Consider the following 69,796-nt stretch of genomic DNA (forward strand, 5'->3'; position numbering starts at 1 on the left):
CCTCTAGAGAATTCCTTATACTCGCTTTTAGTTTAAAGTTCATTTCTGCTGCGTATCCCTTTCCTCCACCCACCACCACCTTGGTCCCTCTTTCCCACAGTGGCATCTCCGCGGAGGGGACTGTACCATTTCAAGTTTCACCCCTCTCAGCAAGTAGAATCTCCCGGTGTAGGGCTGTACCATTTACAAACATGTTTAAGTAGTGTCGTCAATGAGAGTATTTTAACATTCCAAATTCCTCCTCTTTCACCAAATGCAATATTTTAATAGAGGTCGTATTACTCAAACTTCTTCCCCAATCCTCCTGTAAAAGCTCTCTGCAAAACCTCGTGCCTCACTGGTAAAGTCCTCCTTTCTGTCATCTTGCCCCCTCCCCTCGCTGCCGCTGTGGTACAGTCCAAACTCAGGAATAAACTGAATTCCTCGGCGTGTACGGACCTGACTGGACTCTCAATATGGCGGCTCCCACTACGAGATACAGCGCCTGGGAGCCGCCATCTTGCCTCCTGAACAAAGCCGCCGAGGGTGCAGACTGGGCCAAACCGCCCAGTACGGAACAGCGCAGGCTCAGGAGCCCCGCGCTGTACTCTCCCAGACAGGAAGCGGGAGAGTTCGCCAGTATGGCTGTGACAGCCGTCCCGGCTAAAGCGGTGATGGGCGTTTCAGGACCTGATAAGAGAGCCGCAAGTCGGAAGGCGGCTATGTGCGGTGAGTCCGTTAGATTGGTAACAGGAGGGAAGGGGTCTTTGAGGGTCAGTGATTGGAGGTTTATGACGTCAGGGGTGGGGAGGTTTGTGGGATTAGTGTTGGGTTTATTAGGGAGACAGGGTTGGAGTAAGGTATGAGATTAGTAATTGGGGAATAATGTGTCAGTGATGGGGTTGCCTGTGGGATCAGAAATGGCGTGTAGGGGGACTGACTGGGGTCAGTGATTTAGGGGACCCTGGAGAATCAGTGGTTGGGGAGGGGGCTTGGACTAAATGACCGGGACATCCGTGTCGTGGTCAGTGATATGATCGTCATGGGGGAGTTCTGTGAGTGTGTCATTGCTAGGCCCGAGGATTCAGAAATTTGGAGGGAGCAATAATGGGATCAGGTAGTCATGATGATCAGCCCCAATTTACTGGGAAAGACTTTTACATACATTTAAAATTTCCACAGGTTTTAGGCAACCCTTGAGTTCTTAAAGTTTAGACCCCCTTTCTCAGTTCACCATTGCACCCTGAGCCTGGTGCTTCCCCACCCGCCACGATCCTTTTAAAACAAGACCGAACAAATAAAAAAGGATGGATTATTACCAAAAGTGTGACTTTAGGCCTTTTTCTAAGCTTATTGAAATCATTTTATATTTTATTCAAGAAACACTTACTGAGCACCTGCCAGGTACCCAGACATGAGCATCACTATTTTGGTTGTTTCCTTCCAGATCAGTTTTGACAACGCCTGGAATACTCCATATAAAACAGTCTCCCTGTCATGGGAGCATTCAGTTCCTCTGAACCAGTTGTCTTGTCTGCATGACTCCTCCTGGGACTGAAAAAAATTGACCAGGTATATACCTTCCTGCACTGTAGTATATTGTCTTGTATGAGTGGTTCCAACTATCACCATTTTTATACGCAGATGACTGCACTGTTGAAAATCTGCAATTATAGTTTAAACAGAAAACATCTTTTTTTTAATTAAAGATTTTTATTTATTTGTCAGAGAGAGAGAGCACAAGTAGGGGGAGCAGCAGAGGGAGAGGGAGAAGCAGGCTCCTCACTGAGCAAGGAGCCCGATGTGGGACTTGATCCCAGGACCCTGGGATCATGACTTGAGCCGAAGGCAGACGCTTAACAACTGAGCCACCCAGGTGTCCCTAAACAGAAAACATCTTTTTTTTTTTTTTAAAGATTTTATTTATTCATTCATGAGAGACAGAGGGATAGAGAGAGAGAGAAGCAGAGGGAGAAGCAGGCTCCCAAGGAGCAGGGAGCCCGATGCGGGACTCGATCCCAGGACCCTGGGATCATGACCTGAGCCGAAGGCAGACGCTTAACCATCTGAGCCACCCAGGCGCCCTAAACAGAAAACATCTTAAAATTAACATTTTGGTCCATGAATATTGTTTGGCAGGAGAATTTACTGAGTTGACGGAAAATATAAAAGATCTCTTGGGAGATTATTAGAATTCAGCTACTGATTCTTTCTGGGGAATAAGGGAATACATTTCTCAGTTTTCTGTTTGATCATGGCCATTCTTAGTGCTAGGGTAGTCCATCTGCAGTTAATCTTTATATAAATCTAGGGGCGCCTGGGTGGCTCAGTTGTTAAGCGTCTGCCTTCGGCTCAGGTCATGATTCCAGGTCCTGGGATCGAGCCCCGCATCGGGCTCCCTGCTCGGCGGCAAGCCTGCTTCTGAACCCTCTCCTACTCCCACTACTTGTATTCCCTCTCTCACTGTGTCTCTCTCTGTCAAATAAATAAATAAAAATCTTTAAAAAAATCTTTATATAAATCTATTCATGTTTTTTGCTTTATAAAAATATTCTACAAATAGAATTATTGGTTCTTAGGGGAACAATAAGCTCTTAGTCAATATGAAACATATCTATACAATTAAATCACCTTGACCAAGGTTCTGTATCATCATAGTGTAGTCACAAGAGGACTTCCTTCACCTAGTGCTTCCTGACCCTTCTGCAAGGACCAAACAGCCTTATCCCTGGTTGTCCCATCATCCACCTGACTTCTAGTGGTGAATGTTTCTGGATTGGTGAATGTGGAAGCTGCAGACTGGGTCTGGTCTGTGAAAATGTCCTTCTGATCACTAGTTTTGCTCTTTCAGGCATCTGCCCTGTTGGAAGAGAGCAGAAAATGATGAAGTCCCAGGTGAGTTGCTTTTACTTTTAATTTTTAAAGTTTCCTCTTTCATTTTCTGTCCAGTCAAATGGGGAAGTACAGATAGCTAAAATTTGGAGTAGGGAAAAGGTAACCAAAATAAAGATCAAGACCTAGAAAGAGTTCTAGGTAACATGTGGATAACCTGACCTGAAAACATTTTTAAAAATGGATGTATCAATTTTTCTGATCTTCTTGCAGACATCATCAATTACACAGTCCTCTAAAGAGAAAACAGATACATGTCTCATGGAAAGAAATTATTTCTTGCCATGTAAGACTAAAACAGATTTCCATTCTGGATCTTTCTCTAGGTGGTGGAGTATACAGTGTTCTCACCAACACTCCTGTGGTAAATGCAACAGTAGATTTCTTATAGCTGTCTCTTTTAGAGGGAAGGTATCGTAATGTCATAGCTAAACGCCTTGAACCTTATTCTTCAGAGCTGGGCACATCAAACTCCCGCCTGTAGGCCAAATCCAGTTGTCTGTTTTTATGAACAGTTTTATTGGTAGCACAGCTAAACCGTTTATTCATGTATTGTTGTCTACAGCTGTTTTCCTGCCACAGTGGCAGCGTTGGGTAAGTCACCAGAGACCATATGGCCTGCAGTGCTGAAAATACAAACTTTACGGGAAAAGTTTGTTAGATTTCTGGTTTAGAGGACCTAATTGATTACAGAGGCTTTCTATTGTCCAGTTTTATCTACTGATAAAATCTAGATAAAAACAGGATAGGTACATTTTGAATGGTCTTCAAAAATCTAGATAACACAGGATAGGTACATTTTGAATGGTCTTCCAAAATCTATTTTCTTCCCAAAGGGCAGTTCTTAAATTGTAATTATCTGGCAAAGCTTTGTAGAGCACAGGCCCCTGATGTTCCATACCCTTCGTTTGATTTCAGATTGTGTAGGATCACTGTCCAACTCAAGGCCAGTTCCTTCTCTGCGCTTCCATTTTTAACAGTCTACATTACTTTTTCTCCCTGCCAACATTAGCTATATACACGGTATATAAGTTTTGAACTATATAAACGATAAAAATTTAAAAACTGAGACTCATTTTAACTTAAACTCTCTTCCTCCTGAGATTATCAGTGTTCACCATTTGTTTGTAATCTTCCAAGCCTTTTCAATATGAGTATAACCGATTAAGTGTGTACCCGTGAAAGTACAAATGTATAAGAGTGTCTCTTTATTGTGTTTTTCTTTTGGAAAAATAATGTTAGAGTAAACATTCTGTGCTGCAACTTGTTTTTTAATTTTACTGTCCCATGTAAAGATTTTTGACTATTTTCCTGTGCCAGTACCTAGATTTCTTTATTATCTTAGCAGATGCATAATATTTCTTTGCAAACTGGTTGACCTGGGACTGTTTTCTTATCTTTATAATGAAGCTTAGAATCCTCATAGGGTTGTTATGAGAGTTAAGCGAATAAAAACCATGCCTGGCACTGTATCTGGGGATGGTTTGTTCTGTATTAAGTGTTAGTTGTTGTTATTGTTAGTATTATTATTATGTCATCATCACTATTATTGTCAAATCTAGAAATCTCATGTATATTTTACAGTAGACTTAACAAGTGAGTTCTATTGCGAAAAGATGGGGTTGTTTTCTTTTGGATGTCAGTAGCTTTGGAGTTGTGCTGTCCAGCACGGAGCCACCAGCCACATGTGGTTACTAAACATTTGAAATTGGCTAGTCTGAATTGAGATGTGCCATAAGTGTAGAATACATACTGAGTTTAGAAGATATAGTTCCAAAAAGCTCACTAATAATTTTTAAAGATTGGTTACACTTTGAAATGATATTTTGGATGTATTGGGATTATTATATATATATATAATATTTGAAAATTAGTTTTTGATTATGGCTACTAGAAAGTTTAAAATTACCTATCTGGTTAGTCTTATATTTCTGTTAGAGCAGCTTTAGAGAAGGAGAATGGATTTTTTATTAGCTTAATAAATCCAACTACCAGAGCTAATTAACTGATTATATGCCTCTTCCTGTAAGAAGAGGGATTTGTATTTTTTCCATAGTGTCCAGAAGTGAAGTCATGTTTGCACACGTCTATTCTCACTTTCTCTTTCTAACACCTGCTCTCCATCTCTTCCATTCTCCCAGTCACCCAAGCCACAAAAAAGTGTTTGTAGATGATAAAAGTACGATTTCCTACTGATTATGTACTGTATTTTTCTCACAATTAACAAAATCTATACATACTTAGTATGTTGAAGCATTTGAGTATATATATTTTTGAGATTTTATTTATTTGAGAGAGTATGCACAAGTGTGTGAGGGGGAGCAGAGGGAGAGGGAGCAGGAGAAGCAGACTCCCTGCTGAGCAGGGAGTCCCCATGCAGGGCTTCATCCCAGGACCCTGAGATCAGGACCTGAGCCAAAGGCAGACACTTAACCGACTGAGCCACCCAGGCACCCTGAAGTATTTGAGTATAATTAATAAAGCAAAATCCAAATGTTAGAATTACATCTATTAATATTCCTGTCAGAATGGATTTTCTCTACATTCCACATTTATTTTTTTTCTCATGTCACTGTTATTCAGATCAAAAGAATATAACTGCTTAATGCACAAAACTATTTTTAACTAAATGTGAACTTGATTTTATTCTCTATAATCATCATTCATTCCTTTTTAGCAAACATTTGTTGAGTACCTAATGTGTGTCATATGCACTGGCTGGCTGTGGAGTATCTCAAGATTTAGGTTTTTTTTTTTTCTGGGAGGAATGCAGAGAAAAATTAGGTAAATAGATATGGAAACCAGCACTGACAAATAAAAGCTCTATAAGAGACATGGGAGCAAAGAACTGTTAAAGCAGAGATGGGGAGCAACTTAGAAAGCAACTTAGAAAGAACCAGCTTTCTAAGGAAGTAGGAAATAGGCTCAAAGGATTATTAAATCATGAGGGAAGTAGGATAAAGATGGGAAACATTTGCAAAAGTAGAAAGAGCAGAGTGGTTTTAGGAAGGCTGAGAATTTGAAGAAAACTAAAATATAGGTTGTTTCACGGGAAGTTTGACTAAGGGTGTTATTAAAACAATAAGATGCAAAAGATCTTGTTTACAATATCAAGGAGACAGTGTGGAGTGCAGTGATCAAGAACTCAAGCTATCAATTCAGAATACGTGCTTTTAAATCTGCTAGTTAATCATATATTCAGTGTATAACCTCTGGCAAGTAGTTACTTAACCACTGTAATCCTCAGTTTTCTCATATGTAAAATGAGGAAATTAATAAGGCTGTTTAAGGGACAAACTAAATGCCTGGCAGCTTGATGGTGTGAATGTGGATGAGAGGCATCTTAAGATTGAGATCACTTAGATGAGACTGATTGTATATGCAATTTACAAAGTGTATATTGGGGTCCACCCTAATGACCTCATAGAATTACCTCTGCAATGACCCAATGTTTCCAAATACAGTCACATTCTGAGAAATTGGTGATTAGTACTTTAACATATGCATTTTGAAAGGGACACAGCTCTACCTTGAACGTATGGATTCGACATTATTCTTTTCCTGTTGGCTAACCAGTTGTTTCAATATTATTCTTTGAGTAATCGGTCTTCTTCTCGGTTATTTGAATGCTGCCCTTATCATTTATTAAATTACCATTTGCATCAAGTAGGCCTTTTGATTTACCTCTTCTGTTTTCCTGATCTGTGTCTGGCACTTCTTGTAAAGACAGGATTTTGTATTGTTTCTGCCAAATACCATGATATGATATAAAAGTAGGTGTAGTACAATTTTGTATATTGCAATAGAAATGATGAGAATGATCACTTCAGGTTGAACAGGAATATACTGTTACAGGGCTTAGTATCATTCAAGGATGTGGCTGTGCATTTTACCCAAGAGGAGTGGCAGCAACTGGACCCTGCTCAGAGGACCCTGTACAGGGATGTGATGCTGGAGAACTTCAGCCACCTGGTCTCAATGGGTAAGGATGGCTTCCCTGCATAACTCAGACTTGTCCATCCAAGTTCCTTTCCTTATCAGGTGCCATGGTTGGTAGTTCCTGACATATAATGACTTTTATGATCTTCAGACCTTCCCAAATGGAGGTCATTGTTTTTGCTGAGGGCCACCTGGATTGCTTCATTGTAGCCCTCCTGAAACTACACCTTCACTTTTTCCTTCAGTGCAATCAATCCCAATTCCTCTGTGATTTCCATTTAATAGGATATCCAGTTTCCAAACCAGATGTCATCTCTAAGTTGGAACAAGGAGAAGATCCATGGATCATAAAGAGAGACATACCAAATTGGATCTTTCCAAATGAAAATCAGGACGATGGGAGACAAGGGAAGTAAAATATCAGTTTGTTTTGTTTTCTTAATTGATTGATGCCTGAGGTTTATGTTCTATCCTTATTGAAATCTCTTATTCTTTGTCCCTGTGCTGAGAATTTAGTAGGCATTCAACAAATAATTAAATAGTTGTAAACTTTTAGAAGGGGGAGCTATTTCTTACTGATCTTCTTTCTCTCTGCATATATGTATATTTTTAACACCTTTTATGAGAGGCAATAGAAAGGCAAATTCCTCCCAAGAACATAGGTTGTACTTCAGATGGTAAGACCTCCAGGTACATGGCTCTACACAATTATATGTCAAATATAGTTACTGTCTTAAAAGTTCAGAGAAAATGAGAGTCTAAAGATACAATTCGAAAGGCATTTTTCAGAACATGCAGCTGTAGCTGCTTTGAAAGATATATAAAGTGTTGATGATGCTGAAGGAGGAGGGTGAAGGCAGACTGGTGGGGAGAGAGTATATGAACAAAACCTTGAAGTTAGAGAATTAAGGCTTTTCTGGGAGAACTTTGCTAGTTTTACTTGGTACATATAGGAGGTATTAATGACAAGTAGTGGAATATAAGCTTGGGTTTTAAGTGTGAATCTGATACTGAATCCATAGCAGGATCTTGGATTTTTCTGTTGTTTGTGTTAGTTTTTAATTAGGAAAGTAGAATGAGGAGAGTTAAAGTATTTTGAGTACAGAGGGACCTTGTTTCTGTGGATAGTGGTGGCAGGATAATAGTAGTTAAGTATATTTATAGCAAATGGTTTATAAGAGAAATGAATTCAAAAGGTGAAAAAGGTTTCCATTCAGAAAGCAGGGAAAATGGAAAGATTCTAGGAGAATAATCCAAGATTCAGAGTGATAATAACACAGATACTTTTCTGTCTCCATCCGTTCTAATTTTTTCCATGAATTTTTCTCTTTAACATCCTTTTCCATCCATTCATCTGATCATATTTTATGCTGTACTGTCCTACGAGATGGCTTGTCCCCATCCCTGTGTTCTGAGTTCATCAACTACATTGATTAATCATTTGTTCTGTTCTTCTGCATTCTGTTAATTGTTCTTTACAGTTGTTTTATTTATATTTCTTTCTTTTAGACAGGAAAAGTAACCTTGACAACCCCAAAGCATGTATTTTGGGGTCTGTTTCCTTCCGTAATAATATCCTGAAAGGAGTCACAAAGGATGGTTCATTGTACTCCATCTTAAAAGTCTGTCAAGATGGTGGCCAGCTGCAGAGATGTCATGAAAACCAAGACAAGCTTTTCAGGCAAGTAACAGTCATTAACAACAAAACAGTGACTGTGGAGTCAGGACATAAATATAATGCGTTGGGAAAAATATTTCGCGATTGCATAGAGCCAGATACTTTAAGACAAAGATCCCATAACTATGATGTATTTAAAAAGAACTTGAAATATCATATTGACCTACGTAGTTGTAATAAGAGCAATTCAAGAAAAAACCCTGATGAGAGTTTTGGATGTGGAAAATCATCTAGCCATGGTGCATCTGATTCTAATCTTGAGAAAATTCACAATGGAGTAATGCCCTGTAATAATAATCAGTGTGGAAACATTTTTAGTAGTAAACAATCCCTTATTCAATATCAGAATGTTGAAACTAAGGAGAAAACCTGTGTATGTATTACATGTGGAAAAGCCTTTGCTAAGAAGTCACAGCTCATTGTACATCAACGAATTCATACTGGAAAGAAACCATATGATTGTGGTGCATGTGGGAAAGCCTTCAGTGAGAAGTTTCATCTCATCGTACATCAGAGAACTCATACTGGGGAGAAACCTTATGAATGTGCTGAATGTGGAAAAGCCTTCTCTCAAAAATCTTCCCTCATTATACATCAGAGAGTTCACACTGGGGAAAAACCGTATGAGTGCAGTGAATGTGGGAAAGCCTTTTCCCAGAAATCACCCCTCATTATACATCAGAGAATTCACACTGGAGAGAAACCTTATGAATGTAGAGAGTGTGGGAAGGCCTTCTCCCAGAAGTCACAGCTGATAATACATCATAGAGCTCATACTGGAGAGAAGCCATATGAATGTACTGAATGTGGAAAAGCCTTCTGTGAGAAGTCCCATCTCATTATACATAAAAGAATTCACACTGGGGAGAAACCGTACAAATGTGCTCAGTGTGAGGAAGCCTTCAGCAGGAAGACAGAACTCATTACACATCAGTTAATTCATACTGGGGAGAAACCTTATGAATGTACTGAATGTGGAAAGACCTTCTCCCGGAAGTCACAGCTCATCATACATCAGAGAACGCATACTGGAGAGAAACCCTATAAATGCAGTGAATGCGGAAAAGCCTTCTGTCAGAAATCACATCTCATTGGACATCAGAGAATTCACACAGGAGAAAAACCTTACGTATGCAGTGAATGTGGGAAAGCCTTCTCTCAGAAGTCCCACCTCCCAGGGCATCAGCGCATTCATACAGGAGAGAAACCTTACGTATGTGCTGAATGTGGAAAGGCCTTTTCCCAGAAGTCAGACCTTGTTTTACATCAGAGAATTCATACTGGGGAGAGACCCTATCGGTGTGCTGTATGTGGGAAAGCATTCATTCAAAAGTCACAACTCACTGTACACCAGAGAATTCATAACAGTGGTAAAATCATAATGAACTGAACACAGAAAAGCCTTCTCAGTATTAGCTCAAGCCTTAATAAATATAGGAACCTGACTGATTTGATATTTATGGGACATCTTTATAGATAAAATTGTAGAAGAGAATTCATGTCTGTAGTGTGGTGATACCTAGCTCAGCAAAGATGATGGAAAATAATCATAAATGAAGAACATTTTCAACATGGTGTATAAAACGTTTAAAGTTATGGTCAGTAGAACAAATTATGTATATAGAATATTGTCAAGTTACATATTCTTTATTATACTACATTAACAATAACCAGACATTGTGAAATTGCTAATATTAGCTTGGCATAATTTTGGCCATACAGTAATTCCCAATAAAGGACATAAGGAAAGCTTGAGTAAAAAGAAAAAGAAAGAAAATCAACTCCTAGAAACTACATTATTAGGAGGGGCTTGGCATGACCCCTAAAGATACATGTAAAATTCTTGCACAAAGATAGGTGGATCAGATTCAATACAGGTGATGTTTATGCATTTTCCCATCTCAAGCATATAAGTTGACCTGTCTCTCTGGAAGGATCCTGGACCTTGAAATCAGTGCGCCTTGACCTGATCTCCCATTTATTCTTCCTCACTGAGAGTTTGGTATTGTGGAAATGCTTTGGTACTGAGCCAGATGGTCTTGTGTTTTAATCCTGGCTTAGCTACTCACAGATTGTGTGACTTCAAGCAAGCCTGCTTCACCCATCTGAATATTTTCTGTTATCATTAAAAAAATGTAGAGCACATTTTCAGTTAATATTAGTTCTTTTTATCTTTCTCTTTATCCTCCTGCAACTGGATGCTAAGACTAATGTGTAAAAACTACATCTAAACTTGCTTTGCATTCCAGACACTCTGCTCTTGATATCCCATTCCCATGACTGTTCATTTTACTGTCTTTGACCCTGGTAGCCTTGATTCTTGGTATGTTAAAGTGACATTTTATTGTGCTTTTATTATTTTTTACATACATTTATATAAACTGGTGATTACACATAAAGATCCTGTCTAATGTCTCTCCAGTTCTTTTCTGACTCCTGCCCTCCCCACAACTGTTTTCCCTGGGAACAAAGGACACTTGCAGAGCAAAACTCTTGGGATGAGAAAGTATGCCTGCCACAGATTTGAGAATTTGATATCTCTAAAATATCTCTTGCTCTCTTTCCTGTTGTTCTGCCTATTCCTCCATGAGCACCCTTATTTGTGGTGCCTGCAGAAGGGCAATACTTGGCAAGAATGAGGGTGTCTGTATACTTATGTTCACATAGTTCTTCATATAGTTCCTGCTTGATTCCTTCACGTTTCCTGCCCACCTGATCCTCTTCCTGAAGGGCTGAACTGTCTCTTAAGAAAAAATGGGGACCCTCTGGGTAAGAACCTCTGCAGGGGAGAGGACATGCCTAACGGGGATGTGAGACATTCCTAGTTTGTGTGGATAAATTCTTGACTTCATTATGAACAGTGAGCTGAGAACACTCACATCAGATATAAATTGACCATTCAGACCCAGGAAAGAAGGCCTAGGAGTACAGATTTTGGGTTTAGCTACTCTGACATTTTCTCATGGAAGATGTCTCAACTGATCCTTATGAGGCATGAGAAGGACCAAAAAATAAAATAATTTTGTGAACACACAGAAATTTAGTGAAGAGCGAGTTCTATATAGTGACAGCTATGGGACTAATGTAGATATAACAAAGATTCATAATTCCTACTTTACAGGCCTCCCATTTGGTTTCCCACTGTCACAAACCTCCAGCCAACCTTGTTGATCTGATGATGGACTTCTATAAGTATCCCAATTTAGACTTAGCACCTACTAATTTAATACTTCACCACTTCTTTTTTGAGCATTTTATTAGAGGAGCTAATCAGTGCAATGCAGCAAGAATAGGAAAATAGGCATAAGGATTAGAAAGGAAAAAGTAATATAGACATTGTAGATTATGCAATTATGTATAAGAAAAGCAAAGATATACTGATTAAATATTAGAAATAAAGGAGTTTAGTTGCTTTATACAGTTTCAGTATTGAAAAATAAACTAATTCTACATATGAGCAACAGAGTGAAATTTTTTTTTTAAGATTTTATTTATTTATTTGACAGAGAACGACACAGTGAGAGAGGGAACACAAGCAGGGGCCAGTGGGAGAGAAAGAAGCAGGCTTCCTGTGGAGTAGGGAGCCTGATGCAGGGCTCAATCCCAGGACCCTGGAATCATGACCCGAGCCAAAGGCAGATGCTTAACGACTGAGCCACCCAGGTGCCCCACAGCAGAGTGAAAATGTAAAGATACCATTTACATTAGCATCAAAAATAAGGACCACCTGAAATAAATCTAATCATATAGTGTAGGACCACTATATAGAAAATTATAAAACATTACTGAATAAATTAAACAAGGCTTAAATAAATTGAGGGATTTATCAAGTTTTTTGGCTGAAAGACTCAATATTAAAGATGCCTATTTTCCCCCAAAGTGATTTATATATTGGGGAGATGAGGAAAGAAATTCAAATCCAAAGGAATAAGCCCATTCATAACTACAGAGTTAGCTTATTTTATTGAGCAACAACGAAATACCATAAAGCATGCAGGTAACAAGCAACTGGCTACAAATTTCTGTGAGGATTTTTAGCTCTATTATGGAATTAAAGCAACGGTTTTATGAATCATCCTACTGTTAGTAAATGGCATATACTCCATTTTTATCGGTAGTTAACTGAGCTTGCTCTGATGTCCTGTTATGCTTAATTCTGTATCAGGTTTATTCTGATAGTCTATTCTTCATAATTTTAACAGTACCTCTTCCTATGGTTGCCCATAGCACTGGATGTAGCACATATGATTATTCATGTCCTTTGGCATCCCTCAATAAAGATCAATTTCCCACAATATTCAATGCATTTCATATAAAAACCCCAGTAAGCTTTTTTTTTTGGAAATTTTACAATTTAATTATAAAATCACATATGGAGATGTTAAAAAGCAAGAATAGCCAAGATACTTTTGAAGAGCAAACTTGGAGAATTTACCAGACAAAAACTTCCTATAAAGTAATAAAAGACAATGTGGTATTGCACATGGGTAGTCAAATAGACCAATGGTAAGAGAATCCAGAAACAGACAGTTACCTGTAGATTCTTGAGTTATGACAAAGGTGGCAATGTAGAATAGCAGGAGAAAAGTAGTACTTCAATAAATGTTTCTGGCTCCGTTATCCATACAGGTAAAACAAAAAATGAAAACTTAAATTACTGCATACTACTCACAAAACCGGTTCCACCTAAACCTGTAATATAAGGAAAGGTATTGCAATAAGTATAGATCAGGCAAGAAGAAAGCCGGAAAATATCTAAGCATCCAACTCAATAGGTTAGAATAAAAACATTGTGAAATAAACTCCAAGAAAGTAAAAAAGAAAGTGATAAAAAGAAGATGAAAAATAGAGGGGAAAAAAAACATAAAATAGGAACAACAAAACAACATTATTGATGAAAAAGATCATTAATCCCGTGGCAATACAAAGAAAAAGAAGGCATAAATATCCATAACAAGCAATGAAAGGAAACAGCATCACTTAAGAATCTGCAGATAATTAAAAGATCTTAAAAAGATTTGAGTACAACTAAATAAAAGATAATGACAATTCTACAATATCTATTCCAGAAAAGAGAAGAGAAGGATCTTTGACATATTTTATGACCATGATGCTAAAGCCAGACAGAGACATAAGAAAAAACAGTTGGTGACCAGTATTTCTCCTGAACATAGGCCATAGCCATCCTTAATATTTGCACATCAAATTTAGCAATATTTTAAAAGGAAAGTACATCATGGCCAAGTAGAGTTGAATTCAAGAATGCAAGATTGGTCCAATATATGAAGCCAACTGGTGTATTTCATCATATCAGTAGCCTAAAAAAAATAAACATATGATCATTTCAGTTGATGCAGGAAAATTATTTGACAAAAATTCCACACCTATTTAGAATAAAAAGCAAACTAGAAATAAAGGACAGCTTCTTCCTATTGTTATAAGGTATCTGTAAAAAAATCTAGTCATCATATTTAATGGTGAAAGACTAAATGCTTGCCCCCAAGTTTTTTTTTTCTTCAAAAAGTCAAAGCTGTATACTTTGCTCTTCCTAATGAACACTGTGCTAGTGATCTTAGCTACTGCAGTAGGGAAAACAAAAAGGGAAGGTGGTGGGGGAGGGTAATGCATAGGTTTGGGAAAGGAAGAAATAAAATTGTCTTTATTTGCAGACAACATGGTCTTCTACACAGAAGATCTCAAAAACTACAGAGAACCCAGTAGACTTCATAAGTGGCCTTTGTGGGGAATTTAAGAAATGAGCAAAGGATGAAAAAAAAAAAGAGGCAAACTAAGAAACAGACTCTTAACTATAGAGAACAAGCTGAAAAAACAAACCCAAAGGGGAGGGGGGCAGAAATGGGTGAAATAGGTGATGAGGATTAAGGAGTGCACTTGTGATGAGCACCAAGTGACGTATGGAAGTGTTGAATCACTATACTGTACACCTGAAACTAATATTACACTGTCTGACTAACTGCAATTAGTAAAAACTTTTTAAAAAGTGGCTCTTGCAAAATATCTAAGTAAATGGAGAGATACATAGTGTTTATGGATGGAAAGATTCAATGTCAAGATATTAATTCCCCCCAAATTGATGTGTATATTCAATCTAATCACCCACAAAAAAATTCCAACAGGCATTTTTATAGAAATTGACAGGCTGATTCAAAAATTTATATGGAAATGCAAAAGAGCTAAGATAAACAAAATATCTTTGGTGAAAAAAAGAAGGGGAAGAATCATTACCTGATTTCAAGGCATATAAAGTTAGAATAATCAAGGCTGTGGTATTGGTATAAGAATACCAATCGAACAAGATAGTCTAGAAACCAAACCATACATATATGGACAATAGATTTTCAACAAAGTTGTCAAGATAACTCAGTTGACAAAAGTCTTTCCAACAAATAATGCTGGAACAATCGGAAATCCATATGCAAAAACAAAAACAAAATAAAAAAAATAAAAAGAACTTTGATCCATAGTTCACACCATATACAAAAATCAACTTGAAATAGGTCATGGACATAACATGTAAAAGTAAAAACTCTGAAGTTTTGGAAGGAAACAGAAGATAACAGTTTTGTTATGCAAAAGTTTTTCAGGCAAGACAAACACAGCGTTAAATTAAAAATTGATAAATTAGAGTTCATATAATGATAAGTTATTTTCTTTGAAATACACTGTTAAGAAAATGCCATAGTTATAACACTTCAGATTCATCCTGCATATTGCCTCTGCCAGACTTGGAGTCAGCCATTCCTTAGTGGGCAATGGTATTTGAAAACCCCAATCTGGCTGCTTCAGGTGCTTCTAACCAATGGGATGTCATTGAGTCTTGACTACCATCAGTGGACATGGCAAGGAATCACAACATACTATTTTAAGTTATGAGCTTATACTGATCTATTCATATTTTTCATAAAACCCTGATATTTTACTAGTACTTCTTTCATCTTACACTGAAAATAATGGTTCCCAAACACATTAGCAGAATTAATTATTTTATCTTACAGTGTACTTAAACATTTCAAATTTTCAACACTAATATTACTTTAACAATAAATGAACAAAAACATAACAGATGAACAAAATCTATTCTTATGTTGATACCTTAGTTATTTTTCCATTTCAATGGCTATAAAAATTCAACCAAGTTAAAAATAATTTCATTAACAAGGTAAAATGTGAACAGGATAGGTATTTAAGGAAGTGTAGTCATATATTAGATGGTCTATGAAAACTCAAATTCCCCCTTCTTACTACCCACAAAATTCTCTTTTTAAGTCATCTTTGCAGATGAAGCATTGTCATACTTCCCCACATTGATGCTTAATTTCATATTCTGTATGTCATTTTTGTTTTCTCATTGCCAGCTGTATATCACAATGTTTACCCACCAGGCATAGCCAATGTCAACATCATTTCTATTGTGTAGTTGTAACTAGGAATTTCATCTTCCTTTTGTGCCAGCGAAAGACTTGATGTTTAAATCCTTATCTGCATGGGCGCCTGGGTGGCTCAGTCGTTAAGTGTCTGCCTTCGGTTCAGGTCATGATCCCAGGGTCCTGGAATCAAGCCCCGCATCAGGCTCCCTGCTCAGCGGGAAGCCTGCTTCTCCCTCTCCCACTCCCCCTGCTTGTGTTCCCTCTCTCGCTGTGTCCCTCTCTGTCAATAAATAAATAAATAAACAAATAAATAAATCCTTATCTGCAGTAGCGCCAGAAGAACCTATTCAATCATCTTGATGAACTCCTGTGGTCCATCATGTTGTGATACAAATTGAAGATTCTACATTCTAATGACTTATACTTGATTAGAGAGGTTCTGATACTTTCCTGCCACAAGGAAACAATGTATTTCTGAGTTGATAAGACTGAAAGGTCACAGAATTCTCTGGGAATTCATTCAGTTACTGTCCAGCACTTGTGCGAATCTGGGTTTATGAGAGATCTCAGGTAATTCTTGAGATAGTTATCTGGGATTTTCTCCAGTTTCCTGAAGGACTATACCTCTTTCACACCATAAGGAGTTTCATAACTTTGTGGGTAATAGACTGCACACCCATCGTGACTCACCTCTTCTCCACATCGATGCATGTCACCACACCCTCTTGGGATCTTTTCACTAGACTAAATAAGACAGCATCTTCATACAAAGACTGATATCAATATTTTAAAGCAGGGAAGCTGTTTTGAGGCACACATTTTTCTATCATCGAAACAAAACAAAAAACTCTTTTTAACTCCTTTCCTTTATACCTAAAAGAAAATCAAAATATCCAACAAACAAAAGAGCTACTTAGTTTTTATTCATCAGAAATCATAACTCAAGCCCAGGTATTCTGATTTCAGAGTCCACACTTAAAAACCAGTGTGTTGTGCTGCCCCTCCTGCTTTGCTCTCCCTTCTAAACTGTTCTTTGAGCTAGTTCATGATTTGTGATGCCTGCACAAAGGCAGTATATAGTTGCCTTCTATTTAGTCAACCTCCATTTTTGACAAAAAAAAAAAAAAAATCTGCACTAAAAAAACTTTTTACATCACTATTTTAAACAATTCAAAATTTTATCTTAATCCTTAAGTTTGGGTGTTCAAAAGGACTTGTCCTACATCCCGGCAATGAGTTGGTTGGGAATACATAAAACATGGAAATTGGGCTGGATTTTTATTTATTTATTTATCTATCTATCTATTTATATATTTATTTTAGATTTTATTTATTTATTTGAGAGAGAATGAGAGAGAGAGAGCACATGAGAGGGGGTAGGGTCAGAGGGAGAAGCAGACTCCCTGCTGAGCAGGGAGCCCGATGCAGGACTCGACCCAGGGACTCCAGGATCATGACCTGAGCCGAAGGCAGTCGCTTAACCAACTGAGCCACCCAGGCGCCCGGGCTGGATTTTTAAATAAGCTAAGAGAACCAGTGCATAAAGAACACTGGGGAGGCCACTGATGCTACATATTCAGTGAACCCCCTAAACTTGGGCTTCTAAGACTGGACCATCTAGAAATATAGTCCCTTGGGAGGTATGTCCTGATTGATATGATACTTTTTTTGTTGCAGGTGGTTCCAAAAATTTACCTGCTGACACTGGCTCTGGATTTTGTTGAGGTGACCAAGAGGAAGACTGATCTGATGTCTCATATTGCTTTGGGATTCCTTATCTAAGGAAATCCTTGGTGAGCTCCTGGATATGGCTGTTTGAAGAAGGTCACACCATCCATAATTATACCTGTGAAACCAAGCAAGTCATTGGAGGGACCATATGGTATATCTTTTTACATGATAATGAATATATCATAAGGCTCTCATACTATACATGAAGTGGTATATTATATGCAGGTAGATTGGGACAAACTAAAAGTATGTTGTAGAAATGCTAAATAAACCACTAAAATAACAAAACAGTTGTAGCTAATAATCTAAAAACAGGACAAGAAGGAATCATAACAAATATACAATTAATCCAACTGCGAGCAGAAAAAGGGAAAAGATAACAAAGAATAGATAGGACAAATAGAAAACAAAATTGAGATGATAGGCTTAACCTAACAATTCAGATGATCACATTAAACATAAATGATCTAAACACCAATTAAAAGAATAGGTTGTCATATTGGATAAAAAGGCACAGCCCAACTTTATGCTGCCTACAAGAAACACACTTTAAATATAAAGACACAAATAAGTTAAAAGAATGAAAAAAGATATACTGGGCTAACACAAATTAAAAATTAAATGGAAGGAACTATATTAATGTTAAATAAAATATATTTCAGAACTAAGAATAATTACAAGAATAAAGAAAAACACTTCATAATGCTAAAGGGGTCAGTTTATTTATTTTTTTAAAGATTTTATTTATTTATTTGACATAGAGAAAGAGAGAGAGAGAGTGAGCACAAGCAGGGGGAGTGGCAGGCAGAGGCAGAGGGAGAAGCAGTCTCCCCACATAGAAGGGGGAGCCCGATGTGGGACTCGATCCCAGGACTCCGGGATCATGACCTGAGCCGAAGGCAGTCACCTAACCAACTGAGCCACCCAGGTGCCCAAGGGGTCAGTTTATTAAGAGGATGTAATCCTAAAAGTTTATGCACCCAGTAGCTGAACTTCAAAATGTATGAAGCAAAAACTGAGAACTGTAAGGAAAACTAGACAAATTCACAATTGTAGTTGGAAATTTCAGTCCTCTCTCTTAATAATTAATTGAATAAGGACATAAGCAATCAGCCAGGATATAGTAGATAGACTTGAACATCATCACTACAACGAACTTGACCAATTTAGCATTTGTAGAACATTCCACCCAAAGACGACAGGACACATTCTTTTTAAGTGCGTGCAAAACGTTTACCAAGGAAGGTCATATTCAGGGGTCATAAAACAAGTCTCAATAAATTTAAAAGATCAAGTGTGTTTTCTAAGCACAACAGCATTAAGTTAGAAATCAGTAACAAAATATCTGGACAATCCCCCAATATTTGTAAACTAAATACATCCTTCAAAATAATCCACTGGTCAAAGAAAAACATCAAAAGGGAAATAAAATATTATGAACTGAATGAAAATGAAAATAAAACATATCTAAATTTGTGGGATGCCTCTAAACCAGTACTTAGAGGGAAATATAAGGCACTAAATACCTTTACTGGAAAAGATGAAAGGCCATAAATCAATGACCACTTTCCATGTTAGGAAACTAGAAAAAGGAAAAAAATGAAACCCATGGTAAACAGAAGAAAGGGAATAACCACTCAGAGAAGAAATCAAATGAAAAAAAAATAGAGAAAATACAGTTGACCATTAAACATTGTGGGGGTTATTAGGGGTGCCAATCCCCCATGCAATTGAAAATCTGCATATAACTTTTGACTCCCCAAAAACTTAGTTACTAATAGCCTACTGTTGACTGAAAACCTTACTGATAACATAGTCGATTAACACATATTTTTAATACATATTTTGTATGTTATATGTATTATATACTGTATTCTTCCAATAAAGTAAGTTAGGGAAAAGAAAATATTATTAAGAAAATCATAAGGAACAGAAAATATAGTGCTGTGCTGAATTTATTGAAAAAAATATGTACACAAGGAGACCCACACAGTTCAAATCCATGTTGTTAAAGGATCACCTGTAAAGGAAAGCAAAAGCTGGCTTTTTGAGAAAATTGATGTGAGTCACAGTCTCATTAGAATAAAAGAGAGAGACAGTCAGAATCAGAAATGAGAGAAATGGCTCATCTCTGAGTCCATTGCATTAAGCCCTCAGTTCCAAATCACAGGCTCTGCTTCCTAATCTACCGTGATTCTTCGACACTCAGTCTTGGTCCAGCTTCAGTAATGAATAGCTGTGGGGATAAAAGCCCAGTTTTGATTATGTCACTGCTCCAGAATGGTCAATATCTTTCTAATTTTTTCAAAATAAAGTTCATTCTAATGTCTTTGTGTGGAAAAAAAAGAGAGAGAGAGAGAGAGAGAAAGAGAGAGAAATGACATAACTACAGGTTTTGCAGACATCCAAATAATAATAAAATATTGGGTCGCCTGGGTGGCTCAGTCGTTAAGCGTCTGCCTTCGGCTCAGGTCATGGTCCCAGGGTCCTGGGATCGAGCCCCACATCGGGCTCCGTGCTCGGCGGGAAGCCTGCTTCTCCCTCTCCCGCTCCCCCTGCTTGTGTTCCCGCTCTCACTCTCTGTCTCTCTGTCAAATAAATAAATAAAATCTTTAAAAAAAAATATTATGAACATCTTAATGCCAGGAAACTTGATAACTTAGATGAAATGGACAATTCCCTTGAAAGATCAAAATACAAAAATCAAATGTACATCTACATACTAACAACAATCAGAAACTGAAATTAAAAAACAATACTAATAATGGCATTAAAATATGAAATATGGATAAATCTAATAAAATATATGCAAAATCTGTACACTGAACATTGTAGAACATTGCTGAGAGAAAGAAAAAGAACCAAAATAAATGGAAAATGTATCTAGTTGGTTGGGCAGAAGACTCAAATATCAATTCTCCCTAAATTGGTCTATACATTTGATATAATCTCTATCAAAATCTTAGCAGGCAATTTTTGTTTGTTTTTGTAGAATTTGATGGGCTGATTCTAAAATTCGTATGGAAATATGAAAAACCTAAAATAGCCAAAAAATTCTTGAGAAGGAAATATAAATTTGGAGAGCTTACTACACAATTTCAATACTTTATGTAAAGTTACAAAGTTACAGTATGAAGATAGCATGGTACTAGTTTAAAGTTAGTTAAGATATATATGACCCCATTTATATGAGGTCCTGAAATAGGCTAAGTTAATCTATTGTATAAGAAATCAGAATTGTACATCTGAAACTAATATAACACTGTATGTTAACCCTACTGAAGTTAAAAAAAAAAAGTGACAGCAGGGGTTACCTCAGTGAGTGGATTAACTGGGAAGGGACATGAAGGAAAATTATCATTTGATGAAAATGTTCTGTATTCTAAGGTGGGTATGCATTTCTTAAAACTCATCAAACAACGCCCTTAAATTTTTTGCACTTCACTGTGTTGCTTATACCACAATGAAATGAACAAGACAACAAAAAAATCACATTGTAAATTTTTTAAAAATGTAGCTTTAGAAATGAAAAGTATTTCAGTAAGAGAACAGACTATGAAGGGGAAACCTATTTTATATTTTTTAGTGGTAGTTGATAATGTTCTGAGGTTCTAGTTTCTTGGAAAGGATCTTCATCTTATTAATTATAGTTATAAATCAATATATTATTTGGAAAACCTGCTTTAATATCTGTATTTGTTGGATAATTCCATAATTCCTCCTTTTTAGCATTTCCACTTATGCATGTAAACTTACAGTCTCCTTTCCATTGGTTTGTAGCAGAGGTTTCTTGGATCATATATGATTACAAAACAAGCCCCCAAAAAGGCTATGGTTGTGTCCTATCTTCAGCATTTCAGACCTTCCCAAGTAGGCTGGACTAGACCAGCACTCTCCACAGTGAGACTCACAAGCTTGAAACCGACGGCCAGTGGGCAGAAGCGTCTGTTCAGGGCGGAAGAAGAGGAAGACGATGAGGAGGACAAGAAACCCTTGTTCTCCACACAAGTGGTTTTATGCTGGAAGCCGTTTGTGATCACAACCTGACGTCTAGGAAGAGTGCTCCTATCTTCAACCAGGCCTTTGAGGAAAGGGAATCTGATGAGGGGTTTGACACGGAGGAGAATCTACCTCCCAGGCTGAGCAGGTTGAAAATGAATGTGGCTTCTCTGGGTACAATTCACAAATCTACTTGAAGGTGTCAAGAAGTGGTCCTCAGCACTTTAATTTTCTCAGGGATGTAGGGAGCATTGTAATCACTGAAAATATAGATATATATTTTTTTAAATTTTATTTTATTATGTTATGTTAGTCACCATACATCATTAGTTTTTGATGTAGTGATCCACGATTCATTGCTTTCATATAACACCCAGTGCTCCATGCAGTACGTGCGCTCCTTAATACCCATCACCAGGCTAACCCATTCCCCCATCCCCCTCCCCTCAAACCCTCAGTTTGTTTCTCAGAGTCCATAGTCTCTCATGGTTCATCTCTCCCTCCAATTTCATATAGACGAATGGAACAGAATAGAGAGCCCAGATAGGGACACTCAACTCTGTGGTCAAATAATCTTCGACAAAGCAGGAAAAAATATGCAGTGGAAAAAAGACAGTCTCTTCAATAAATGGTGCTGGGAAAACTGGACAGCCACATGCAGAAGAATGAAACTCGACCATTCTCTAACACCATACACAAAGATAAACTCAAAATGGATGAAAGACCTCAATGTGAGACAGGAATCCATCAAAATCCTAGAGGAAAACATAGTAACCTCTTTGACATTGGCCACAGCAACTTCTTTCAAGATACATCTCCAAAGGCTAGTGAAACAAAAGCAGAAATGAACTTTTGGGACTTCATCAAGATAAAAAACTTCTGCACAGCAAAGGAAACAGTCAACAAAACAAAGAGGCAACCCACAGAATGGGAGAAGATATTTGCAAATGACACTACAGATAAAGGGCTGGTATCCAAGATCTATAAAGAACTTCTCAAACTCAACACCCAAAAAACAAATAATCAAGTCAAAAAAGGGCAGAAGACATGAACAGACACTTCTCCAAAGAAGACATACAAATGGCTAACAGACACATGAAAAAATGTTCATCATCATTAGCCATCAGGGAAATTCAAATCAAAACCACATTGAGATACCACCTTACACCAGTTAGAATGGCAAAAATTGACAAGGCAAGAAACAACAAATGTTGGAGAGGTTGTGGAGAAAGGGGAACCCTCTTACACTGTTGGTGGGAATGCAAGTTGGTACAGCCACTTTGGGAAACAGTGTGGAGGTGCCTCAAAAAATTAAAAATAGAGCTACCCTGTGACCCAGCAATTGCACTACTGGGTATTTATCCCAAAGACACAGATGTAGTGAAAAGAAGGGCCATATGCACCCCAATGTTCTTAACAGCAATATCTGCAATAACCAAACTGTGGAAAGAGCCGAGATGCCCTTCAACAGATGAATAGATAAAGAAAATGTGGTCCATATATACAATGGAATATTACTCAGCCATCAGAAAGGATGAATACCCAACTTCTACATCAACGTGGATGGGACTGGAGGAGATTGCGCTAAGTGAAATAAGTCAAGCAGAGAAAGTCAATTATCATATGGTTTCACTTATTTGTGGAACATAAGGAATAGCATGGAGGACATTAGGAGAAGGAAGGGAAAAATGAAAATATATTTTTGAACTAAACCTGGGCCTTGAGTTCCACCTTAGGTGGACTTCCTTTCCTTGCATTAATTCTTCACATGATTCCGTTCCCCCCTCCCCTTAAGGTCTGGCCAATGATTGACTTGTTCTGAGTTCAGTGTCCTCTTTACCCAGAGAAGCAGCTCTGATTTCTAGTAGATCTGGACCCAGCATAGAAGCTGACAGTGTTTTGGTTTTGTGCCATGGGTCTTTTTGTCTCTTCTGTCCAGTGGATGAAGCCACTGGAACACACTATTCCTGTTTTCTGAGTACTCTTTGGTGGATCCTATGGTGGTTAGTAGGATGACTTGTTCCTAGAAGTCTCTAACAGGATGCCCTGAACAGAGGATGGCCTCCCTGGGGTGGATGGTGTCTAATCCTACATTCCCTATGACTACTTCAAAATTCAGTGCTGAGAGCCCCAGAAATTAGGACTTAATGTCAAAAGGTCAATGACAAAATAAGAAGGCTAACCTAGATTACAATGCAGTGTCATTTACAAAGTGCTACCATGCACATTGTCTCAGCTGATTATCACAACATCTCTGTGAGGTTGCCAAGTCAGATGCTCTCTCAAAGGATGAGTGAATATTAGGGAAGTTAAGAACTTCTACAAAGTCAGGCCTCAAAATGTTGCCTCCACAACAACCTATATGACTTCTGCTACATCTCAGAAGGCCACCCCATGCACACAACACATAGGCCAGCTTCATCAGTGTTTAATTCCCATGGAGGGTCAGAGAAGGGATTAGAAGCGTTCCAGATTCTGATTTACATTCAGTGGGCTTTTCTCAGAGGACGATGTTTTTTGAGGACTGGCTTTAGGAACTGATATCCCAGCAATTTTGGACCTAAGGCCTCAGAGAAAAAGATTATTCCTGGGGGAGGCCTGAGTTGAATAGCAAAATCTTAGCTTTGAAAGCTTCCACTTTGTTTTTCTTCCTGCTATTGAGTTGATGCTGAAAGGGGAAAAAATGGGAAGCGGGATGGATTCATTTCTTATACTCCTCATTCTAAGCAAGCAACAGACATTCATTAACGAGGAAAGTGACATTCTGTGTTGATTGATTTTTGTATCGCTTCCATGTTACTCATTTTTAAAGTAGACATAATTTCTACTGATTCTTTTTTGTAAACTTTAGGAATGGTTTACTGCCTATGGTCCTCAATTGATATTTCAGATAGTAGTCCTCTACTGTAAAGGGGCACAGAAACACATTTTCCAAAACTTGTATGCTCAGTTCTGTAGAATTCTGCTCCATGAGTAGAATCTGTATCAGAGGCTTTCAGAGGCTAAGCATTGCTCTCCAAGTCAGCCTTAACACCAGGGAGAGGCTTGACTCGGACACACTTATAATGGGAAGGCAGCTACTGAACGAGTAATGAAGGCCTGTTTTCCCCAAGTGCCCTAAACTCCATGAACCAGTGAATCAATCCATGGCTCATGAATCACAGTGTTTGGAAGTTTACCCTGAAACTCTTTTATCACATCTAGGTAGATAGTCTGTAACTTTGTATAGAAACCCTAGTCTCCACTACACTCCTTGCCCACCCAATCTCTCCTCCTGGACAAATGATATGTTAATCTCTCCTGACAATTGCCATAACTGATTTAGAATTGTGGGAGTAGGAAAAGAAAATAATAGGAGTCGAGTTGATCTCATTTGTGGGCTGAGCCTAGAGTTTCCTTACCTGACTGATGTCTCTGTTTTTTTCAAATGTTTTTTTCAGACATAAATATGTACACCACTGAATTCAGTAACAAGACAGAAAGATGCCAATTCTGTACAAAAAATAAAAGGTGGAACCAATGCCTAAGGACTCACTGAAATGCAGAAGCAACCAGTCAAAGTTCTCCCTCATCTAAAGTGTACTACTACTAACTCAGGCAGCTGAGAACAGAGAGTAGAACTCCAGCCTAGACTTCCAGGCCTGCATCACAGAGCTAGGGAACAGTGACAAAGTGTTCTGGAATGTGATGGGGCCAGAAATGAGGAAGGTGAACCTAATCCCTATCCCCCAAGATCCAGTCTAGCAGATCCTTCCTGGCCACTAGATCCCTCCTGGTTCTTTCCATTTTCTACCTACAACCTACAATTTTATTTTCTACCTAGAATTTGGCACATCATACGTATGTATATATACGTATACCTTAGTGCAAATTTCTCTTTACTCCCATCTGTAACCCAGATATTAGTGGTTTCTGTTTCCTCCTTGGACATATAGGCTTAGACCTTACCAAGTCCACAGCCTTTGGAGGCCTCCCAGGACTTTTTACTAATTTCCAGGCTCTCTTTTTAAAAACATATTTTTAAGAAGTCTAATGTACAGACAGAAACTGCAAATATATTCAGCAGGCAGTATGATGAATTTTCACACGCTAAATATACTACGAAACTAGCACCTGTATTAAAAGGCAGATTTTTTTTTTTTCAGGACCTAAAATCCTCCCTCGTGCTCCCTTCCTCACCTGTCCTGTTGTGCATTGAGTGTAACCCCTCTTGTGCATTCTAACAAAACCAATTACTTTTGCCAGGCACACTTTTATGCCCTTCATGTATATTTATTCATCTGGTAAACACATCCTTTACCACCAAGCTGTGTTGTGTAAACTATCATGGCAGGCTGGATCAACAGTCCAAATCAATGCAATTGGATGTGTCGAAGAATTACCACTTACCTCTATTTAGCACTTACCACATGATTTCAAACATACTCTTTTTTAAAAAGATTTATTTATTCGAGAGAGGTGGGGGAGGGGCACAGAGAGAGAGAATCTCCAGCAGACTCCCTGCTGAGCAAGGAGCCCAATGCAGGGCTCCACGACCCTGAGATCATGACCAGAGCCAAAATCAAGAGTCGAGTGCCTAACCTATTGAACCACCCAGGCGCCCCTCAAACATACTCTTTTAATTGACATAGTTACACCTGTGGCTCAGAATACTGTGGGAAACATGAGACTCTGAGAAAGAGACTTGCGCAAAGGTCACAACTGTTAAAGAGCAGACAGATTTGAGCCCTCAGTAGATTCGGGTGCATTATTTTCTTCTCCATTTCTCAGAGGACAGGAGGAAACAGGCCAGGAGAGGTTAAATGAGTGATAGTGCCCTGTCTCTAACTTGTCCAGCTCAGCACTCTGCATGTGGTTGTTGCTAAACTTGTATAAAGTCCTAGTTAGTCCTTGTGATTGTACAGAATATTTAGATGAAGCCTGACCCTTGGGGTAGTCTGGGTTCTTGACAACATTTATGCAGGTAATAGGAGATTTTTCTCGAAGTCCAGGCAGATGCTGTAGAAAGATGAAATGAGAATTAGGGATATAAAGAAGGCAGAGGGTGAGCAGGGCATAGCATCTCTGTGAATTGGGGATCCAGTAGAGGTGACTTGTGGGCACTTGACCTGTCTTTATAGCCACAACCACCTTTGGAAAAGAGTGAACAGCAACTACTTAAGGCTGTGGGGCATTAGGGTGTCCATGAGCACACTTGGGTAGACATCCTAGCTCTGCAAGTCACTAGTTGTACACCCTGGGTGGATCATTCCATCCCTCAGGGTCCTGCTTTCTTCATTTGTAAAATAGTGTTGATAGTACGGCTGCTCACCAACATGACAGTTGGATTAAATAAGGTCATCTATTATTTACCTTATAGGTGGCACAGAAGATGCCATCAATACATTTTGTTTCTCTTCCTTATGTCCTGTCTTTGTTGAACTTTCTTCCCTTGATACTGATTTAGGGTAAGTATTGATGAGATCTTATTCCCTTGCAAAAGAGAAATGAAGTGGAAAATAATGTTTTTTTTAAAGACCACTTTATTGAGGTATGATTGACATACAAAAACTGTACACATTTAATGTATACAACTTGATGAGTTTGGAGATAATAATAAGACTTTCTTTAATGTCTTCTTTTTTTTAAGATTTACTTATTAGAAAGAGAGAGCATGTGCACGAGTGGGGGGAGGGGCAGAGGGAGAGAATCTTCAAGCAGGCCCCCCACTGAGTGGGGAGCCCAATGTGGGGCTCGATTTCACAACCCATGAGACAATGACCTGAGCCAAAACCAAGAGTCGGACGCTCAACCCACTGAGCCACCCAGGCGCCCCATCTTTAATGTCTTCTTAGTATCGGGTACTTTCATCTATCTTACATGACTGGCAACAGGGCCTAATTTAGATATACTGAATGGGGAGTAATTAACATTGGGTAATCAGGACAGGAGAACACTGTGAAAGAGAAAGAAGATGTGTTACATACTGCTGAGCAAGGAGAAGGACAACAGGCAACTTGTCAGTGGAAATACTGCCAGCCAGAAGATAGTGGAGTAACTTCTTTACAGTATTGGTTTGAAAGGGAAAGGAAGAAAGAGGAAGGAGGGAAGGAAAGAAGGAAGGAAGGAAGGAAGGAAGGAAGGAAGGAAGGAAAGAAGGAAGGAAGGAAGGAAGGAGAAAAGAGGGAAGAAAGGAAAGAAAGAAAGAAAAAGAAAGAAAGAGAAAGAAAGAAAGAAAGAAAGAAAGAAAGAAAGAAAGAAAGAAAGAAAGAAAAAGAAAGAGAAAGAAAGAAAAAGAAAGAAAGAAAGGAAGAAAGAAACCTCATCTAGAATTCTTGGTTCAGCAAAAAATATATTTAAGAAACAAAAGTGAGATGTAGATGTCTCCAGACCTACAAAAGCTGAAAGAATTTATCACCAACAGATGTGCACTACAAGAAAGACTGAAGAAAACCTTATAATCACAAGGAAAATACAGCAGATTGAAATCTTGATCTATTTGAGGAATGAAAAGCATATAAATATAACACTTTTTTCCTTCATTTAAAAATATCTTCAGAAGATAATTGCCTAAGGCAGAAATAATAACATGTAGTAGGGTTTTTTAGCATATGTGTAATACGCATAACAAGAATAGTACAAAGGCAAGGAAGACGTAAATGGAAGTATATTATTGTATGATTCTTAATCTGTACCTAAAATTGTATATTACTTGAACATAGTTGAAACAAGTAAAAGATGTATGCTATAAATGTTTGGCTAAGCATACATCAAGAAATAAAACAGAATTATAAAACCTACTGAATTACAAAATAAGACCCCCCCCCCAAGAGGCCAAAAATATAGATAGCAGGTTGGTAGATTTAAATACAAACATATCATTAGTAACAGTCCAAATGACTGAATTAAAAGCCAGAGATTTTCAAATTGAATGTAAAAGCAATACCCAACTACATGTTACCCATAAGAAACTCATTATAAATATAAAAAAGACTAAAAGTAACAAAATGAAAAAAATATACCATACAAAAACTAATTCAAAGAATGAGGAGCTATGTTACTATCAGGCAAATTAGATTAGAGCAGAGAATACAACCAGGGATAAAAAGGATCATTTCATAATGATAATGGGGCCAATTTATCGAGAAGATGAAACAATACTAAATTTTTATGCACCAAATAAAAGTGCATCCAAATACATGATGCAAAACTGATAGACCTAAAAGAAGAAATAGACAAACCCACGATGATAGTGAGAGAATTTAATACCAATCTCTTAGTAATTGATAGGACAAGTAGAAAGAAATTCTGTGAAAATATAGTAGAATTAAACGAAAACATTCAACTCTACTGACCTAATTGACACTCTACCAAACAACAGCAAAATACCAATTTTTTCTCATGTGTGCATGGAACATTTACAAAGACAAATCACATTTTGTGCCACAAAATTCAGAGACATAACCAAATACAAGGTGTAGACCTTATTTGTATCCTGATTAGTATGAACCTTCTGAAAAAAAAAAAAAGAGGCAAAAGAGGAAATTTAAAAAGGCACTAAAACACTAATATTAAATAATGATTGTTAACTTCACAACTTCCTCTATTTATTTTGGAGTCTCATCCTTCATCATTGACCCTGCTCAGAGCCAATTCTTTTTTTCTTTCTTTTCCTATGTTATATATTTCAGGAGACTTTTATCCATAGTTAAAATATTTGGTCAAGGGGCACCTGAGTGGCTCAGTTGGTTGAGCGACTGCCTTCAGCTCGGGTCATGATCCTGGAGTCCCGGAATCGAGTCCCGCATCAGGCTCCCTGCTCGGCAGGGAGTCTGCTTCTCCCTCTGACCCTCTTCCCTCTTGTGCTCTCTCTCTCTCTCAAATAAATAAAATCTTAAAAAAATATTAAAATATTTGGTCAAATTATGGCAATTCCATTAATCAACATTATCATTTCATGTAAGATAAACAATTCAGATGTGGTTTCATGCAAATTTTTAAGGTTGACACATCTGTTCAACTGAATTATACGGACACGATATATATTTTCTTTTTTTTTTAATATTTTAGAGCGAGCATGAGTGGGGGTGGGTAGAGGGAGAGAATCCTCCAGCAGACTCTCCACTGAGCATGGAGTCTGGCCTGGGGCTCCATCTCATGACCCATGAGACCATGACCTAGCTGATACCAAGAGTCAGACACTTAACTGACTGAGCTGCCCATGTACCCCACAATATATATTTTCTTAAAGTCCTTTGAATTAAGACATTGATTTGTTTCCCAAAAGGATGCATTAGATTTTCCTAATTGCCTTCTATCACTCACCCTCCTCAATCATGGGCCCAAGGAAGGGATGGGTTTTCTGCTGGGTTAGGGTGGTAAAGAATTGCCCAAGGGTAGAGCCACAAGCAGGACAGAGTTTATTCACTTTCCAGAGGGGAGAGGGGCCATACATCTAGAGAAATGTCTGCCCCAAGTTTCTGTCAGGCTGGGCCTTTTAAGGGATTTTTAAGGATGGAAGAAGGTTGCAGCTGTGCCCATGGCAGGGTGTGGGGAAGGGGTCAATTTTTGGCCAGGTGGAGCAGAAGGCAGCAGGTTTTTCGAGGGGCTCTGTCCAGGGCTCGTCTGGGATGTGGATTGTGGTCAGGCTAGAGAAGAATATATTTTGTAGTTAGGGTCAGAAAAACAAAGAGATAGGGCCAAATACAGACACCTGTGAGTTTTGTATGAAAGTGGGACTGGGCGGGGTGGGGGAGGGGGTGTTTTGAATAGATTCGTTTCGTGCTAGAAGTAAACCCAGATGCGAATTGTAGACATGAGGGAGGAGGAGAGGAGCCATCATGCAGAGAACTCCAAGAAGTTTTCCAGACTCAGGCTCCTCTTACAGGAGGAGGATGGACTTAACCATCCAGTGCTAGAAATACTCCTAGGGGCCTGTGGGAGAAGAGCCTTCTGAATTTTCTGATTCCTGATTCAAATCTCCCTTGAGATGGAACTGGGAAGTTCCAATTGTTGATGAATTTGCATGTCACAGTTCGAGCCTGTTTGAGGGCAGTGTATGGACTCCTGCAGGAAGGCAGACAGGGCCCCTTAGCAGAGAATACGGAGCTGGGCCACAGGCCAGGCAGAGAACAGGGGCTAAGAGTACCTGCAGCTTTCCACGCCTCTGTCACCTGGGAACTTCACACAGAAGACCAGAGCCCAGAAGAAATAATCCTCCAGGAAGGGAATGAAGAAAACTACTAGTGAGGAACACTTATTATTCATTAGTTTATGGTTGTTTGGAGAAGGACTATTACACTGGAGAAGAACAATTTTATATTCTGATCGTAGTTCTATTTTGTAAAAATGTATTACTCCAAAGTGAGATATTAGTGACTCAACTGAGTACACTTAAGATTTTTGCACTTCACTGTGTGTTAATTATATGTCAGTGAAAGAAATAAGAAACAACAAAAATCATATTATAAAAAGAGCAAAAGGAAAAATTTTAAATGTGTCACCAGTAATGGAAATTATTCCAGTGAGAAAGGATAATAGAAAGGCTCGACTAGGGGCACCTGGGTGGCTCAGTTGGTTAAGCGTCTGCCTTTGGCTCAGGTCGTGATCCCAGGGTCCTGGGACCGAGTCCCGCACAGGGCTCCTTGCTTGGTAGGGAGTCTCCTTTTCTTTCTCACTCTCCTTCTGTGCTCTCTCTCTCTCAAATAAATAAAATCTTTTTTTTTTAAAAAAAAGGCTCAACTATTTCATATTTCTAAAGGACAGTTCAAAGTGTTCCCCCTAAGATGCTTACCTCTTAGAAAATGATAAAAGAATGTAATTAATGATCATTCATATTAACGATTACAGTTAAAAGCAGCAGAATTATTTGGAAATAATCATTGGTGGGGTTATAATATCTTGCTTTAATATCTTTATGCAGATATTTCCATTTTTTTCCTGTGTACAATTTTGACTTACATTTCCAAATTCATAGTCCCCTTTTTATTAGTTTGCATCAAAGGTTCTTTGAATTTTAATCATTACCAAAAAAAACCAATGTTTTTTCTCCTGTTTTCATAATTTCAGATTGTCTCATCCCTCTTTATGGACATTCTTCATTAATATCATCCTTATTCAAGATAAGATCACTATAGTCATGGGAATAAAAGGTACAGCATAGGGAATAGTAGTCAGTGGTGCTATAATAGTGATGTATGGGGACAGATGGGAGCTATACTGTGGTAAGCATGGCATAATGTATAGAGTTGTTGAATAGCTATGCTGCATACCTGAGACTAATGTAACATTGGGTGTCAACCAGACTCAAAAAAAATAAAAATAAAAAAGCCAAGCAGCAGGTGAACTTTCCTATCTCCAATAACTTCCCAAGGACTGTTTTAATTCAATTTTAAAGTAGAATATGCTGATGCCAGTAAGCAAGGCAGGTGGCACAGACCCCGAGCAATTGGCCTCATAGCTGTGTCTGCATGTGCACAGGGATCACTAAGGTGGGAGCCACAGAAGCAAATAGTAGTGACAACAATGGGTACAGTTCCAGGAGAGAAGAGGGGCTCCACGTGGAACAGCAAGCACAGGGATCTGGCTGGATTCCTGACCATTCCTGGACCCCACCCGTCTAGTGACGTAATTATTAACTCTCTGGCCTGAGCACCAGAACAGGTACTGTAGATGCCCAGGCAGTAAACTTTGTCAGTAAATTATTACAAAATAACAACATATCCATGGACATTGCAATAAAACATATCAAGAGGTTAGAATTCTTCAAAGAGTTCAGAGTCTCTGAAAATGTGAAAATTGCTGGGTCAATGCAAGTACCCACAAGCTTAGAAATACAAATTACATTTAAAGATCACCCAGTTCAACAGAAAAAAAAAAAAAACAACTCCACTGTGTTTTTACATGAAGCTTTGCATAAACCAATTATTAAGACAATTTGAAAATTAATTTTTCTTTTTAATTGAACATACAGAGACAATGTGTAAACAGGTGTTTTGCGCTATTTCATGAAGGCACTTTTTGTTTCTTGCATGACCTCCACAAATTACAGAAAATGTTATAGGAAACATTAAATTGCCATTGCATAACCTTTAAAGTTAAATTCAGACAGGAAACTCAACTGTATGAAGAGCTAAATCTTTTTAGAAAAAGTGTTGTGAAACTCATCAACTGTAAATGTACTATAATTTATACTTCAAGATAATTTATCAGAAATATGTCCCAGTGTTGTCATAGTCTATAAAATACTCTTAACAACTCCAGTAATGGTTGCATCAATAGAAATAGTCTTCTCAAAATTAAAAATTATCAAAAATCAGTTGCAATCTTGGATTTGCCAAGAGCTACTCACTTTGCTTTCAATTATATCAATTTGATAATAAAGTTACTAAAAGTGTAAATTTTGAAGACGTAGTAAGTTTGCATAAAGACAAGCCAAAAATATCTGCTCAATCAAGACATCTAAATAATGTAGTATTTTATCCATTATTTTATATAAATTATGACACCAAAATAATATTTTTTTACAATTTTAAAATTTACATTCTTATATATCATTATTACCTCTATTATATTTTATAAGTAACAAAATATTTTTAAGGTAAAATCTTTATATTTTAGTATCCTTAGTAGTCCTTTCTTTTAGATTTTTGAACAAGGGTCCCCATATATTCATTTTTTAAAATAATTTTTTATTGTTATGTTAATCACCATACATTACATCATTAGTTTTTGATGTGTTCCATTATTCATTGTGCATAACACCCAGTGCTCCACGCAGAATGTGCCCTCTTTAATACCCATCATCAAGCTAACCCATCCCCCCACCCCCTCCCCCTAGAACCCTCAGTTTGTTTTTCAGAGTCCATCATCTCTAATGCTTCTTCTCCCCCTCTGACTTCCTCCCCTTCATTCTTCCCCTCCTGCTATCTTCTTCTTCTTTTTTTTTCTTAACATATATTGCATTATTTGTTTCAGAAGTACAGATCCGTGATTCATCAGTCTTGTACAATTCACAGTGTTCACCATAGCACATACCCTCCCCAATGTCTATCACCCAGGCACGCAATCCCTCCCACCCCCCACCACTCCAGCAACCCTCAGTTTGTTTCCTGAGATTAAGAATTCCTTATATCAGTGAGGTCATATGATACATGTCTTTCTCTGATTGACTTATTTCACTCAGCATAACACCCTCCAGTTCCATCCACGTCGTTGCAAATGGCAAGATCTCATTCCTTTTGATGGCTGCATAATATTCCATTGTATAAATATATATATATACCACATCTTCTTTATCCATTCATCTGTCGATGAATATCTTGGCTCTTTCCACATTTGGCTATTGTGGACATTGCTGCTATAAACATCGGGGTGCACGTACCCCTTCGGATCCCTACATTTGTATCTTTGGGGTAAATACCCAGTAGTGCAATTGCTGGATCGTATGGTAGCTCTATTTTCAACTGTTTGAGGAACCTCCATACTGTTTTCCAGAGGGGTTGCACCAGCTTGCATTCCCACCAACAGTGTAGGAGGGTTCCCCTTTCTCCACATCCCCGCCAACATCTGTCGTTTCCTGACTTGTTAATTTTAGCCATTCTGATGGGTGCGAGGTGGTATCTCATTGAGGTTTTGATTTGGATTTCCCTGATGCCGAGCGATGTTGAGCACTTTTTCATGTGTCTGTTGGCCATTTGGATGTCTTCTTTGGAAAAATGTCTGTTCATGTCTTCTGCCCATTTCTTGATTGGATTATTTGTTCTTTGGGTGTTGAGTTTGATAAGTTCTTTATAGATTTTGGATACTAGCCCTTTATCTGATATGTCATTTGCAAATATTTTCTCCCATTCTGTCGGTTGTCTTTTGGTTTTGTGGACTGTTTCTTTTGCTGTGCAAAAGCTTTTTATCTTGATGAGATCCCAATAGTTCATTTTTGCCCTGGCTTCCCTTGCCTCTGGCGATGCTTCTAGGAAGAAGTTGCTGCAGCTGAGGTCGAAGAGGTTGCTGCCTGTGTTCTCCTTTAGGATTTGGATGGACTCCTGTCTCACGTTTAGGTCTTTCAACCATTTGGAGTCTATTTTTGTGTGTGGTGTAAGGAAATGGTCCAGTTTCATTCTTCTGCATGTGGCTGTCCAATTTTCCCAACACCATTTGTTGAAGAGACTGTCTTTTTTCCATTGGACATTCTTTCCTGCTTTGTCAAAGATGAGTTGACCATAGAGTTGAGGGTCCATTTCTGGGCTCTCTATTCTGTTCCATTGATCTATGTGTCTGTTTTTGTGCCAGTACCATACTGTCTTGATGATGACAGCTTTGTAATAGAGCTGGAAGTCCGGAATTGTGATGCCACCAGCTTTGCTTTTTCTTTTTCAAGATTCCTCTGGCTATTCGGGGTCTCTTCTGGTTCCATACAAATTTTAGGATTATTTGTTCCATTTCTTTGAAAAAGGTGGATGGTATTTTGATGGGGATTGCATTGAATGTGTAGATTGCTCTAGGTAGCATTGACATCTTCACAATGTTGGTTCTTCCAATCCATGAGCATGGAACGTTTTTCCATTTCTTTGTGTCTTCTTCAATTTCTTTCATGAGTATTTTATAGTTTTCTGAGTACAGATCCTTTGCCTCTTTGGTTGAATTTATTCCTAGGTATCTTATGGTTTTGGGTGCAATTGTAAATGGGATCGACTCCTTGATTTGTCTCTCTTCTGTCTTGTTGGTGTATAGGAATGCCACTGATTTCTGTGCATTGATTTTATATCCTGCTACTTTACTGAATTCCTGTATGAGTTCCAGCAGTTTTGGGGTGGTCTTTTGGGTTTTCCACATACAGTATCATATCATCTGCAAAGAGTGAGAGTTTGACTTCCTTTTTGCCGATTTGGATGCCTTTGATTTCTTTTTGTTGTCTGATTGCTGTGGCTGGGACTTCTAAAACTATGTTGAATAGCAGTGGTGAGAGTGGACATCCCTGCCGCGTTCCTGACCTTAGGGGAAAAGCTCTCAGCTTTTCCCCATTGAGAATGATATTCGCTGTAGGTTTTTCATAGATGGCTTTTATGATATTGAGATATGTACCCTCTATTCCTATACTCTGAAGAGTTTTGATCAAGAAAGGATGCTGTACTTTGTCAAATGCTTTTTCTGCATCTATTGAGAGGATCATATGATTCTTGTTCTTTCTTTTGTTAATGTATTGTATCACGTTGATTGATTTGCAGATGTTGAACCAGCCTTGCAGGCCAGGGATAAATCCCACTTGGTCACGGTGAATAATCCTTTTAATGTACTGTTGGAGCCTATTGGCTAGTATTTTGGTGAGAATTTTTGCATCCATGTTCATCAAGGATATTGGTCTGTAATTCTCCTTTTTGATGGGGCCTTTGTCTGGTTTTGGGATCAAGGTAATCCTGGCCTCATAAAATGAGTTTGGAAGTTTTCCTTCCATTTCTATTTTTTGGAACAGTTTCAGGGAATAGATATTAATTCTTCTTTAAATGTCTGATAGAATTTCCCTGGGAAGCCATCTGGCCCTGGGCTTTTGTTTCTTGGGAGATTTTTGATGACTGCTTCAATTTCCTTAGTGGCTATAGGTCTGTTCAGGTTTTCTCTTTCTTCCTGGTTCAATTTTGGTAGTTGATCCATCTCTAGGAATGCACCCATTTCTTCCAGGTTATCTCATTTGCTGGCATAGAGTTGCTCATAAGATATTCTTATAATTGTTTGTATTTCTTGGGTGTTGGTTGTGATCTCTCCTCTTTCATTCATGATTTTGTTGATTTGGGTCATTTCTCTTTTCTTTTTGATAAGTCTGGCCAGGGGTTTATCAATCTTGTTAATTCTTTCAAAGAACCAGCTCCTAGTTTCGTTGATCTGTTCTACTGTTCTTTTGGTTTCTATTTCATTGATTTCTACTCTGATCTTTATTATTTCTCTTCTCCTGCTGGGTTTAGGCTTTATTTGCTGTTTTTTCTCTAGCTCCTTTAGCTGTAGGGTTAGGTTGTGTGTTTGAGACCTTTCTTGTTTCTTGAGAAAGGCTTGTATTGCTATATACTTTCCTCTCAGGACCGCCTTTGCTGTATCCCAAAGATTTTGAACAGTTGTGTTTTCATTTTCATTGGTTTCCATGAATTTTTTTAATTCTTCTTTAATTTCCTGGTTGACCCATTCATTCTTTAGTAGGATGCTCTTTAGCCTCCATGTATTTGAGTTCTTTCCGACTTTCCTCTTGTGATTGAGTTCTAGTTTCAGAGCATTGTGGTCTGAAAATATGCAGGGAATAATCCCAGTCTTTTGGTACCGGTTGAGACCTGATTTGTGACCTAGGATGTGATCAATTCTGGAGAATGTTCCATGGGCACTAGAGAAGAATGTGTATTCCATTGCTTTGGGATGGAATGTTCTGAATATGTCTGTAAAGTCCATTTGGTCCAGTGTTTCATTTCAAGTTTTTATTTCCTTGTTGATCTTTTGCTTAGATGATCTGTCCATTTCAGTTAGGGGGGTGTTAAAGTCCCCCACTATTATTGTATTGTTGTCAATGTGTTTCTTTGCTTTTGTTATTAATTGCCTTATATAATTGGCTGCTTCCCATGTTAGGAGCATAGATATTTACAATTGTTAGATCTTGTTGGATAGACCCTTTAAGTAGGATATAGTGTCCTTCTTCATCTCTTATTACAGTCTTTGTTTTAAAATCTAATTTGTCTGATATAAGGATTGCCACCCCAGCTTTCTTTTGGTGTCCATTAGCATGGTAGATGGTTTTCCACCCCCTCACTTTCAATCTGGGGGTGTCTTTGGGTCTAAAATGAGTCTCTTGCAGACAGCATATTGATGGGTCTTGTTTTTTAATCCAATCTGATAGCCTGTGTCTTTTGACTGGGGCATTTAACTCATTTACATTCAGGGTAACTATTGAAAGATATGAATTTAGTGCCATTGTAGTGCCTGTAAGGTGACTGTTACTGTATATTGTCTGTGTTCCTTTCTGATCTATGCTGCTTTTAGGCTCTCTTTTTGCTTAGAGGACCTCTTTCAATATTTCTTGTAGGGCTGGTTTTGTGTTTGCAAATTCCTTTAGTTTTTGTTTGTCCTGGAAGCTTTTTATCTCTCCTTCTATTTTCAATGATAGCCTAGCTGGATATAGTATTCTTGGCTGCATATTTTTCTCGTTTAGTGCTCTGAAGATATCATGCCAGTCCTTTCTGGCCTGCCAGGTCTCTGTGGATAGGTCTGTTGCCAATCTAATGTTTCTACCATTGTAGGTTACATATCTCTTCTCCCGAGCTGCTTTCAGGATTTTCTCTTTGTCTCTGAGACTCGTAAGTTTTACTATTAGATGTCGGGGTGTTGACCTATTTTTATTGATTTTGAGAGGGGTTCTCTGTGCCTCCTGGATGTTAATGCCTATTTCCTTCCCCACATTAGGGAAGTTCTCTGCTATTATTTGCTCCAAAATGCCTTCTGCCCCTCTCTCTCTTTCTTCTTCTTCTGGGATCCCAATTATTCTAATGTTGTTTCATCTTATCGTATCGCTTATCTCTCAAATTCTGCCCTCGTGATCCTGTAGTTGTTTCTCTCTCTTTTTCTCAGCCTCTTTATTTTCCATCATTTGGTCTTCTATATCGCTGATTCTTTCTTCTGCCTCATTTATCCTAGCAGTTAGTGCCCCCATTTTTGATTGCACCTTATTCATAGCCTTTTTGATTTCAACTTGGTTAGATTTTAGTTCTTTTATTTCTCCAGAAAGCGTTTCTCTAATAACTTCCATGCTTTTTTCAAGCCCAGCTAGTATCTTTAAAGTCATGATTCTGAACTCTAGGTCCGACGTCGTACTAATGTCAGTATTGAGTAGGTCCCTGGCAGACGTACTACCTCTTGTTCTTTTTGCTGAGGTGATTTTTTTCGTCTTATCATTTTGTCCAGAGGAGAATAGATGAATGAGACAACAGAATGCTAACAGGTTAACAACATCTCCAGCAAATATACTCTATACAAATCAGAAAAGACCTGAAACCAGGGGACAAGAAAGGGAAAGAAAGAAGAGAAAAAAAAAAAAGGGAAAAGAAAAAGATAAAAACAAACAAAAACAGAACAAAAAAACCAGAATATGATCAAATATGATCAGGCTAGTGCATAGACCAGTGCCACACACTAGCTTTTGGGCATATTTTGGTCTGTTAGAAGAAAATGCCTGCTAAAATTTTAAAGGAAGAAAGACTTATATATGTACAAAATAAGGGTTGATACAATGAAGGGATGGAAGATGACTGTAAAGATGAAAATTATAAAAGATTTTATAAAAGATATTGATAAGATAAGAAGTTGCTTTTTAAAAAGAAAGAAGAAGATTTAAAAAGAAAAAGAAAAAAGAAAAAAAAAGGGAGAGAATGTGATCAGGCAGGAGAATAGAACAAAGCCATACACTAGTGATTTAGGGTATATTTTGATCTGTTAGAGGAAATTGTATCTCAAAATTTTAAAGAGAGAACAGCTTATATATATATAGATATATGCCAAAAATAAGGGTAACTACTATGAAGGGATAAAAATATGACTCTAAAAATGAAAAATAAAAAAAATTAAAAAAAAGGGATTGATAAGATGTTGTTTGAAAAAGGGAAAAAGAAAAATTAAAAAAAAACAGTTAAAAAAATTAACTTTGAAAAGCTAATGAATTATGGTAAAAAAGCCAGGAATTCTAGGTGCAGTATTCCCCTAGCGCTGGAGTTCTCCCATTCTCCTTGATCGGTAAACTTGGTCTTGGCTTGCTGGCTGTTCGTGCTGATCTTCTGGGGGAGGGGCCTGTTGCCATGGTTCCCAGATGTCTTTGCGGGAGGCGGAATTGCCCCGCCCTTGTGAGTCCGGGCTAAGCAAGCTGCTCCGGTTTGCTCTCAGGAGCTTTTGTTCCCTGCAAGCTCTTGGTACAGCTTTGGAGGACCAGGGCGAAAATGGTGGCCTCCCAATCTCTGCCCGGAAGAGCTGAGAACTTGGGGCCCCGCTCCTCAGTGTGCCCCCAGAGAAAAGCAGTCACTCCCGTCTCCCCGGTCTCCAGCCACACTCCGTGCTCACCCGGCCTGTGATCGAGCGTTTCTATGTCTGGAACCTGACCCCGTGTGGAGTCTCCAAACCCAGCAGATCCCTGCGGTGCGCTTCCGTGCCGCTCCTCCCAGGGGAGGAAGGGGAGTCTCCACGGCTCTGCCGCTTGTTGGGTCCCTCCTGGAGGAGCAGTAGCCCGATTGGGCCGCGGATCACAGTTTATGGCCACCCCGAGCTGAGAGCCCGAGCCTCAGCTCTGTCTCTGCAGCCAGCTTCCCTGCTCCGATACTTGGGACCTCTGCTGCACTCAGGCACCTCCGGTCTTTCTGTGACCCCGAGGGTTCTGAGACCACACTGTCCCACGAGGGTTCCACCCCCTGCTTAGCCACTGGAGCGACGTCCCTCAGCGGAGCCGACTTCTAAAAGTTCCAATTTTGTGCTCCACGGCTCTATCACTTGCCAGAAGCGGCCGACGGAGGCCCCCTCCCCCGCCGTCTATCCTCCCGAATATCGCCTCGGATTCACTTCTCCGCACGTCCTACCTTCCAGTAAGTGGTCGCTTTTCTGTTCAGAGTGTTGTTACTATTCTTATCTTCGATCTCCTGTTGAGTTCGTAGGTGTTCAGAATGGTTTGATCCCTATTCAGCTGAATTCCTGAGACCAGACAAAATCCAGGTCTCCTACTCCTCCGCCATCTTCCCCATATATTCATTTTGCAGTGGGCCCTAACATAAAACAATATGTTACACACACTCCTATTTACGCAATAATTTTTTGGTTTTATGATTAGAATTTTTCATCTGTAGGGCAAATACAGTTTGCTTTGATATTCTTTCAGTTAGTTTATATGTTGATGCATTTTACAAAATTGTGTACCTTTAAGAAAATTTTGATATTTAACATGATGCTCAGAGTGCACTGCAGTTATATCTCACCTGTACATGAAAGACCACAAATAGTGATTTGTATTATTTGAAGGAAAAGTAACAGGAGTACCAACCACCACCCTAGTTTTGATCCCACAGCTCCAGATACTCTGGGCTCTTTGCTATCTGGAAATGTCCCAAAAGCTTAGAACAATGTCTGTCAGAGAGTAGGTATCCAGTAAATATTTGCTGAATAATTGAATAAAAAATTTCTTGATTCTGTGCATGGGAAAATAAAGTTTTAAGTAACTGCATCTCTTCAGCTTAATAAGTGTTATTTAATATATATAATATATTTATGGAGTAGGAACATATGCTGTTTAGATTCTGAGTGTTGAGTAAATAGGATGTTATTTAATATATATTTTGTAGGGATAGAGAACATATGACCTAGGATTGCCTAGGTCATATGTTCAGCTAAAGCTGAAAACGTGGTTGTTGGAGGAAGGGTAGGCCTGTGAGCTTAAAGATGATAATGTAAGAGTCAGCATCAGCTGAGATTGGGAGAAATGAGGTAAATTCTATGATAAGCGAGCAACAATTGGGTAAGGACTAAATCACCCAGTAATAATGACAGGTTACTTCATATGTATGAAGACTTCTTTGGGTTCATGGTACCTACACCCCTTATTGACCAGAAAGGTCCATGAATTAGACCTGCTGTTTCTGGCCTGAGCACAGTGGCTCTTGTGACATTGGCAGCGATATTTTTTTTGGCATCTGATTCAAGAGACAGAGTCTGTAGAGAAAAGTCCAGAAACATTTTTAAGTTGCCATTGCCATAATTAAGACCGTGGGCTGAATGCTTTGAAAAACAAAGAAACATCAAAGCTCTCAAAATCTTCACTTAAACCCTGTGGCTTAAGGTTAAAGACTGGCAGGAAAAATTTAAGTAACAGTATAAGTGACCTATTTGACAACTCTTTCTTCTACATTTGAGTTAATTTTCTGGATATGTGTTGCTTCTTATTATTTTAAAAATATTTACATAGGATAGAAATTTAAAATTCATTTATCTAAAATGCTTACAAACTCACTGTAATTATGTGTAGTATATACAGATGATTCGTTCTAATTGAATTATTCTCTTTATCCCAGTTTTCTTTCTAATGCTGAATCCCCTCAGATTTTAAATTCAAAATCTGAACAATATCACAAGATATTTGATGCATAAGTTAGATCCCTATGGAAAATTAAGCCAAGTATCATGGGCTCCATGGTAAAATATCTAGTTCATAAACAAGAACCAAATTAATCATAATATGGAGTAATTTTTGTTTTCTAGTTATTGTGAAGTTGAGATTATCATTTAGACATATAGTCCCCAAAGTTTAGTGTTCATTATAATTAGTAGGTTTACTCTACTCTAGCTGAACGATTGGAGCTGTGTAAACATGGATTCAAAACCCAAAAATGGGGGCAGCTGAGTGGCCCAGTGGGTTGAGCCTCTGACTCTTGGTTTTGGCTCAGGTCGTGATCTCAGGGTCTTGAGATGGAACCAGCGTAGGCTCTGCACCCCACTTCAGGCTCTGAGCTCAGTGAGGAGGCTGCTTAGGATTGTCTCTCCCTCTCCCTCTACCCCTCCCGCCCCCACGCCCATGCTCAAACATGCACTCTCTCTCTAAAAAAAGAAAAGATAAATCTTAAAAAAGAATGTTTTCTAAGCTCTAGCTACTGGAAAAGAAGCCTGACATATGGTAATGTGGAGATGTTTTCTGGAAATATCAAGTTGATACTCTTTCCAGTTATACTGGATTCAACAAGTACCAAGAGTTTTGACTCCCAACTTTCCCAGGCTCTGCTAGAACACCACACAGACACTGAGAATAGTAGGCACATATGCTGTTCAGATTTTGAGTGTTGAGTAAATAGGATTTCCTGAAATGAACAGAAGAGAAAAAGAAGGCTCATATTACTTGATGGTTTGGGCCCAATCTAACTGGAGTGATGGCATTGCTATTCATAGAGTCTGGGTAACTGTTGGTGAAACAGAGGGAAAATAATAGTTCCATATATGTTTATCTTTTTATCAATATGTAAGAGCTCCTTAATGGTAGAGAAATATAGCTTTCACTTGATATAACTTGCAATTTTTATTGTTTTATGGGTTATTTTTAAACATTGCTAATTATACATTTTTGATAATTGTATTTTATTGTGGGTACATTTTTCATTAGACTTTTAAATGCCTTTCTCACACAAAGATTTTTAAATAACTCTTATCTTCTTTTTTTTTTAAGATTTTATTTATTTATTTGACAGAGAGAGACACAGCGAGAGAGGGAACACAAGCAGGGGGAGTGGGAGAGGGAGAAGCAGGGAGCCCAATGTGGGGCCCGACCCCGGGACCCTGGGATCATGACCTGAGCCGAAGGCAGATGCTTAATGACCGAGCCACCCAGGCACCCCAAATAACTCTTATCTTCTTTAGTACACTTTAATTTAATCTTAACACTTAAATCTTTGATCTGTTTGAAGTTATTCTACAGTAAAGTATGTAATAGAAGTGAAAATTTATTTTCCCCCATAGGGCTATCAAGTAGTCTCAAGTTTCAAGTCTAATTATTGAATATTTCATCTTTTTTAGGCTAATAGTAATCACCAACTTTATAACATATAAAATTTATGTATATGATTGAGCTTATTGTTTTGTTCTTTTGAGAAGATAATATACAAAATCCAAGTTTGGAAATTTGAATCTCAAGAGCCATTGGAACATCTGTGTATCTCTGAATCCTTCTTCTAATTCACCTCCATTGTTCACGCTATTCTGTCTTACTGAAGTCTGATGTACTGCATATATTGAAACATGCTTGAACTTCATCAGATGCAAACTGATCAATGTACCATTTCTATTTCTAATTTACTCTAAGTATATTCATTCCATCTGTCATGCCTGCTGCCTTTAGCCTTGCTTGCTGCTTTATATTGCATGCCCCATGGATCCTCACTGTGCACAGAGACAGAAAGCTGGAAAATATATACAAAGAAGTTCTAGACTATGAAGAATTATGAGCCCAGAGGATGGCTAAGAGAGGTTAGGGTCACAAACATTCTCATTGGAGCCCAGTGTCCCTTTCTTGCATGCTCAGAAATGTGTCATTGTCTTCCACCAGTGCCTTAAGAGAAGCCACATTTCACAATGTACAGTAAGGTGTCTGGGGAGTGCAGGATGATCTGGCATATGCTAATTCACTCTCAGTACTACCTGCCATGATCTGTACTGCTATTGATACAGGTCCCTGCAAAAAGAAAAGAATTAACAGCTCTGTAACTCCCTCTTCCATGTAAACACTCTGATGGAATTTACAAGTAGGAAGATAACCAACGAAGTTCTCATCTAAGAATGTTTTTAGCGGAATTTTTGCATTGCTTGCTATAAACGAATCTGGAATTTATGGATTAGGGGTACAATTTAGAGAACAGAAGTTAGTCAGGTAAGTTCCCTGTGTAACTGATGGAATGTAAAAACAAAGAGGCTCTGAACTTAAATAGCTTCCTAGGACAAGCTGTACAACACATGTACAACATACACAGTGAACAGTCATCTCTTTGCCCGAAAACAAAATATATCCCGGTGCAAAAATCTATTTTTTGGGAGGTACAGATGATAGTTCAGACCCTTCCAGAGATAGATGTTGTTATCTTTGTGCTTGCTTTTTGCTTGTATCTTTCACTGATTATTAGTAAAATTTGCTGTTAAGTAAAGTACAGTGCTCGCTTTGGCAGCACATATGCTAAAATTGGAATAACACAGAGAAGATTAGCATGGCCCCTGTACAAGGATGACACACTATTAATTAAAATGCATTCTTTCTAGGGCTCTGCTTTGACAATTTGACCTCTGTGGGTAGAGTGTAAGGACTTTTAATCAGAACTGTGCCATTCAACCAGCTTTTAGTGTGCTTCTGAAACTGCTATAAATTCTTTTTTGTGTGTGTATTTGTTAATTCTATTTTAACGGACCCAATGGGTATCCATCCATTTTTTTTAATTCTTATGCTCAACTTCTCATTATTATCTTATTTTCTCCAAAATTTTCAATTATTTTAGGTCTTTAAATTTTCTGGTTCTTGTGTTTTTCTGCTACATTTGATTCCTTGGGGGGCAATCATTAATTTTGATAAAGTTATTCATAAAATCATTGTTTTCTCCCTAGGTTGTACAGGAGATCACAGTCCTTCTGTTTGGCTCATCATATTCAAAACACTCAATTAGAATCAAAACACTTGATTTCTTAGTTGAACTGCTTGTTCCCTTCTCATTTTATAGGAATAGAAAATTCCTCACATCTTCGCATCAAGAACAGCGATGCCAAAGTGGTCCATCTGGTGTGTAAAGCTGCAGGGTGGTACCCAGAGCCTGAGGCAAGCTGGAAAGCTCTAAGAAAATAATTTAAAGCCACACTCTAAAGGTGACAGCACAAATGGAAAAAGTTTATTCTCCAATGAATCTTTAATCCTGGTAACTGAACTCAAAAAGACTGTGCTCTCTGTTCCATCCTCATCTCCAGGCTCAACCAGAAAAAGGGGACAACTATTCCTGTTTCAGGTTAGTGTCTATAATTATATCTCATCGCCTGGAGAAGTGTTTTTAAAATGGAACGCATATTGTTGAGTTTCTAACAGAAAGAAAAATGATACTGAGTTCCTGTCCTGTACTTGTTAGGCAGCCTTACCAAATGTACTACATCATTCTCTGATCTTTATTATTTTCTTCTTTCTGCTAGCTTTGAGTTTACATGGTTCTTCTTTTTCTAGTTCTTTAAGGTGTAGATTTAGGTTGTTGAATTGAAATCTTTCTTTTTTAACATAAGGGTTTACAGCTATAAATTGTCTCTTTAGTACTGCTTTTATTGTATTCTGTAAATTTTAGCATGTTGTGTTTCGTTTTCATTTGTCTGAAAATATTTTCTAATATCCCTTGCAGTTTCTTTGAACTGTTAGTTGCTTAAAAGTGTGGTGTTTAATTTCCACATACTTGTGAATTTTTTGGTTTCCCTTCTGCTATTTTTATTTTCATTCCATTATGATTGGAAAGATACTTTGTGTGATTTTAGTCTTTTAAAATTTATTAATGATTGTTTTGTGGTCTAATATATTGTCTATCCTGAAGAATGTTCCATGTGCACTTAAGAAAAATATTTTCTGTTGTTGGGAGGAATGTTCTGTATGTGTCTGTTAGGTGTATTTGGTCCTTTGGTGGTGTTCAAGTCCTCTATTTCCTTATTGATATCCTGTCTGGTTGTTTCATACATTATTGAAATTGCGGTATTGAAGTGTCCTACTATTGTAGATCTGTCTATTTCTGTCTCCAATTCTAACAATGTTTGCTTCATCCAGTTTGGAGATATGTTTGGTGTATATATGTGTATAATTGTTATATCTTCTTGGTGAATTGATCCTTTTATCAATATATAATGTCCTTCTTTGTCTCTTATAACAGTTTCTGATTTAAAGTCTATTTTATCTGTTATTAGTATAGCCACCCTGCTCTCTTTTAGTTATTTGCATGGATATCTTTTTCCCATCCTTTCACTTACACATTATAGTGTCCTTAGATCTAAAGTGAGTCTCGTAGACAACATATAGTTGGATCATTTTTTAATTCATTTTTGTCAATCTCTACCTTTTGATTGTGGATTTTAATCCATTTACATTTAAAGTAATTGCTGGTAAGATAGGACTTTCTTTTGTCATCTTGTCATTTTCTATGTCTTGTAGTTTTTGTACCTCACTTCATTACTACTTTTCTTTGTATTTAGTTAATTTTTTGTATTTATGTGTTTTTATTCCCTTCTCACTTCCTTTGGTGTATATTTTATAGCTACTTTTTTGTGGTTACCATGGGGATTACATAAAACATCCTGAAGTTATAACAATCTATTTTGAATTGATACCAATTTACTTTCAGTCATATCCAAAAACTACTTCTTTATAGCTATAAATTAAACTTTATATATTGTGAACCTATTCATATAGATTTATTATTTTTATGCCTTTTTCTTTTAAATACTATAGAAAATAAAAAGTGGAGTTCAACAAGCCAAAAGTACAATACAAGCATACCTCTGAGATATTGCAGGTTCAGTTCCAGACCACGGCAATAAGGCAAATATTGCAATAAAGCACGTCAAATAAATTTTTTGGTATCCCAGTGCATATAAAAGTTAGTTTTTAAGCAATTAAACAACCAGCCCTCCCTCCTGCCTTCTTCATTTTTCCTCTTCCCACCTGCCTCTCCTCTATAGCCATCTCTGGTATCACAGCCTGGGGTCAATATGGAATTTACTGGGACCACTTCCTAGAATTCACAGCATATGTTCCATTTTCTTTGCTAATTATAGTGGCAGACATATAGTAATTTTTCATACTTTTGTGCTAAATTTTTTTCCATCCCTTCCTTCTCTGTGTCTTCTGAAGTTCCATGGTCTTTACTAAAACTGTTTCATCACAGTTGACCTTAGTTTGAAGATCAGGAACTTTGTCTTCTTATTCTTCATCAATCTGTGTAATGTGCTTTTTTTTTTTTTAAACTAAAGGAAAATTACAGACATTTTAGTACAATGAGTTTCTACCATGTTGATCCAGGGTAATAAATCATCCAGATTTGTTTGGGACTAGACCAGTTAAGTAGTGAAAGTTATGTGTCCCAGGGAACCCCTTTTCATGATACAGAAACTCCCAGTTTTCTGTAATGGGTGCAGAAGGTTGGAGGAAAACTCTAAAGCCAACACGGCAGCCCTCAAAAATAGAACTGAAAGAACACTCATTTTAATATCAAATGAATACAGCATAGATTATCTGCCTTCTTTAGTCACTGCCACTTGAGTCACTGCCACTGCCCTGAGCCCTGACCTTAGTAATCATAATTTACAGTTCATAGTAATAAATCACCCATTGTTGCATCAGTCTGAGTGATACAACTTAAGTGTGCAAATTAATTACATTGTACTCATGAGCATTACCTATCCACCTTTGACTTTCTTGTAGATTAACTACTGTGCATTGTATCGAGATAGTGCTAAATTTTTTTTTTGTGAAAAAATTCTGGCTGAAAATTCCCCAAATTTGATGAATAGTACAAACTCAACAGATCTAAGAAGCTCAGTGAACCCAAGGCATAAGAATCATGAAGAAAACTATACAAAGTCACACCATAATCAAATTGCTTAAATCCAGTGATAAAGGGAAAATATAAAAAACAGAAAGAAAAAAGACACATTAATAAGAATTACAGCAGACTTGTGAGAGGGACAATTGCAAGAGAAGAGAGTAACTTTTTTAAAGCAGTAAAAAATTTTTTTTAACTGTCAATCTACAGTTTACCCATCAGAAATAAATGTTAGAAGCAAAAGTAAAGTACTTATTCACCTTATTCACTTATTACTTTCACCTACAAAAGGTGAAGGAATTCATTACCAACAGAGCTGCACTGCAAATGTTCAAGGAAGTCCTGTAATCACAAGGAAGCTATAGCAGGTGGAAATGTGAAAAATGATAAATATAGAGACAAATGTAGAACTTTTATCCCTTAATATTTAAGTATCTTCAGAAGATGATTGACTGCTTAAAGTGAAAATAAGATTATATTTGTGGGTTTTGTGACATATGTAGAAGTAAAATGGGTGACAAGATAGGCACCAAGGCAAGGATGGGTAAATGGAAGTGTATTTTTGTATGGTTTTTAAACTGCCATGAGTATAATATAATAATAACTGTGGTATGTTAGAGATGTGTATTATAAATGTTTAGCTAAGAATCCATCAGGATCTAAAACATAAAGTATAATCAGAGGGAAAAGCTAAAGTTGTGCACTGTTCCTAGAAGTTACCATTGTTCATCGACTGGAGGATGTGCTGAGGTTGGAGTTAGCAGGTGTCAAGCCACAGAGGGCTTTTAAAGGCGAGAGGGTACCACGAAAACATTTTAAAGCAAGGCTGTGACAAATGACATTTAGGTTTTAGGGAAAGGGTTCCAAAAGCTTCTTGGAAGATGACTTGAAGATGAACATCTGAGGAATCTGACCAGTTAGGAGGCTTTTCCAACATTCTGGGCAAGAGATGGTGACCTGATTTGAGATGCTAGATTCAGGAATCATGAAGGGATTAAATCAACAAGACATGGTGGGTGGTGGTTGAGATGGGGTAATGAGAACATGGATCTTAGAGCTTGGGCTCTTGGAAGATGGTATTACTACCAACCAAGACAAAAAATGTGGAAGAGTAGGTTTGTGGGGCAATGACCAAGTTCAGGAGAGGACATGTTGAGTTGGTGGCAGCTAAGGGGCATTGCATGGAGGTGGTCAACTGTGCAGATGATTCTGAAGCTCTAAGGAGAAGCTGGGTTGGTGGAAGAAATTGGGAAGTCCTCAGCACAGAGACAGGTGAAACCATAGGTGGATGAGTTCACCAGAGATGGGAGAAGAAATGGAACCCAGGAAGGAGACAGAGAAAGAAGAGTCAAGGAAGTGTGAGGAAACTAGGAGTGCACATTGTCATGGAGAGTAGGAGGAGTTTCTAGATGGAGGAAGTGATCAGCCACATCAAGTACACCAAAAAAGTTATGATTATACAAAGGCTGAAAAAATGGCCTCCATTTGGACAATGCCAAAGTCACAGTGACCCCAGGCTGACATCACACAGTATCATCCAGATGCCAACCACTTTTTATTCAAATGGCTTACATTTAGGTAATTACCCACAGTCATTTTCATATTTCCCCTCTCTCCTTCAAAGTTTAAACTATTTGATTTGCTGGTGTCCTGGCTGACTCTGAAATTATGGATGCACAAGTGATGTTTTCCATATTCACTCTGTGCCCTTTCTATTTACCACTGTCACCTCAGAGTTAGCGTGGGCCAGTGCAAAGGTAGGTGCAGGCATCCACCAGTGAAAATAGGTTATCTTGTTGCAGGGTTTACATCCCAGGGTTTTAGACCACCTTGTTTTCCTTTCTTCCCTGGATGAGGCCGCCTCACTATCGTTCAGTAATGCTGGTTGTTTCTGGTGGTGATGCCCTGCCATCGCCCCTCAGCTCACTTTAGTGCTTGTGTCTCCATGATGCTCACACACAAGCTGTTGGGTATCTGTTTTGTGCAAAGGTTTTGATGGTTTTATATCTTGGAACACAGCTGTATAACAGAAATGAGGGAATGCTCAAATGCACAAAGTCCCCAGGGAAGTGGGATGGCCTGGGAACTAGAACAGAGAGAAAGTGAGGTCTAAAAAGGACTTTTCTTCTCTGATAGAGGACGAAAGGATGAGGTGGGCAGAAACAATTTGGAGAGAACAAGAAAGGAAGCATTCACCTAATGTCCTCCATTTGTTCTAGACATAAGAATTTTTACCCAGGGGGTCCATGGAGCCCTTGGGAGTCTGTGGGTAGAATTCAGAAAATCCATGGAATTGGATGGAGAAAAAAAAGTCACATTATTATTTTCTCTTTTTGGTGTCAATATAAATTATTTAACAAGCACACAATGCTTGCTATGTTCTAATCACTGTTCTATATCCTTTAAAATCCTCTAAAATACCCTTTAATCTTTATAACAAGTTTATGAGGCAGGTGACTGCTGCTGCCTCCTTTTCACATAAGAGGGAAATGTGTTAGTAATCTATTGCTATGTAGCAAATTACCAAAACGTCCCGGCTTTAGACACATTTATTACCTCCAGGGGATCAGGAATCTGGGCATGGCTCACAGTCTCTCACAGGGCTGCAGTCAAGATGTCAGCCAGTTCAAGGACTCATCTGAAGATATGACTGGGGAAGGATCTGCTTCCAAGCTCATATATGTGGTTGTTGGGTTTAGTTCCCTCAGGGCTGTTGGACTGCGGGCCTCTGTCCCTTGCTGGCTATTGGCTGGCTGCCACCCTCAGTTACTGGCCACATGAGCTTCTCCAACATGTCAACTCTCTTCATCAAAGCCAGAGGGAGCGAGAGAGAGAGTTTTCCAGCAAGATAAAAGTCATGGAAGTGATAGCCCCTCATCATTGCTTCTATTGGTTAGAAGCAAGTTACATAAAAAGGATGGGATTATATAATCTGTGAAGAGCAGGAGGTCGTGATCATGGTGGGCCATTTTAGAGCCTATCCACCACAGGAACAGAGGCTCAGAGGGGATTAGTACTTACCAAAGGTCACATAGTTAATAGCAATGTCAGGATTCCAAGTTAGGCAATTTCATTCCAGAATCTATGCTCCCCCTGCGCTCTGCTGCTTCTTATGATGTAAATTAGGTGAACCAGTGCATACACAGAATTTTCTGTAAGGTCACACTAGAAACCATGGATAAAAGTTTCCTGAGAGAAGGACAAAGAGTGAATAGGATATTAACTCTTTATCAGATATATGACATGCAAATATTTTCTCCCAGTCAGTAGATTGCCTTTTCGTTTCGCTGGTGGTCTCCTTTGCTGTGCAGAAGCTTTTTGGGTGATGTAGTCCCGCTTGTTCATTTTTGCTTGTGTTGCCTTTGCTTTTGGTGTCAAATTTAAACTACATGCATGTAGTTCAGTATTTTATCTAGTCTAACACGCTTGATATCTTTTTCTTTTTCTTTTTTTAGAGAGAAAGAGAGAGAAAGCCTGAACGGGAAGGAGGGGCAGAGGGGGAGAGAGAGAGAGAGAGTGAAAATCTTAAGCAGGCATCACACCCAGTGTGGAGCCTGATGTGGGACTTGATCTCACGACCCTGAAATCAGACCCATCAGATCATGACCTGAGCCAAAATGAAAAGTCAGAGCTTAACCAGCTGAGCCACTCAGGCACCCCTAACACTCTTGACTTCTAATTAGAATATCTGTTTACACTCAGTGGAATCAATGGTGTATTTTGGTTTAGCTCTATTATCTTAATATTTGTTTTCTATTTCACTTAGCTGTTGTATGGTTTTAATTTTTTAACATTAAACCATAGTATAGCATTGTGGATAAAAGCACTGGTTCTGGAGTCAGGCTGTGTGTGAGCATTTCCTAGTTCCACTGCTTACTAGGTGTAACCTAGGCATGTTTCTGAACCTTTATAAATTCCATTTTCTTAACTGTAAAATGGGAAGATAATAGCAATCATAGCAATTTAGGCTGTTGTGAGAATTAGTTTTTAAAAAATCACAGGTAAAAAACAGTAGTACTGTTTATACAATATGCTTTGTATCCATCTTAACCACTATCTTATTAACAATAAACATGATTTCTAATGCTAATATATTTCCATATCCGACCAAAAAAGTAGGAGCTGCATCTGCTACTTCCTGCCACCTTTCAAATCAATGTTTTCCAATAATTTCGATTGACATTTGTATGTGTTTTTGACAAGGAAAAATTCATTAACTCTTAAAAATTTTTAACCAAATTTTTGTGCATGACTTTTTCTTGCCTGTTACATTATCTTCTTGGATTCTGTAGTGTGGGTTTTTGATGCCCTGCCCCATACCCCCTTGGCCCTCCTGAGTTTAGCAATAACCACAATAGATATTTTCCCTGGAAGCTTTTCCACATCAAGAGCCTGGATCTCTTTCTTCTGCCTGAGAGCTTTCTCAAGCACCCTGGGAGCTTGCTCAGCTGCTGGGAGGAGCATCCCAGAAGTGCAGGGAAGGACAGTCAGTAGATAAATGGCCTAGCACCCCCTGTCCTCTGCTAGTGTAATTCTGAGGCATTTTTCTCCGGATTGTTTAGAGTCCCTGATGAGCTTGTCCAATTTTTTTAAATTTTTTATTGTTATGTTAATCACCATATATTACATCATTTGTTTTGGTGTAGTGTTCCATGATTCATTGTTTGTGCATAACACCCAGTGCTCCACGCAGAATGTGCCCTCTTTAATACCCATCACCAGGCTAACCCATCCCCCCACCCCCTCCCCTCTAGAACCCTCAGTTTGTTTTTCAAAGTCCACAGTCTCTCATGGTTCGTCTCCCCCTCTGACTTACTCCCCTTCATTCTTCCTCTCCTGTTATCTTCTTCTTTTTCTTTTTTCTTAAAATATGTTGCGTTATTTGTTTCAGAAGTACAGATCTGTGATTCAGCAGTCTTGCACAATTCACAGCACTCACCATAGCCCATACCCTCCCCAGTGTCTATCACCCAGCCACCCCGAGCTTGTCCAATTTTGCAGAGCACCCCGCTCACTAGAGCACTCCTCTTAGCTTTCCTTCCAGCCTTGTCTCACCGGCCCGCTTTTCTCACTTGTGTTTTCTGGGCTCGTCTTCCAAATAAATACGTGCACTTAGAGTTCTTCTCAAATGCACTTTCTGTACATATTGAGATTATCATATGCTTTTTCTCCTTTGTGTCTTACAGTGTGGTGGTTTTCAATAATTTGTTTTCCAAAGTTAATCAACATTGCATTCTGAAAATAAAGTTAATACGGTTGTGATATGCCATTAGAATAGGCAAGATGAGATAAGATGGATAGATAGAAAGATGGATGGATAGATAGAGATGATAGATAGATAGATAGAGATAGATGATAAAGAAAGAAAGAAAGAAAAAGAAAGAAAGAAAGAAAGAAAGAAAGAAAGAAAGAAAGAAAGAAAGAAAGAAAGAAAGAAAGAAAGAAAGAAGGAAAGAAGGAAAGAAGGAAAGAAAGAAAGAAATGCACTCTATTTGCTAACATGGTATACTATAATTTTCATTTCTTATAATGTCCTTATCAGGTTTGGGCATCAAAGTCATGCAGTCTTCATAAAATGAGGTGGGGAGTATACCATCTTTTTCTATTCTCTGGAAGAATTTGTGGGAATTTTTATTTCTTCCTTAAATGTTTAGAATTCCTCATGAAAGTCATCTGGATCTATAACTTTCTTTATGGGATGGTTTTTATTTTATTCAATTACTTTATTTTTTAAAATATTTTATTTTACTTATTTATTTGAGAGAGAGAGCATGAGCAGGAGGAGGGGCAGAGGGAGAGGAAGAAGCAGACTCCCCACTGAGCAGGGAGCCTGATGCGGGGCTCAATGCGGGGCTCCATCTCAAGACCCTGGGATCATGACCCAGAGCCAAAGACTGATGCTTGACTGACTGAGCCACCCCAGCGCCCCTCAATTACTTAATAAATAGATCTGTTCAGATTTTCTGTTTCTTCATGGAGCAGTTTTGGCAAATTGTGTTTTCTAGGTATTAGTAAATTTCATCCAAGTTGTCAAATATATTGTCATAAAGTAGTTCATAGTATCTTCATATGAAATTTGTAAACTCTATGGGACACTTTTTCTGTTTTCTTACCCTTCTAAAGATTTATTCCTATTTTTTAATTTCTTATTTCATATCAGTAGTATTTTGAACGTGAAAAGAGGCAAACATTAGCTTATTGTGTCCTATTTAATCATAAATTCAATTTAAAAATACTCTGAATTTGGGCAGAAAAAAATTGAAAAATTTCTCAAAGAGGTTGTCTTTCATGGATATAAAATCACCTCTGATGACTTTTCTGTATTAAAGATTTTATTTATTTATTTGTCAGAGAGAGAGAGAACACAAGCAGGGAGAGCCACAGGCAGAGGGAGAAGCAGGCTCCCCGTGGGGGCCTGATGCAGGGCTCGATCCCAGGACCCCGGGATCATGACCTGAGCTGAAGGCAGATGCTTCACCAACTGAGCCACTAGGCGTCCCACCTCTGATGGCTTTTGAAGTGAAATTTTCTGAAGCTCTCATTCTGTACTCTCCCCGCCCCCCCACCATCTTGCATTGGAGAGAGAATCACAAGCCGACTCTTCTTTGGAACCAGAATTTCTATCTGGTTTAATTTTCTTTCTATTACCCTCACCAAACCTCCCTACTGTGTCCAGCTTCAACCCCTCCATTACCAGCAAAAACCATCTTAGTTTACCAGAACTACTCCAGCCTTATATTACTTAAATGGAAACAAAAATCACAACTCAGAGTTGCAGTAGAGGTTAGACATAAGACGTTAGAAGGAATAAGCACAGTATTTGCTTCACAGTTGTACCATATGTGAGAGCTACCATTATTGCTTTCTATGCTTGATGTGCCAACGTGCACGAGGATGGCAGCCCATAATGAGATGGGTGATTTTTCATACACCTAGGTAAATCTCTCACTGTGGTCAATAACTGGCACATAATAGATCCAAAATAGACATTTTTTGTTTGAGAGTCTGACTTGAAGTCCCGATCTTCCAGTACAAATCTTGTCCCTTAGATCCTTGGAACCACTATGAAGTTCCACAGTTTGATAAAGGCAGCATAGTTCCTTCCTGTCGTATGTAAGAGGGTACGGTCAAGTGATGAGGCACGAATGCATCACCAGCACTGAGCACAGTGCCCAACACATAGGTAGTTAATATTTTTTAGTGATTGCATATCGAGGAGAGGTAGAGGAGAAGACAATTCCCCTACGGAATCTGAACTCTTTTCATGTACGTGCTTTACTAGCACTATGCCCAGCATATAAGGATGTTCGATGTGTTTAAAATAAAGTGTTAATTTGTATTTTATAAAGAGCACGTACAAATCAACAAGTAAAAATGGGCAGGCTAAAAGACAAACAGAAAAGAAAAACCAAATTTACAAAATGCATATTTGAATATTCAACATAACTAGTATTCAAAAACTACAAACTTACAGAAGAGGATATCTACCCACATACAAATAAACTCAACGAGGCAAAGAAATAGCTTAAAGATTTTCTGCAGAATTGGTGAGGGTGCAGAGAATAAGATGCCCTTAGAAAGTGCCAGTGGAATGGCACTTTGGCACAATGTTTCTGGGTAAGACAACTGGGAAATGCATATCAAAAACTTTAAAACTAAGCAATACTCTTTGACACATCATCTCCTTTCTTAGGAAATTATTGCAAAGAAATTACTAGATAATTTTATGGGGATGTAGATACAAAAAAATTGTTACTTATATAAATAAAAATTAAGGCATTGGAGAAAAAATGTCAACAAGTTAAGGAAACTTTTATATCTTAATTATTGATGTATATTAGTGGGTTGTCTATTTCAAACACTCAAAAACCAGTGAGTAAAAGAGAATAATTGTTATGATCACCAGGTGGCAATGTGGCTCTTTTTTTCAAATGGAACATCTTCCCGTTTGCTCTATAGGAGTTCACAACTTTCTTGGCAAATGCATTCAGGTTTCTATTATCAGAGTCCTGGAATCAAAACTGAGAGTTGCAGGGGAATTCAAAAGACTTACCTAGTTCTGACTCCTCACATCCTTTCCATGCCTGACTAGAGTGTTATCCACTAGGGTTAACCTCTGCACATTAAAACACCTCCTACCAAAGCCGCCCTTAGAAATGTTAGGGAATTCTGTACTTAAAAGTACTTAAGGGGTGCCTGGTTGGCTCAGTCAGTGGAGCATACTGTTCTTGATCTCAGGCTTGTGAGTTCAACCCCCATGTTGGGTAGCGATTACTTAAAAACAAAACCTTAAAAAAAAGTTCTTTAAACAAAAATTTACTCCCATTCACCCCAACTGACTCTGCTCTCTGGTGCCACGTAGAGCGTGTCTCCTCTCTCCTCCAGAGCTCAAAACTAGGTAAAGATAACTAGCACTGTTTTCCCATATTTAATCTTACTATCTTCTCCAGTTTTCTGTTCTTGTACCATTTGCTGCTTTTAGTTTTCTCTTTGTATTTTGCTGCCATCCCCACATTTTCCAAGCAACCATGTAGCTAGTGCTTAGAGCCCGGGGCTTTGCGATCCCGACACTGCTTCCTAGTTGCATGTACTTGGGCGAGTTACTTATACACTCCGAGTTTCAAATTTTCAACACTGAGTGAGGAAAATAGTAGACTCTATGACCTCGTTAAGTGGTGGTGAGGATTGACTAAGACAGTGTGAAAAGCAAATGGCACCATTCCTGGCACATAAGAGGTATTCTGTTTGTGTGAACTAGAACTAAACTTCTATTTTATGTAAAATAATACTCAGTTCATAAGTCATTGTGGGAATCTAATCAGAATGTCAGTAAACTGGCTCACACAGTGGCTCATACTCTCGAAGCATTGCATAGGTGAGTCACTGTGCAGGGGTGCCTAGGCCTCAGTCACTCAAGACTTCGGAACACATAAATGAGGGAAAGAGTGGTAGTTTGGGTTTTTTTTGTTTGTCTTTTGTGAGACTTTATTTTTTTAGAGTAATTCTATGTTCAAAGCAAAATTTAGAGGAAGGTAGAAAAATTTCTCCCTGTTCCCATACCTGCAAAGCCTCCCCCATTTTTAACATTCCCTGCCGGTGGGGTACATTTGTATCAACTGATGAACTGACACTGAATGTCATAATCACCCAAGTTTACTTCTTCTCCTCCACTCCCATCCCCAACCAGATACACTTTAGGTAGAACCCAAAGCCACCAGGAAAGTTCGTCTCACCAAAAAAGTTGAGCCAAAAGAAATGGGTCTTTGGTGTCCCCAGGCTACATTTTTTGGTGTTGCATACTTTTTCTACTTCATAGTTAGACTGCCTTCCATTTTCAGGGAGTAGTTTTCCTATATTCTCTCCCCAGTTCCCTATCTAAACCCACACTTAGATCTTCCATTCCATTTAAAGTCCTTTAATCTGTAATGATTTTTAGGGTAATTGTCATGAGAGAGATTCCTAGTCTTTTATAAAATTATCCCTTCAACACAAGATTTATTTAACTGATTTGGTAGAGTATTACTGATGTCTACTCATTGGGAGCTGGGAAATAGGACAACTTCCCCACATTTAAAAAAATTATTTATTTATTTGAGAGAGAGAGCACGAGGGCAGGAGGGCAGAAGGAGAGGAAAGTGGGAATCTTAAGCAGGTGACATGCCCAGCGCGGAGCCCTGCCAGGCTCCATCTCACACCCTGAGATCGTGACCTGAGCTGAAGTAGAGTCAGACTCTCAACCGACAGAGCCACCCAGGCGCCCCAACAACTTCCCCACATTTTAAGATTATTGTCCTGGTATAAATGATGCCAAAGCATAAGACTTAATTCTATCTACTCATATCACATATCTAACATTTCTCAAGTTTAGTATCCCAGGTTGTCACTCTCCTGCCTGAGCTGTTCTATATGCCAGGGAGAGTTGAACCAATAAACTAAAGATAACTCTTCACCCACTCTAGTTCTATTATATTGGTGGCCAAAGGATCAGATTTCTCTAGAACCTTACTTGTCTCATTGGAAAACTCCCCAGTGGACATGGGACAGAGTCAAAGCAGCAGAAGGGCTCCCCTTCTGGAGCAGTTTTTCTGAACCCAGGACCACAGCTCTGAGAACATTCAGAGACAGGAGTCTGAACAGAAATTGGAGAGTAGCATTCAGGAAGGATCTGAATATTAATTTCAGATGGGGAGGGGAAGAATGGAATAGAAAAAAATGCGAAAATGTATACAATACATAAGGAAAGAAGTTACCATAATCAACAAAGTGAAAAGGCAACCTATGGGATGGGGCAATATTTGCAAACCATATATCTGATAAGGAGTTAATTTCCAAAATATATAAGGAACTCCTAGAACTCAAAGGCAAAAAAAAGCACAGGTAATCTGATTTAAAAATGGGCAAAGGAACTGAGTGAGTAGACATTTTTCCCAAGAAAATATACAAATGGCAACAGATACATGAACAGTGGCTCAACATCACTCATCATCAGGGAAATGCAAATCACAACTACAATGAGCTATCACATCACACCTGGCAGAATGGCTGTCATCAAAAGGACGAGAAATAACAAGTGCTGACAAAGGAAACCCTGGCGTGCTGTTGGTGGGAATGCAAATGAGGGCAGCCGCTGTGGAAGACAGTATGAAGGTTCCTCAACAAATTTTAAAAATATTTCTTGAAGGGGCGCCTGGGTGGCTCAGTCGTTAAGCGTCTGCCTTCGGCTCAGGTCATGATCCCAGGGTCCTGGGATCGAGCCCTACGTCGGGCTCCCTGCTCAGCGGGGAGTCTGCTTCTCTCTCTCCCACTCCCTCTGCTTGTGTTCCCTCTCTCGCTGTGTCTCTGTCAAACAAATAAATAAAATCTTTAAAAAAGAAATATGTCTTGAAATTAAAAAAAATTAAAAATAGAACTATCAGCCATCCTACTTCCGGGTATTTATCTGAAGAAAATGAAATCACTATCTTACAGAAATATCTGCAACCTCATATTCATGCAACCTTATTCACAACAACCAAGACATGGAAACGACCTAAGTGTTCATCAATATATGAATGGGTAAAGAAAATGTGATGATTCAGAGGGTGGTAGTAAATATATTGAGGGAAAGGAACAGACTCAGCAGTTCTATCAAGAGTCTACACTTAAACCTGGAAGTGTTATTTTGTGTAGCAATTCATGAATTTTCCTTATTTGTGGTCTGTTGCTTTAGAATATTGTGATTTCTCATTTCTTTATTGTTAATACAATTGCTTTTCTATGAAAAAAAAGAAAATGTGATTATATACACACACGTGTGCACACACACACAGATACAATGGAATATTATTCAGTCATTAAAAAAAAGAAAATTCTTGGGGCACCTGGGTGGCTCAGCTGGTTAAGCGGCTGCCTTTGGCTCAGGTCATGATCCCAGGGTCCTGGGATCAAGCCCCACGTCCGGCTCCCTGCTCGGTGGAGAGCCTGCTTCTCCCTCTCCCTCTGCCTGCCACTCTGCCTGCTTGTGCTCTCTATCTTTCAAATAAATAAATAAATAAAATCTTTAAAAAAAAGAAAAGAAAATTCTGCCATATTCAACAACAAGAATGGACCTTGAGGGCATTATGCTAAGTGAAGTAAGTCAGACAGAGAAAGAAAAATATGCTCTCAGTTATATGTGGAGTCTAAAAAAGCCGAACTCCTAGAAACAAGGAGTAGATTGGTGATTGCCAAGGGCTTGGGAGTACAGGAAATGGGAGGCATTGATCAAAGGGTACAAATGTCCAGTCATAAGAGGAATAAGTTCTGGAGATCTAATGTACAGGATGGTGACTACAGTTAACAATAGTGTGTTGTGTACTTGAAAGCTGCTGAGAGAATAGATCTTAAATGTTCTCACCCTTAACAACAACAATAACAAAATGGTAATTATGTGAGGTAAAGGAAGGGTTAACTAACCTTATTGTGGTAATAATTTCTCATTATGTACATGCATCAAATCATCACATTGTGCTTCTAAACTTACATATTGTTATATGTCAATTATATCTCAACAAATCTGATGGAGAAAAAAGTTACCTTTCCGCAGGAATTAAGAATAAAATACAGATGGGGCAGCTGGGTGGCTCAGTTGGTTAAGCGGCTGCCTTCGGCTCAGGTCATGATCCCAGTGTCCTGGCATCCAGCCCCGCATTGGGCTCCCTGCTCAGCAGGGAGCCTGCTTCTCCCTCTCCCTCTGCCTGCCACTCTGCCTACTTGTGCTCTCTATCTCTCTGTAAAATAAATAAATTTTTTAAAATCTTAAAAAAAAAGAATAAAATACAGATAGTAAATGTGGATGGTACAAAGGAAACCTAAGACAAAGCATCCAAATGTTGTGTACATGTATAGGAAGATCTAAAAATCTAAATATTGTGCCAGAAATAAATGCTCAATTACATCACAATGAATGATTTAGTAAAATAAAAGTTAGTACGGGGTGCCTTGCTGGCTCAGTCACTGAAGCATGCAACTCTTGATCTCAGGGTTGTAAGTTCAAGCCGAACATTGAGTGTAGAGATTACTAAAAAAATAAAAACCTTAAAAAAAGTTAATATGTATATTGTGATTTTTATAACAAACAGTAAAGAGTTAACTTCTTGGCATGCATACAGACATAATCTCCAATGCCTGCTTATATTGGTTTTATGTTTTATAATATTATAAGGTGCCACATATTCCAAAATTTTGAACAACTTTTTTCAATACTTTTTTTTTCCATGCAAATGGCTTCCTTTGAAATAAAGTGATTTTATTCATGCGGATAGTGTGCAGATTTAGCTAAAGAGGCTAAGAATTATTGGTGTTATCTCTCACTCTTCTTGCTATGGCAACTTATATCAATTCTGACCTTTTTCTTATAAATCAGTATCCACTCTATCACCTCACCACAAATGATAAATTCTTGACCTAATGATTCTTTCAGGATGAACTGCCCCACTTTTCTCAGTGCTTCAATATTAGAAACATAGTTCATAATCTCATATTTTGCTTCCGGGATTTTTCTTCATCTATATGATCACCCATACTCTTGTTAAATCTGGTGGTCTTCAGAAAAGAGTGGAGCTGAGAGGGGGATCCTGGGATGCTGACATTGATCTGTGTTTTGACTTGATTTGTATCTATATGAGATACAAATTATGGTTTATATACAGATAATATATAGTATATTAGTTAATTATACTGTGCATTTATTATATGCCTTTTCTGCATGGTTAACGATAAAAGAATTTTAAAAAGTAGTTAGATAAGGGGCACCTGGGTGGCTCAGTTGGTTGAGTGTCTGACTCTTGGTTTTGGCTCAGGTCATGATCTCAGGGTGGTGAGATGGAGCCTGGCGTAGGGCTCCCCGCTCAAGGTAGGGTCTGCTTGTACCTTTCCTTCCCTCCCTGCCCCTCCCCCACTTGTGCATGAGCTCTCTCTCTAAAATAAAATCTTTTTTTAAAGTAGCTACTTAGTTCATATTTCTAACAATTTTTATGAAAATTATCTTGTGTTTCATATGTAGACCATTATATTATCCCTATATAATGACAATTGCATTTCTGATTTTCCTGATCTTTGTCTTTACTTCTCCAGTAGAACAGGCTCTGACCTCTACTATAAATGTTAAGTAAACAAATTATAGTATAAATCCTTCCCCTTATATTTCTCTCCTAATAAAAGCTTTCATCATTACCCTATTTTGAATAACGTTGATTCGTAAGTTTTTCGGTAGATACTATTATCAGATTAAGGAGGTTCTCTTCCATTTCCAATGATTAAAAGTTATTTTTTGGTTTCTTGTTTAATTAGAATGGATGCTCAATTTACCAAACACTTTTTCTATATTTATTGAGATGTTCGTGCATTTTGTTCTTCTTTAATTGGTTAATGGGATGAGAACCTTTTATACATTTTCCGGTGGAAAAATCATCTAATGACTGCTGGATTCATTGTGCCAATATTTGTTTTAAGTTCTTATAGCCACATTCATGGGTAAAAAGATGCTCTAATGTGCCTTTCTTATCCTGTCTTCATCTGACTTTGTTATCAGATTAAATTATCTTCACAGAATAAATTGGGATGTAGTTCCCTCTATTTCGAAATTCAGAGATTTTCAGGAGGGTTGGAATTGTTGGAGAATTGCCTATAAAACTGTCTTTACTTGGTGTTTCTTATAAGGGAAGATAGTAATTTTTGCAATTGCATTAATTATTATGGGATTATTTAGATTTTTTATTTATTTTTTATATATTTTAGTAGGTTTATTTTCCTAGAAACATTGATTTCATCTAAGCTGCCAAATGATAAATATAAAATCACTTCATGGTATTCTCTTATTATGTTTTAATCTATACTAGATTGGTACTTACGTGCTTATTTTAATTCTCTTTTCCAAGAACCATCTTTTGACTTTCTTGGTTCTTTCCATTTTACTTTTGTTTTCTAATTTAACCATTCTACTTGTAGTTAGTGCCTTCCCACTATTTTATCTGGTGTAACTTTGTTGCATATTTCTTACCTTCTTTATTTGCACTCACTATTATCCTGCAGTCTCCATTCTTAATATAAGAACCTATAAGTATAAATCAAAATATACAAAACCAAAAGATTTTTGGTACATGGTTTATTCACTATCATCAATTTGTTAATATTTTAATTGACAGGCCTTTTTTTTGGCCCATGGGTTACTTGTAAATGTACTTTAATTTGCAAATATATTAGAGATTAAACCCATCTTTTTTGTTCTAACTTCTATTGTGTTGTGGCCAACAAGCATGATCTGTAATGGTGCCTATTCTTTGAAATGTGTGAAGACGAGTTTATGACCTAGTTAGTACAGAAGCAATTTTTATAGATGTGCCAGATAGCCTTTCTTTGTGCTAGGTACAAGGTATGTCTATATGTCTAATTAGACCAAGATCAGATTGTGTAGTTCCAATCTTCTTGGCTTGTCAATAATTGGAAGACATGCTTAAGTGTTCCATTTTGATGGTGGATTTTTCTGTTTCTCTCTGTGGTTCTATTATTTTGCTCATCATCAACTTTAGAGCTATTTTATTAGGTACGTATATGTTTAGAAGTGCTGGAGCTTCTAAAGAAATTGAATTTTTTGCCATTATATACTTAAGTCTCCTCTGCCTAATGATGTGTTTCATCTTAAAATCTTTTTTACAATATAATATAGTCACACCAGTTTTTTGGTTTAGTCTAGTTTTTTTGCTGACACATAACTTTCCTTCCTTCTTTTTTCAAGCTATGTCCATATGTTTTGGGTGTCATTATGGTAAATAGCATAAAGTTCAAGGTTTTAAAAATCCAATCTGACTATTCATGTCTTATTAATTAATTTTAATACACTGGCCTTTTGGTATCTTTTAAATATTTGATGTTTTCACCCTTTAACCATTTTATATTTATTGCTGTGAGTACACTTCTTTTTTATTGTATTAGTGTATTAGTTTATTCTCTTACTCCACTTCTCTCTCTTTCTGATTTGTAATTTATACACTCTAATTTTGATTGGTTATCCCTGAAATCTTGGCATGCATTCTTAAGATATTTAATTTAAAGCCATTACTCGGCATTTTTCCCTTCCCTTTCCATTCTGTAGATTTAGTCTCTTGTACTTAGATGTTACTACCACTGTTATATACAGAGCTTTCAGTTAGATATTTCTACATGCTTACCAATTTATTGTTTTTGTAGACCATATATCCTTCTAGGATAATTTCCCTTTTCCTTAAAGTGCAATTTTCACATTGTTCTTTGGATTTAGAGAATTCCACATCTCCTAAAACCCTTTTACATTCCTAATTGGAATATTTTAAAATATTCTAAGTTCACCAGTTATCTTAGTAGTGCCAAAACCAATGGGCATTTTCTTTATATATTGCTTAATCTGTATTAGATATTTGACATTTCTACCTCCTTAAAGATCAATCCATCCATGGGATTTTGTGTATCAGCTCTCACTTGATTTTCATCTATCATTTTTAGTCACTTTTTGTTTATATAATGCTTCTGGAACTCTACATGTTCCAAAAAAGTCAGGTTTCACATAGCTCTGGCCTAGGCTCTCTTTTCTTTTCCTGTAACAAACACTTAAGTATATGTAGTTCCTGTTGAAATTTTTAAAATATAATATATCAAATATAACATATTATTCTTAGTCTAGATCTCTTTGCTAAGATCCACACATATATCTTAAGTATGCCCTGAACATCTCTGATCAGATTAGTAAAAGCCACCACGGATTCAAAATTTCCACAACTAAACTTATTTTCCACCAAACTCTGTTTTTATTCCTCATCTCAGGGTATCATACTTTTACCCAGCTAACTAAATAATCCAGAGTCTTAGGATTTATTCTACATGCCGTCTTATCTCTCCAGTCCAGGGCGATAAACCAAGTTATCTCCTATCATACACTGTCTCTCCCTCCCCATTCCCACTGCCCCGACTTCCTTCCAGGATGACAGCATACCCTCCTCACTGACTGACCTCCGGCCATGCTGGCCACCCCATAACTGTACCTTCCATGCCACACCCCAGGTATTCTCTAAAAATGTAAGCTTTTCAATGGCCCCTACCGCCTAATAGAAATGAAGTTTGGCTTGGATCTCTTGATAATTGACATGTTACCTTAATTAGTTACCAATATTTAAAAATTACAGTTTACTTACCTTCCAGATTTAAGCACCTCTCGACAACCTGGGTGGCCTGGCAGTGCTGGCCCTCTAATTCCTCCATGGCAACGTTAGGCTGCACAGATGAGCAGCTGCCCAAATTTCATCGAGCTTGTATGTCACTTAATAAGTGGTCTCTGATTTAAAGACTAAAACCAGAGCTCTGTGACTGAGAAAACAGAGTACTTGGTACTTTGGAAGCTACCTAACTTTCTGTCCTTCCCGCTCACATGGTTTCACGTGCTTTCTTTCAACTCTGCCTGAAGGTACCAAGAACTTTTTGTTCAAACACGCCATGATATAGGATACAGCAGTGCCTTCAGACTTGCTGCTGATTTTGCCTAGAATGTCTCTCCCTCTTGTCTCCATCTAGTTAATTACTATTCCATTTTAAAAATTAAAGTCAAGGGGCGCCTGGGTGGCTCAGTTAAGCATCTGCCTTTGGCTCAGGTCATGATCCCAGGGTCCTTGGAACTCAGTGTTATGACCCACCCACATAATCCAAGATGATCTTTTCTCATCTCAAAGTCCCTAATTTAATGACATCAATAAAGATCTGTTCCTCAAATAAATGCACATTCACAGTTTCTGGGAATTGGGAAGTGGGCATATCTTTTCAGGGCCACCATTCAAATTAGTCCCTTTTAATTTAAGTGTGACAAAATGAGAAGTTATGGTTCATTTACCTTAGCTTCCCATAATTTAGTACTAAACATGAAAAAAGAAAAAAAAATAAGAGTGATCTACCACCCTGACGTCCAGAGAGTCCACAAATCATTCTTTGGCCAATTGCTGTTCAATTCCTAGAACACAAATATCTTCCTTTTTAGAGTAAATATCAATTATTACACACAACACAAACATTTGCTATGTACAATGAAACAGAAACATTCATATTGGATTTTTTTTCTAACAACAACAACAACAAAATTTTAAGTATGTTTTCGGACGTGCAAATCTTGAGTAAAGGCAAATAGAAGTATATAGAACTATATAGAGAAGTAGGGGAAATTCTAAAGTCACTGATAGAAATTCAGAAGTTCATAATAAATATTCATATTGTTATGAAATTTGTTGTTGAAATGAAAAATTATGAAAACTATTTTTTTGATGAAAACTGTTTTTTTCTCTCTGCATTTGTCTGTGTCTTCATTTCATTAACACTGAGTTCCAACCACTGCTAAACTTTTATTGTACAGTCATATTTTAATTTGGGAGTTTTTTGTTAATGTCACTAAGACACAAATCTGAGAGGGAAAACTTGATCATTAAAGTAATTTTAAGAAAAATATATAAACAGAATATGAGGATAATAGTTATTTGAATTAGCTTTTTATGTTATTTCCTAATTTCTCCTTAGACTGTTAGCTGTTGTGATATTGTGATTTATAAAAAATATACGGGGCACCTGGGTGGCTCAGTTGGTTAAGCAACTGCCTTCGGCTCAGGTCATGATCCTGGAGTCCCAGGATCAAGTCCCGCATCGGGCTCCCTGCTCAGCGAGGGGCCTGCTTCTCCCTCTAACCCTCCCCACTCTCATGTACTCTCTCTCTCTCATTCTCACTCTCTCAAAAATAAATAAATAAATCTTTAAAAAAAATAAAAAATAAAAAATATACGTATTTGGTCATTCAGACAACCAAAATCTATTTGTTCATTGTCCACAGTTCCCGGCTCACAGCTCCTTGGATTTTCCTGAAGTGATAAGAGCAATAAGGGCATCTTTTGTCATCATATTTGGTCTCTTGCCTTCAGTTCCTGAAATTGCTTCAGAGCCACAAAGGTGAAATGGGGGGTCTTGTTATTCATGACAAGCTCCTTTCCACCACAACTGGATTTATGTTAGTGAGGTGACTTGTGGAAGGCATGTAAGGATGGGGCTGGTTGCCCCATGACTGGACAGGGAAACCAACCATGAATATAGGAGTGGAACTTTCAGTTCCCACCCCCAGTTTCCAGGGAGGGGAGAAAGGCTGGAGGTTGACTCAGTCACCAATGGCCAATGATTTAATCAATCATGCCTATGTGATGAAGCCTTCATAAAAACCTAAAAGGAGGAGGTTCAGAGAGTTTCCATGTGCCACAGTGCCAGGCCCCAAGCTCCACAGGGATAGAAGTTCCTTTGTTCAGGACCTCACCCTATGTATCTCTCCATCTGGCTATTGATTCATATCCTTCAATATCCCTTGTAATAAATCAGTAATCTAGTGAATAAACAGGTTTCTCCGAGTTCCAAGAGCCGCTCTAGCAAATTAATGGAAGCCAAGGAGGTTGTGGGAACCTCTGATTTACGGTCAGTCCGAAGTACAGGTAACAACCCGGACTTGACATTGGTGCCCTGAGTTGGAGAGTTGTTGGATCCTCCAATTTGTAGCCATGGGTCAGAAGCACAGGTAACAACGGGCTTGCGACTGGCCTGTGATGTGGAGAGCAGTGCTGTTGGGACTGAACCCTTTACCTACGGGATCTGATGTTCTCTCTCCAGGTGGAGGGTGTCAGAACCGAATTCGCAAACACCCTGCTGGTGTCTTTGCCTCTTGCTGCTCTCCTGCAGGTGCCCTGGGAATGTTTCCTCGGGTGTTTGGGTGAAACCAATCCAGCCGACTTGCCCCACCCGTATCTGTATATAAAAGAGAGAGCTAACGATCCTCCTCCATTTTTAGGTAACATAGAAGCACTGAGTACTTACTGCAAGTCAGGGTCTGTAAATATTTTAGATACGTGTCTTGCTTAATCTCAGCGGCACCGCAGAGATAAGCATGATCTCCCGTTTTACAAATGAGGGCAGTGAGACTCTGAGACAGCTGTTTTCAACAGAACATGCTGGTGGCGCCACATGGATTTCAGTCGGCTTGACCGGAAGTTCACACATGTAAACAATTCACTGTATAATGGTAGCTGTCCAACTTTAAATATATATAAAAACTTTTTGGATGTTGACAAGTAACGTCAACATTACTTGCTAACCTGCTAACACAAACTTTTTTTAAAAAAGATTTTATTTATCTGAGATAGTGAGCGAGACAGAGCATGAGTAGTGTGGGGGCAACGGCAGAGGGAGAAGCAGGCTCCCCACTGAGGAGGGAGGGCTCTATCCCAGGACCCTGGGATCATGACCTGAGCCAAAGGCAGACACTTAACCGACTGAGCCACACAGGCGCCCCAAAAACTTTTTTCTCGCATGTAAATCTCTATGGGAATTGAAAAGCCTCTCATATACCTCAATCAAATTCTTCGTGTGATCTGGACAATTTAAAAGTTGCTTCGACTTCGGTAATTAAAGATTTCGAGAATTTATTATCATCATTTCACATCACAATCCTCTTTCCGTTCTCTCTTTAGCAAGAATCATGTAAGGCCTGATGAAAATTTTATCTTACTGAAAGGTTTTTAAATTTTTTTTTACACTTAAAAATGTAGAAAGCAACTTCTGTAAAGGATTAAAACTTAAAAGTGGAAAACTTTGTGTTTTATTAAATAATGGTGAATAAATTATAAAATAATTCTAGGGGCGTCTGGGTGTCTCAGTTAAGCATCTGCCTTCGGCTCAGGTATTGAACTCGGGGTCCTGGGATCAAGCCCCACATCGGGCTCTCTGATCATCGGGGAGTCTGCTTCTCCCTCTGTGCTCTGTCTCTCAAATAAATAAATAAGAATCTTAAAAAAAAAAAAGAAAGAAAGAATTTCTAAAGGGAGATTAATATAGAAGAGGTACGACTTTTATACTTGTTTAAGGCCCTCCGTGAATTTAGTGCCAATACTACAGGATGTCAGCAGGGAAGTTTTCTGCCAATGTTACTACTTTAACTGGCGATTAAGAATCCAACACCATTAGGCCTTTGGTATTTTTGCATTATTGGCCATCTATTATAGTTACCATTATTGAGAGACTCCTATGAGTCAGGCACTGGCCAAATTCTTTACATTTTGATCTCATTTAATCCTCTCCACACTCAGAAGTAACTGTCATCACCATTTTAGAGATGAAGAAACTGGGACTCGTTAGTAATAGATCACATGTATTGAGCATTTGTTGTATTTTACCATTTCTCCTTGTGGCTGTGACATTTAATCCTTGTAACAAACCTGTGAGGTAGCTAGAGTTACTTCTATGCCTATTTTACAGATGAGGAAATTAAGACTCAAAGAGTTTGTGAACTTGTCCACAATCAGAGAGCCAATGCATACTGAAGCCAAGATTCTTCAGGCCCTTGCTCTCCTGGCAAAGGAGGGAGGGAGGATGACAGCCACCATGTAATGCAAAGTGTGAATTTCCCACCCAGGCAAGATGGTGGGGCGAGGTCAGTCATGACAGCGATCTTCATTCAGAATCCTCAGCAGTGGGCGCCTGGGTGGCTCAGTCAGTTATGTGACCAACTCTTGATTTCTGCTCAGGCCACGGAGGGCTCTGCCCTCAGCAGGAGTCTGCTTGACATTCTCTCTCTCCTCCTCCCTACCCCACTCTCTCTGAAATAAATAAATTAATTTTTAAAAAATGCTCAGAAATTTCCCGAGGAAAAGGAAGTTGATCTCTTCAGGGTGGCTCCAAGAGGGCAGAGCTAGCATCCCAAGGCCTGACTTCTCTCTTAAAGGAAGAATTTTAATACAACAGCTGTCAAGGAGTGGTTTCAGTAAGAGGTGGATTCCTTTCCACCAGCATGTGGTTCTCCACGTTTAACCTGCTCACTGATCACCCAGGGAATTTGTTTTTACAAAGCAGATACGCAAGACCTTTTCCCAGAGATTCTCAGTAAGTGTGAAGCAGGCCCCTGGGAGCCAAATTTATAAATAAATGCTCCTGGGTGAACCTGTCGCAGGTGATCCAGAACAATACTGGGAAATACTGAATAGGCCACATGTGGCAAACTTCTCATTCAAGAGGGGATTCCTTTATTATAGGGGAGGTTGGACTGGATGTTCCTAAGTTACCTTCAGAGTTGCTGAAACCAGAACCAGAAAGATAAAATGTTGAGCTGCTAGGAATGTGGTAAGATGGGCTGAAAACTTCTGTGAGCTAACTACGCCACTTGAAAAAAAAAAAAAAGAGCTGTATCGCCATCTGGTGGACTGCCTAAAAGTCTCTTATTTACACTCCACCCTAAAATCATAGAATGATTTTCTCATTTAATTCTGATACGTTCCACTTTCCAGACCTGGAATCAGACTTGGAAAGGCTAGGGAATGCACACACACAGCCTATGTCCCACATTCAGCAATTCCCAGTGTGCTGCTTCTCGCAGGCTTGAATTGCCCAAGACTGATCTTATGCTTACCGATTACAAATGTTCCAAGTTTTCCTCCAACAAGCAATTAGGAGGTTTAAATTCTGGGCAGCTGTCACAGTGAAACAAAGTTCCCAGATACTTCAGTACTATGCTTCTCGAAGGACTAGGGCACCGCATTAAAAATGTAGAATTCTTGGCTCTGTCTTATGCCCATAGCTAG

The 69,796-nt window shown here is 38.3% G+C and overlaps 1 protein-coding gene, 2 long non-coding RNA genes and 1 other non-coding gene across 7 annotated transcripts; 3 read left to right on the forward strand and 1 right to left on the reverse strand.

The window, feature by feature from the left end:
- Positions 1-266: 266 nt before the first annotated feature.
- LOC118355917 (zinc finger protein 300) lies at positions 267-11,869 on the forward strand. Of its 4 annotated transcripts, XM_027605479.1 has the most exons (7): positions 267-708; positions 1,427-1,551; positions 2,831-2,874; positions 3,198-3,235; positions 6,727-6,853; positions 7,096-7,218; positions 8,320-11,869. In XM_027605479.1, the coding sequence occupies exons 5-7, from the start codon at positions 6,820-6,822 to the stop codon at positions 9,876-9,878; spliced, it is 1,716 nt and encodes a 571-aa protein (XP_027461280.1). In that variant the 5' UTR covers positions 267-708; positions 1,427-1,551; positions 2,831-2,874; positions 3,198-3,235; positions 6,727-6,819; the 3' UTR covers positions 9,879-11,869. The 4 variants fall into 4 exon arrangements, with proteins under 4 accessions (XP_027461280.1, XP_027461278.1, XP_027461279.1 ...); XM_027605477.1 differs by lacking the exon at positions 3,198-3,235 and having other exon boundaries at positions 8,320-11,868; XM_027605478.1 differs by lacking the exons at positions 267-708; positions 3,198-3,235 and adding an exon at positions 873-924 and having other exon boundaries at positions 8,320-11,868.
- A 1,059-nt stretch (positions 11,870-12,928) lies between these two features.
- On the reverse strand, positions 12,929-25,391 carry LOC113929003. The gene is made up of 4 exons (XR_003522059.1): positions 25,008-25,391; positions 21,364-21,866; positions 17,572-17,722; positions 12,929-13,180 (listed from the first exon to the last, which is right to left on the reverse strand). It is a non-coding gene; the product is annotated as an uncharacterized LOC113929003 (long non-coding RNA).
- LOC118356991 lies at positions 17,664-46,685 on the forward strand. Its single transcript, XR_004820080.1, has 3 exons — positions 17,664-17,758; positions 44,826-45,104; positions 46,574-46,685. It is a non-coding gene; the product is annotated as an uncharacterized LOC118356991 (long non-coding RNA).
- On the forward strand, positions 44,267-44,373 carry LOC113930004. Its single transcript, XR_003522390.1, has one exon. It is a non-coding gene; the product is annotated as a U6 spliceosomal RNA (small nuclear RNA).
- Positions 46,686-69,796: the final 23,111 nt, after the last annotated feature.

The sequence above is a fragment of the Zalophus californianus genome, chromosome 5 (assembly GCF_009762305.2).
Source record: "Zalophus californianus isolate mZalCal1 chromosome 5, mZalCal1.pri.v2, whole genome shotgun sequence".
Classification (NCBI taxonomy): domain Eukaryota; kingdom Metazoa; phylum Chordata; class Mammalia; order Carnivora; family Otariidae; genus Zalophus; species Zalophus californianus.

Bases quoted from the DNA above. Each gene is read 5' to 3' on its own strand.
- LOC118355917 (XM_027605477.1), top strand. The intron at 6,854-7,095 runs GTAAGGATGGCT...TCCATTTAATAG, and splicing joins CAGCCACCTGGTCTCAATGG to GATATCCAGTTTCCAAACCA. The intron at 7,219-8,319 runs GGAAGTAAAATA...TCTTTCTTTTAG, and splicing joins TCAGGACGATGGGAGACAAG to ACAGGAAAAGTAACCTTGAC.